The sequence below is a fragment of the Triplophysa dalaica genome, chromosome 5 (genome assembly GCF_015846415.1).
Source record: "Triplophysa dalaica isolate WHDGS20190420 chromosome 5, ASM1584641v1, whole genome shotgun sequence".
NCBI classification, from domain to species: domain Eukaryota; kingdom Metazoa; phylum Chordata; class Actinopteri; order Cypriniformes; family Nemacheilidae; genus Triplophysa; species Triplophysa dalaica.
Window position 1 is genome coordinate 21,555,637 of NC_079546.1, and position 72,089 is coordinate 21,627,725.

The 72,089-nt window shown below is 39.2% G+C and overlaps 9 protein-coding genes across 9 annotated transcripts; 6 read left to right on the forward strand and 3 right to left on the reverse strand.

Annotated features, from left to right (window-relative positions):
* The first annotated feature begins 11,872 nt into the window (after positions 1 to 11,872).
* LOC130420428 (uncharacterized) lies at positions 11,873 to 14,021 on the forward strand. The gene is made up of 3 exons (XM_056747712.1): positions 11,873 to 11,876; positions 12,949 to 13,269; positions 13,392 to 14,021. The coding sequence occupies exons 1-3, from the start codon at positions 11,873 to 11,875 to the stop codon at positions 13,718 to 13,720; spliced, it is 654 nt and encodes a 217-aa protein (XP_056603690.1). The 3' UTR covers positions 13,721 to 14,021.
* Positions 14,022 to 14,259: 238 nt separating this feature from the next.
* Positions 14,260 to 18,116, reverse strand: LOC130421344 (histone H2B-like). Its single transcript, XM_056749174.1, has 2 exons — positions 17,564 to 18,116; positions 14,260 to 14,303 (listed from the first exon to the last, which is right to left on the reverse strand). Exons 1-2 carry the CDS (start codon positions 17,932 to 17,934, stop codon positions 14,300 to 14,302), a joined length of 375 nt encoding a protein of 124 aa, XP_056605152.1. The 5' UTR covers positions 17,935 to 18,116; the 3' UTR covers positions 14,260 to 14,299.
* Positions 18,117 to 18,538: 422 nt separating this feature from the next.
* LOC130421358 (histone H4) lies at positions 18,539 to 18,922 on the reverse strand. The gene has a single exon (XM_056749188.1). The coding sequence runs from the start codon at positions 18,911 to 18,913 to the stop codon at positions 18,602 to 18,604; it is 312 nt and encodes a 103-aa protein (XP_056605166.1). The 5' UTR covers positions 18,914 to 18,922; the 3' UTR covers positions 18,539 to 18,601.
* Positions 18,923 to 19,715: 793 nt separating this feature from the next.
* LOC130421339 (histone H2A-like) lies at positions 19,716 to 20,117 on the reverse strand. The gene has a single exon (XM_056749169.1). The coding sequence runs from the start codon at positions 20,100 to 20,102 to the stop codon at positions 19,716 to 19,718; it is 387 nt and encodes a 128-aa protein (XP_056605147.1). The 5' UTR covers positions 20,103 to 20,117.
* Positions 20,118 to 24,592: 4,475 nt separating this feature from the next.
* LOC130421359 (histone H1-like) lies at positions 24,593 to 25,240 on the forward strand. The gene has a single exon (XM_056749190.1). It carries the CDS (start codon positions 24,602 to 24,604, stop codon positions 25,238 to 25,240), a length of 639 nt encoding a protein of 212 aa, XP_056605168.1. The 5' UTR covers positions 24,593 to 24,601.
* Positions 25,241 to 25,877: 637 nt separating this feature from the next.
* LOC130421340 (histone H2A-like) lies at positions 25,878 to 26,320 on the forward strand. Its single transcript, XM_056749170.1, has one exon. The coding sequence runs from the start codon at positions 25,878 to 25,880 to the stop codon at positions 26,262 to 26,264; it is 387 nt and encodes a 128-aa protein (XP_056605148.1). The 3' UTR covers positions 26,265 to 26,320.
* A 652-nt stretch (positions 26,321 to 26,972) lies between these two features.
* On the forward strand, positions 26,973 to 27,455 carry LOC130421333 (histone H3-like). Its single transcript, XM_056749163.1, has one exon. It carries the CDS (start codon positions 26,973 to 26,975, stop codon positions 27,381 to 27,383), a length of 411 nt encoding a protein of 136 aa, XP_056605141.1. The 3' UTR covers positions 27,384 to 27,455.
* Positions 27,456 to 28,094: 639 nt separating this feature from the next.
* LOC130421356 (histone H4) lies at positions 28,095 to 29,042 on the forward strand. The gene has a single exon (XM_056749187.1). It carries the CDS (start codon positions 28,103 to 28,105, stop codon positions 28,412 to 28,414), a length of 312 nt encoding a protein of 103 aa, XP_056605165.1. The 5' UTR covers positions 28,095 to 28,102; the 3' UTR covers positions 28,415 to 29,042.
* Positions 29,043 to 29,185: 143 nt separating this feature from the next.
* Positions 29,186 to 30,143, forward strand: LOC130421349 (histone H2B-like). The gene has a single exon (XM_056749179.1). It carries the CDS (start codon positions 29,346 to 29,348, stop codon positions 29,718 to 29,720), a length of 375 nt encoding a protein of 124 aa, XP_056605157.1. The 5' UTR covers positions 29,186 to 29,345; the 3' UTR covers positions 29,721 to 30,143.
* Positions 30,144 to 72,089: the final 41,946 nt, after the last annotated feature.

Sequence of the window (72,089 nt, forward strand, 5' to 3'; positions counted from 1 at the left end):
GTGAACTTTGACATGCGAATTTTAGACAAATTAAAGATCAACGATCAAAACATTTAAATGTAAAAGATGGAGGAATCACTGACGCACAATTTCACATCGTCTGAAGAAATTAGACATGCTCAAGTCTAGTCTGACCGCAGCATTACTATATCACTGTGATTATTGTGTTGACACCAGTGTGTTACTTAAGAAAAGAGTTTACAGATAGTGAACAAAGAGAACTCCAGAAAGCAGTCTTGTGACTTCACTGACTTTACTGGTTCTTTTCAATTCAAACTACCAAAAAGAAGGAAAATATGTTAAACTTTAAATTTACATCCATGACCTATACAGTTTAATAACACCATCAGTGGAGTAGTCGTGCCTGGAAACATGCGTGTATTGTTAATTTATGCCCCATTTTTAACGCCTCGGTGTTATGATGTATTCTGGTTTCCACCCTGGTTTTATGCTAATTGTGATGTTTCGTATCAAACATGACCTCATTGATCTATATGTGTGCATTTTAAGACTTTTACAGTTTACATTAGATAATAATAGCTAACACATAACCATGTGTGTCCTTTCATTATTATCAGCATCAGTAAAGTAAACTCATGGTCAACAAATATTATACAATCTATGTTTCATCAAAGAACTATCACTTTTACTTTTTGACTAATAAAATAGACATCAAATTTCAAAAGTTGCAGATACTTTTTTTTAATTATTTTAAACAGATAACATTTAAACAGATTTACACAATGGGAATATTCATTTAGAAGTGATGCATTTGAAATATTTGCAAACATTTTGGCTGTTTTTATCACATCCTTAACACACTTAAGTAAGACACATGCTTTAGCGTAAACTAGTGAAGGTCTGGACATGTTTTTGTCTTGTCACACTGACATGACCTGAAAAGTTTAAATCCTATTCGGTGTTTTGTAGTTTACAGGACTGGATTATACCTTCGGTGGAAAGAGGAAGAAAGCGAAACAGCCGGCGTTTTGCATGTTTTTTTAGAAGCGACACTTGAACTACCCGTGACTTTTCTATAACAAAACATTTAGCTGCTTACATTGCGCTCTTTCACAGTTAAACTGACCTCGAGCTGGGGAGATATATCCTGCAGCACCACACGTTTCAGGACACACGATCCAGACCACCAGTTTCAGGCCGGAAATGAAGGCGACCCATATATGGTTTAGTGCAGATCATTCTACCGACAGTTTTTGTAGACTATGTTCTTAATGCCGCAGAGATTTTGTTGATTGTTCTGTACAATATCAGAAAACGCTACAAAATACATAATCAACATTTTTATGTAGTTATTATTTCCATAGTGCTTTCCATTTTACTAGGTATAATGTTTACTTAGTGTTTATAATATCTACATAATCAATATCTGTTCTTTTTGTAAAAAACACTTCAAAGTATAGACTTTTGATGTCAAATATACATTATTTTTCAGAATTCAAATCAATAGAAAATAAAGTCTTATATGAACAAACATTTCAAAATGTATAATATATGCATAGTTTCAACAGAAATAATTTAAACACTTAGAAATTGAGACTTTACTGTTTGAAAGTTAACTTTCAGTCCCATTTTATAATCATACACAAAAATACTCTATATGTCTTCCTGGAATGAAAAAACACAAATATGAAGAGCTCACTTGAACCTTCCAGGTGTTTCATGATGAGACTGTGAAGGTCATTTCCTCTTCATCCACTGTCAATGCTGAGCTAAAGGAGCTCTGTTAAAGACTGAAACAGATGTTCAGCGCTGCAGCTGAGGGCTTTTCTTCTCTCTTAAAATTGTCGTTTGTCTCTACAATAGATGAAATGAAACAAAAACATAACACACATATTCACTGTCTAAACTGACTAAGTCACTAATAGTTAAGGGCCTTAAAGTAATGTACACAGCAAAATCCCCAGATGTTAAATCAACACTACTCAGAGTACAAATGATCCTACTCCCTAGAGTGTTAAATGAACACTGATGTAGTGTTGGCGATAATGAGGTATTGGAGTTATCAATTAGAGATGATTAACCTTTGATGATGAACACCTGCTGTAAAAAGCAGAATGAGAAACACAGATCTGCAACTGACATCCAATCATAACATTAGATGAAATCAACAGAAGCTAAATAAGGCATTACATTCTCAAGATCTGAGTGAACAACAAACATGATGAACAACTTAACTTACTTACCAATGTTTGTTTTGTCATAGGTTTAGATCTTGGTGTTTTATTGTTCAAAATATGATGTCACCATTATGGTGGACAATGTTTGCTTTAGCTGGGCTCCTTAACTGCATACACTAGGTTTTCTCTGCAACAATATACGTATCTATATATATTAGTAGAGGCAGCAGTTGCTAGTGTATCCTAAGAAATGACAGAGTCATTGTGGCTTGTTGTAGCATTCAAGTTGTCCTTATTGATGAGTCTCAGTCTTTTGTTGATGACTTTATAAAACTAAACATGAGAACATCATATATGATGAGAACATTTAAATCAAATCCTTTTCTTCTTTGGTCGCACACAATCAAGAATCAGTGTATGAATCTTAACAAAGCTGACAATAAACAGAAAGTTTCATACTGCAATGTATGGTGGGGTAACACCATTGTAAAAAAATCTGAGCATACAGTGCATCATGTATACATTATAATCACTTTTGAGGAATGTAGGAGAAGTGTTGATGTCTTTCTCTTCAGCAGTAGAATGTTTTTATTTACAGCACTGTCAGATATTGAATAGCATTTTGTTATTTTATATTTTTGGAATGCACATATCTTAATTATCAAGCCAAAGAAAATGCTTAATCTACATTACTACATTAGTTCTTAAGTCTTAAATGCAGAAAGTTGTGACTTGATTTGTGAGTGCATTTCTTTAATTATGCAAACATGTTTATCATCAAACACTACAACATTTGATCAGAACATTATTTTAAAAGATAAATGTGCTAAGAGCTCAAATAAAGCAAACACTGACGATCATAATGGGGTCAGCATTTATTGACCAATGAAACATCAATATTAACTCTCAATAATAATTTATGTGGACGTCTGACAGGAATAATCTGGTTAGTAGTAAATTCAGCTGGTAATGCTGGTTGTAGAGTTGTTTAATCAGATCTTAAGAGATTTCATGTCTTTTTATGTTCAGGTTATTTCGTTTTATGTTGTGATTGGATGTCATTTGTAGTTCTTAACTTTTAGCACTTGTTTCAAGGAAAGTCTTTACTCAAAAAGCAAAGTCAAGGTGACATCTATTGGTAGATCAAACGCTAGATGTCAGTGTACCAGACGGTTTCTTTAAATGCCACAAAACTACAGGAGCCATTCAACAAATAGTTTATTTAATACAATTGTCATTCAATAAAACAATAAAATAATTGAATATTAATATAAATTAAATTAAATAATAATATTATTAGACGATAGCCAGACGGATAAACAAACACAGATCGGAAGTTAACTGCAGTTCAAGCACAGACAGAAGATAAATCAGTCAATTCATGGCTCTAGTGAATATTTAACCCCCAAAATAAAAATCCTTTCATCATTTACTGACCCTCAGATTGTTCCAAACCTGTTTAAACACAAATGAGGATATTTAGAAGAATGTCAGTAATCAAACAGATCTCATCCCACATTGACTCCCATAGAATTTACAGAATGTTTCCTATTATGTCCATAAATGTGGGATGAGATCTGTTTGTTCGTATTTGGCTCTAGTTTCTCTCTGTGTTTCTGAATTGTTATAAAAGGACACTCAACATGCTTGATGGATGCGAAAAATGCAGAAAATCAAACCTGGTCCGAATTTTTTTATGACGGACGAAAATATCGGAGATAGTGTGCAATGGGCTTAAGAGTGTGTGTCATGATTGTGTGTGTTGTGTAGATTCAGCAGAAACTGACAGATTTTGGCGTACACAAAGACACAACAGTGACCTGGAGAGTGCAGCCTGATGGAAATGTTTTCACACCAAAACATGAAGATGAAGATGAAGAGGAACAAAAAGTGTGTACAGACTTCTGACCGATCACAACACAGTCGTTGTGTTTAAAGACGTCATTTTCATCACTTGAGACAAACTTTGAAATACATGTTTTATAAGATTTGTAATTACATGTAAACGTTTATAATAACTTCAGTTAGTCTCATTATTTTGATATCCAGTCAAATATATTTAGTTATTCTTGATTGATCTTATAATTCAGCTTTGAAGATTTGTGTTATTAATGATATTATAGTGATAGTAGCGTGACAATCTATTAAACTACAATCTAATGATTACAGATTAACACAATGACATGTGACAATGTGAGTTAAATGTTTATATTCTGTGTGTTTTATCTTGTGTGTTTGTGTTTGGTGAGGTGTGTAGACTGTAGCAGCTGAACATGTAATGCTTTTAGATAAATACTTTTACAACATACAGTAGTAGTATTCACAACATATAGTAGTAAACATGTGTGAAGGGTAATTCAACATTTAAAAAACTGTTTTTAATCACTTTGGTTGTTTGAGAACATGAATATAAATTAAAGCTTCTTTATAAACACTGAATAGACAAAATGATCTGTGAAAATATTTGTGTTGAAGTGAAATGTGCAAATACATAAATAAATAATAAAACATGTTTAACATATTGTTGAATGATGTTTTTCTGAGTCTCATCAATCGCTTCTGTCTCTCAACAACACAATAAGATATTTGTATATTTTGTGTAGTCGACTCTATGCTGGTTTGTTTTGGCCGCCTCCAGTTTTCCTTTGGTTTTTCCTCCAGCTAATGTTGTGATGTAAGTGTGAGTTGACACTAAAAGGGTCTTTGATTTACTTCATACATTGGAATAAAACATCTGCAAACTTAATATCTAAATAATTGAATAACAGAATAACAGAATTATATTAGTGAATGTTTTTAACGTGGTCCCTTATTAGATAAAAAGATAATATTCGTAACACAATTATACTTATCATGTGAGGCGACAAATATATCCCAAATAAACACCTAAAGCTTGAACATAGTTTGTGGTCTTCTGCATGATCACAGTGGTCTTAATGTTTCATTCAAATCATTTCATGTGTTATTTAATCCACAACGTTTTCCATTAATATTTATTTAACAAAGCAATCTTAGGTTTTTCTTACAATGTTGACGTTAACAAAAGCTTTAAGATGATCGAATTTTCACAGGAAATTCCTTCTGATGAGGTGTTTGAATTTTAAACATTTCCCCAAACGCTTTATTTTTAATTAAAGCTGTTACATGTAGGCTAACATTTAACATGTCAACGTTTGATTAACTGTGTCTGTAAAGAAAAAAAATACTATTGTTGAATTGTTTTGCCGTAAGAAAAAATGTCAATTCATCAGACAACGTCACAACTCGAAGTTTGCTTATTTAGAAACAGCTTTTGAATTGAAAATGTGAAAGCACACATTTAATTTGAAAAGAAAGTGTATCTGTTGACACCGTGTCCACTCCGGATGTGGCGTGGCGCGATGCGACAAGCGTCAATAGAAGAAATTAAAACACTCATTGTATTTATAATATTTTTAACACCAGACGTTGCGAGACAATCCCATAAGAAGAAGTCACGTGTCACATCACATGGTAATGAAAGTAAATTACTAACTATATGTCGAAATTAGGGCACAGGTCCGGTTCCTGCCAGGTGTTAAAGGGTGGGCTTTCACAAAGTACATAGACGAAATAAAATCTGAATGTGTTTTGGTAAATAATAATCTTTGATTATTTCTCTAAAATTCTGACAACTTTTCTCCTAAATTCAATATAAAGATGTTTTATTTTTGAACTGGAGAAAATGAACTGGAGATAAAACTACTTCATATTCACTTTTAAGTAACACAAAACTAATGTTTGTAAACTTTAGAAAAAGTAAGAAAATAATGTGTTATGAAATAACCCGGATATTTTTTATTCAATTATTAATTATTATCATGATCTCAGACTTTCTTAAGGTTTGCTTTTGTTAGAATTCAACTAACACTGAAATATATGACTGCAATACATCCATCCATTCCATTTTCTACCGCTTATCCGAACTACCTCGGGTCACGGGGAGCCTGTGCCTATCTCAGGAGTCATCGGGCATCAAGGCAGGATACACCCTGGATGGAGTGCCAACCCATCGCAGGGCACACAAACACACTCATTCACTCACGCACTCACACCCTACGGACAATTTTTCCAGAGATGCCAATCAACCTACCATGCATGTCTTTGGACCAGGGGAGGAAACCGGAGTACCCGGAGGAAACCCCCGAGGCACAGGGAGAACATGCAAACTCCACACACACAAGTCGGAAGCGGGAATCGAACCCCCAACTCTGGAGGTGTGAGGCGAACGTGCTAACCACTAAGCCACCGTGCCCCCCACTGCAATACATGCAGGATTTAAATGATTTAGGATGTTAAAAATATAAAAAACACGCATTCATTACTGAAGACTAAAAGATTAAAACAGAAATAATTATTGTTGATAGTCCTTTATATAGTAATTGTCTGTGTTTGATTTTACTGATGTTTTACGCATTAATAAAGTGGTTATTTAATCTGGACATAAACAGAAGCCTGTAAAGTGGGCTCAGAACAATCCCCATCACTGGACGATCACTGCACAGTAAAGTCTCTGGTGTTAAAATGAGTCCATACCTATTAGTGTTAAACTTACACTGAAGCAGAGTCTTTCTGGTGTGAAATGTTCATTTATTCATGCAGTTAAATAATCAATTGAGTTCACATTACAAGTGATGATTGATCATTAATGATGAACACCTGCTGTTAACAAACACAATCATTTTTAAGACAACGAGTTTGTGTTACGGTTCCGTCTGTGGAACTCATATGGAGCTAAACATTAAAGGGTTTCTTTAGTCAGCCAATCTTGTTTTCTGTTTGAGCATAAATGTAAAAAAATAACTATTAACCTATTCAACAATTTTTACATCAATATGACCTGAAATACATCACCAGCTCATGTGACAAAATGACCGTTGTATCAAATATACACTTTTCTTATTAACATGAATAAAATATAGACAAGTTTGAGCCCTTTTACCTGAAGCGATTTGACTGTAAACATAAGTTAAAGTAGAACAATTGCATAAAACCCACACACAGACATCAACAATCGCCATATGAACCTCAACAATGATGAAATGCTTCACGCTGCAATGAATTCTGGGAGTCATGAATGAGGTTTGTATGATGCTTCAGAACATGAAACACGTTACCATTGTTGAAATTCATTCATGAATCTTTATATTTCTGTGTGATCTTCAACTAGCAGAAGTTGAAAGTGGTAAAAATTTTATAACTGAAATATTCTGATTAAAGGTGCGCTGGCTCTAACCAAGATAATAAATATAATAGTAAAGATTAACTCTCAAATAAAAGCCTTCCATAAGTTAAGTAAACTCACCACATCATAATAATTGTGAACTTGGTGAAAAACAGCCGAAAGCATCAGATCAATTTCTCTCATGACTTTAATGTCTGTAGCTCATATTGTTATGGCATTAGACAGAAACATTTAAATTCAGAGTCAAACCACCCGACTAAAACAAACACTGATCACCATAATGGAGACATCAAACCTGTTATTTTCAGTAAAACATTAACAGAAAAAAACTCTCTTTATTCTTAATAATATAAATAAGTAAAGATGTTGATGGTGTTTGTGGGATTGTGGCTGAAGTCAGTTGTAGTTTTAGTGTTTTATTTCTTTCTATTCTTGTTGTTTCTGTGTTCATCAGTGATTCTGCATGTTATCACTTCATTATCTAAACTAAACATTCAGTGTCACATTCATCAGCCTGTAGTATGCACACTAAGCAGTGTTCATTTCATCTGGACTAACCCATGTGGGGTCTACATGGAACCCGCCGACAAAACCAGCTGAGGCCCAGAAGACAGACCACATCAAACCCATCTGGACCCCATATGTCTTCACTGGCTGCATGGATCACTCACTACTTCCTGAACACCTTAAAAACCACAGAACTAAAGCAACATCAAACTCACCACTAGATGGAGCTCTAAACCCTAAATAAAGTAAACGGGAGAATTAGTGCAATAGAAAACATTAAGAAATTACAGACAAACAATTAAGTGTATTATCAAAATAGACACAAAATGTAGAATCTGAAACATCAAACTTGTTCCAGTACAACAATTATTTATGCAGTTCATGGTGCATTAACTAATGTTAACAGGTACAATGTTTGATGTAGTAAATACTGATTAAATGATGTAGAAGTATTACAGATTCTTTAGATTCATAGTAGATTCAACAGAAACTGACAGATTTTGCACTGCGACTTTTTCTTGTTTTCCAGTAAAAATGTTGAGAAATTCTTAAATAAAGATGCATCTTCCTAATGAGCAAAATGTCAGTGTACGCCACACTGCAAAAATGACTTTCTTACTTAGTCTTTCAACTGACTTAAGAAAATAAGTCTTTTTTTAAGAAAAAAATATAAAATTTCAGTGAATTTGTGCCAAACAAGCAAAACAATCTGTCAATGGTATAAGGAAAATAATCTGGTATTTAAGGTTTAATTTATTCTTAGTCCCTCAATTCAAGATTTGTTTGCTGGTTTTAAGCACAAATTGACTGAGATTTCATATTTCAGTTAAAAGACTAAAGTCATTTGTTGCTGTGTGGTGTACACAGTGACACAACAGTGACCTGGAGAGTGCAGTCACACCAAAACATGAAGATGAAGAGAAACAGAAAGTGTGTTCAGTTTTCTGACCGATCACGTCACAGTCGTTGTGTTTAAAGATGTCATTTTCATCATTTGAGAGAAACTTTAAAATATTGCAGCAAACCTCTTATGCATTTAAAGAGAATTAAAGAGAACAACAGTTACAAAGTCAAGCAGAATCTTAAGAAAAATATATCAAATTTATTGAAACATTGTTTAGATGATAAGCAAACTGTAAGATATATGCATCAAGTTCAACCACCAACAGCTTTGTATGACTTCACTAAGACAAATGACAAATAAAGTTATGATTCACAGCACAACACTACACTCTAGTGGTGACTAAAAGAACTGCGTCCCGATATTTCCCAACATGAGTTATGAGCACACAATTTTTGATTCACACAGTGATATAAGTTGTCTTGCTCCACGCTCCGTACATACAACACAGGGTCATTGTAACCTCACCATATAAACTCTAAAACTAACACAGCAATTCATTAAATTAGATAATCATTAAAATACAACAATTCCCCATTTTCAACGTTTGTCAGAGCTTGTCTGGACAGCAAGTCTGCTCCCACATTCATATGCCCCGGGATGTGAATTGCACTGAGGGACAGAAATTTGAGATGGTGATGGTGGTCTAGTGGGTTAAACCACTGAACTGGTAAATCAAAGGTTGCTGGTTTGATCCCAGCAGCGACCACCAGAGTGTCCTTGAGCAAGACACTTTACTCCATGTTGCTCCAGAGGTATTGTCCCTTTAATAAGTGCACTGTAAGTCGCTTTGGATAAAAGCGTCTGCCAAATGACTAAATGTAAATGTAAATATGCCCTCCGCCCAGGGCAGAATCTGCTGGACCAATTTGTTCAAGTGGCCTGACCGCAGTCCGCCCTGGTGATTTATGTACGAGACTACTGAAGTGTTGTCCACCCGCACTAGGACGTGGTAGCCTCGCAACTGCCGGAGGAAGTATTTCAGGGCCCGAAATACAGCCATCATTTCGAGGCAATTGATGTGCCAATCGAGAAGATGACCTCTCCAGATCCCTTGGGCTGGACGGCCATTTAAGAGCGCACCCCAACCCGTGAGGGATGCGTCTGTCGTTAGCATCTTCCGACGACAACACGGAACGAGAGTGGGACCTAAAGTCAGAAACCGAGGTCTGAACCACAAAGAAAGGGTGCGAAGCCCCTGGCGCGTCACCCTTATATGCCTCTGGGGGTTGGCCCTTGGATGAAACCCCCTGGCTCTGAGCCACAACTGAAACGGTCTCATATGCAGGAGGCCCAGAGGTATCACTGTGGAAGCCGCCGCCACGAGACCTAGAACTCTCTGAAAGTAATGATTTGTCACTTTCTGGCCTAACCTGATGCTCCTCAGGGTGTTTTGTACGGACTCGACATGTGCCGGAGACAAATGTGCCTGCATTTCGATCGAGTCCCATATGACCCCGAGATACGTTGTATTTTGCGTAGGGGAAAGAACGCTCTTTTTGACGTTGAGTCTCAACCCTAGAGCTTTGAGATGAGCTAGGACGACATCCCGATGTCGAAGCGCTAGCTCTCGAGACTGAGGTAAAATCAGCCAGTCGTCTATGTAATTCAAAATGCGGATGCCCTGGAGTTGCAAAGGAGCCAGAGCTGCATCCATGCATTTTGTGTATGTGCGGGGTGACAAGGCTAGGCCGAATGGAAGAACCCGATACTGGTAAGCTTCGCCCCCAGATATCTGTCGTCAAGCTTTGAACGCTTGGGGGCCTCTTGTTCCTGCGGCCAGTCGAGGTGGAGCCTGTCGACTGCCTTGGTTACCGCCCCGATTAGATCCTCAAACGCCTTAGAATCGCGAGAGGAATGCTCGGAGGCGGTGCTATCTAACCCCGCAGAAACAAGAGAAGCCTCGTCCTCCGCTGGCTCAGAAGAAGTGCCGTGGCATGCTCCAGAAGCAGACGCTAGGACGTCGCAGTTCGGTGGATCGGACGGATCCGCCTGCCGTGCCTCAGCAGGCTCAAACCGCGAGCCCCAGGATGAGGAAGAGGTGGCTTGGTCTCGATTAAAAAAAAAGCCGAGCCGAGCACGCAGAACTCTGAAATCAAAGACATCACAGAGTCCACATTCTCCCTCAAGTCCCTGGGTGGCATGGTCAGCCCCCAAGCATTCAAAGCAGAACTCATGCTTGTCGAAATTGGAGAGGATCCTCTCACAAGGAGGAACACATCTCCGATCTGAGTCAGTCATGGTTTGGTTTAGTTTTCCTTATTCTTACACTAGGCTAAGTAACTCAGAGAGTGCTGGTCACTAGTGTAAGAATCTAGGTAATATCTTCTCTTTTTTTTCTATATTTGTTTGTAATAATAACAGAGAGGGAGACTTCTCCCTCACAACACACGCACACACCAAGAGGTCCTTGAAGACAAAATAACCTGATGACGCGTCCGCATTCACGCGTATTTATAACCGGCAGGTGCAGGTGTAATTAGTCACGTCACCTGCCGAGGTTATTTAAAGCCAAAATAATTTTTGGCGTGTTTGACACATGTGCTTCACAACCGGTCTAACAAAGACTGTTCTCCCATAGCGTTTGAAACGCAGCATCGAGTGTAGCTTTTGATAGGGAACTGCGATACACAAATAAGAATTGAAAAGCACCCTTGTGTGCAAAAGAAAACCCAGAAGTGTACAAAGCGCCAGACAATACTCTGAAACATCATTGGTCAGCTACAACCACATAACACATTCTCATTGGCTAATCCACTGCCCAAGAAATCAAGATACCTTGGCTCAGATATATTAACAGTTATGTGTTAATGTTATTTGTAATGGATACTCAATTCTCCTGGAACAGTGCAAGCGAACATGTGAATGTGTCAAAAATATTCAAACTACTTGTTATTTTCCAGTGTTATAACTTCTTAATTAAAGCATACGTGAATAATTTTGCATGATTATGAATAAGAGGCATATTTAACTGTAATAATTGTCATGTTACTGGAAAGGATAAAAACTCATTATTTGGTAATTTGGGTTCGGCGGTAGTAGTGTAGTACACCACCTTTTTTGGTAGGACTACACCACTGCTGTGGAGTTAGTGTGTTTATTAATGTCTGTGTCTGCTGCATCATGGGTAATCTGTTGATCTGTGGTTTGGAAGAAGTGTGAAGATGACCTCACTCATGTTCTGCTTTTTTGTGTGTGGAGACATAAGAAGAACGGAGGTGTGATCAGCTTTAATGAAGGCTGTGCGTCTGCTCTGCTCGGGCAGGAAAGTCTTGTGTTGAATTAATTTGGAGAAAACCTTCATCATGTTAGTCCTGTTAAAGTCTCTGACAACAAAAGTCATAACTGATCCCTGTGTCCAATTATTTTAAGACAACAGAAGTAATTTATAAGTAACAGGACTAAACTACAGAATGTGTTGTAGTCTGTTATTGTGTCATGAGAAAAGAGGAAATGAGAAACACAGGAAGAGTTACAAATGTTGTCATGAAGAAATATAAGTAGATGATGAGAAGAGACTCAGTAAGAGAAACACAACATGACTGAGAAGAGTGATATATGTCTGCTGGGACTGATCCTTCTCTCTTCACTATTCACAGGTAAACTATACAACACATTTATTTCATCAGATTTCATTTCATTACTCTCACTGACATTCTGACAAACATGTTCAGTTTCAACTCATGTAACATTTATCATAGAGTTCATGTGTCTTATTCTCACGTTCAAAAGTCTGATGTCAAGAGTCAATAGTCTCTTTCACACATACAGCCTTTACTGGTAAATTGCAAGAAAATTGCAGTTAACAGATCATGTGTGAACAGGACCTTTAGGGTAAATCGTACTTCCATTTTTCAGATATAAAATCATACCGTCACCATATTTTCAAACATAGCTACGGTTGAACGTCCGCCTGATGACATCATATTACTGGCTGTGTGAACGCTGTCTTACTCTTAATTTAACAGAATGCCATTGTTTGTGTGAACAGGACATTACCTGAATGACTTTACCAACTAATTTACCAGCATTTCTGAGTGAAAAGGGATAAAGGAACTAGATCACATGATTTACTGTCAAATCTTCTGATTTATGTGATGTTAAAATAAGAAAAATGTATCTGTCATTGAGATATACATATTGAACTGTTTGAAGATATTGTGATGTATTAATATGAATGATGTCATCTGCTGTTTCAGGTGTGAGTGAAGCAGAAGAGAATGACGTGTTCATCAGTTCTGGTGAAAGTGTGTCTCTGTCCTGTAATGATGCTCTTCATCAATGCTCCTCAACTACATGGATCTACAATAATTATACAAGATCATCTAGAGTAGAAGTGTTTACTGGAGGAATAAAGAAGAATAACACAGAGAGATCTGAGAGATTGAGTCTGACATCTGACTGCTCTCTCAACATCTATAAAACAACACAACATGATGGTGGACTTTACACCTGCACACAATATGTGAATGGACGTCATCATGGACCTGATTCAGATGTTTATCTACATGTTCTTCATGGTCAGTGTTTCTCTTCATTTATATGAACACATGTTTAACTTCAGATCACAGTTCTCTTTATCTCTTGTGTTTTCACTGATACTCATGAGTACTGAGAGTGTGTTGTGTGATTTGTGTTTCAGTGTCTTCATCATCATCATCATCATCATCACAGACTGAGATAAGAGCAAACACACCTGTCACTCTCTCCTGTCGGCTGTTTACATATGACTGTGATTATATGTTCAGTTATTATGGATATCAGCTGGTGTGGATGAATCAGACTGATGTTGATCTACAGACAGACTCCAGATATCAGATTAGATCAGATGAACTCTGTCTCATCTCTCTGACTACAACACTCGTGAATGAAGACGACAACACAGAGTTGAGATGTGTGCTCAAACACAAGAATGACATCAAGACCTCAGTCACATATACTGTCAGATTTACAGGTAAGACATCACTCTGACAGGAGTGTCCTGAACTCAAAGTGACTTCAGTCATTAAACTCTGTACTGATGATGAAGAAATGACATAAACATGAAATATGATTGTGATGTTCTACAGTATGATGTCTCTGAACATTCATCATCTTCTACAGATTCAAACAAGATTCTAGTGACCACCACAAACCCTGAGAGATTCTCAACTCTTAACACAACAGAAACTACACAACAACAAGGTACATCATCACCGTCTGTGTGTTTGTGTGTGTGTGTGTTTCCACATTATGACTCATCTTAACTAAACTTTGTTTTTTACAGCATCATCTACAACATCAATAATAATAAGAGGTATGAAGTGTTGATTGTGATCCATGTGTCCTGTTACATAAGTACATGAGTGAAACTCTCACTGAACTCATCTTGTGTTTGTTTCTCATGTGTAGTGTTTGAGAGTTTGATGGATTTAATGGTGTTCTTGTGTCTTCTAGTGATTCTAGTGATTGTTGAGGTGTCAGTGTTTGCTGCTCCTACTGTCATTCTTCTTCAGATCATCTGTGCAGGAAGAGCGCGTGAGTTTTCATCATCATCATCATCATTCACATTCACCTGAAACAATCGAGAAAACAAACAGCAGAACTTCATCACTTTTATTGACTTTTATCTTCTCAGAAAACAAAAGAAGGACTCAGAACGCTCATCCAGAAGACACAGTGATGTCAGCAGTTTAGGAATAAAATCCTCTTTATGATTAAATTACAGCGAGGTTCATTTGATCAGATTTTACACATATGTGTGTAATGCTTTTAGTAGAAACCAGAATCTTTGCTGATTTGATTCCTTTACTGAGGTTTATATTATTCTGTTAAGTTACCTTTCCTTTAGTTTTGATTTCAGCTGTATTTGTTCATTTGTATATTTTGATGTGTTTAGTGATATGTGGTAAATGTAATGTATGTTTGGTTGTCCCCTCTTGTTTAGAATGTGCCCATCTTTTTCTTTATAATGTATTTGTTTGTTCGTTTGTGACCCTGATTGACAAAACGTTAAGTAGCACGGGAACATTTTTAGTAAAAGACAAAAATACATCGTATGGGTCAAAATTATCGACAGTAAAGATTATGTTCCATGCAGATATTTTGTACATTTCCTACCTTAAATATATAAATGTATATTTTTCTTGTTTTCCAGTAAAAATGTCTAAACATTCTAAAAATCAAGATGCATTTTCTTGACAAGTGAATTAACCTAAGAAAACAAGTTTTTTTTAAAACATTTTTTTTTTAAATTTCAGTGAATTTTTTCTTAAAACAAGCAACAATCTGAGAGTGCAAAAACCTAAATATTGAGAAAATTGCCTGTGAAGTTGTTAATGAGAGACACTGTGTACTGCAAAAAACTTTAATAACTTTCTCACTTAGTCTTTGTTCTTGTTTTTCAGTGAAAATGTCAACAAATAAACTTGAATCAAGATGCATTTTCTTGATGAGCAAAATTACCGATGAAAATAAGTCTTGTTTTTAGTAAAAAAATATGAATTTTCAGTGAATGTTTGTTTAAAACAAGCAAAAAAAATATGCCAATGGGGTAAGAAAAGTAATCTTGAATTAAGGTTTACATTTTAGTTAGTCACTCAATTCAAGATTATTTTTCTTACCCCATTGGCAGAGAATCCTGAGTTTTAAACGGTTGTATCTCAGTCAGATATTGTCCTATTCTAACAACTCATACATCAATATAAATCTTCTTTATTCAGATTTCAGAATATACTACATCTGTGATTTCACAACACTAAATCCAAAACTGACAGCACAAACTCAGCAGGATCTGGTGGTTCACAGTGTCAAGTGTTAAACAGAATTAGGACAGATGACAGAGACTAAGCTCTTGTCTCCATAAATTTAAAATGACAGGCAGGACATCAGTCTTAGAACAATGTCAGTACAAATCAGTACAAAGGTGGTGAGAAGATATTGATACTTAATGAGGTCAACAGGATCTCTAGACTTGCACCACTTCCTCTCCGCAGCCCTTAGCTTGATCTGATGGTGAGATAGTCTCAGACAGACAGGGGCAAGAGGGTGTTATACGTGCAGGCCTAGATGTGAGAGGGCAGACATTATCAAGACAGGATGTTAAAGTTATACAAGACTATCTGGTACACTGGTGCTGGTTGAGGAGAGACCCCCCCTCATGTGATTTTAAAGCGCTTTCGGTGTACAGCAATACACAATAATGCGCTATATAAATGCCACATCATGGACGATGTCGAGGCAGGCGACAGACAGCTAGCCAGTGCTTGTTCTACCTTAACCATGTTCAGCAACAGCAGCAATATTGAAGAAGATATTTGCTTGTTTGGAAAACAGAGGATGAATATGTTTGGAGTTATTTTTGTGCCAGTAAAAATGAAAGTAAACAATTCTGTATTTACTCAACGTTGGCTTGTTGTCACAGAGGGAAGAGCCTGAAAGTGTGTGTCCCACCCTGCGTTAGAGTTAGTGTAACCGGAACGCTCCGCACCGCTCTCAGCGGGCCTCGAACAGAGTTGGTCCTGCATGGGAGTCGGGCGCTCTAGCGAGGAGGTTAAAGACCGCAGTCTCTAGCATCTGTCGCTAGAGCGTCCTTGAGGCCGGGGAGTGAGGTTTACATACTGCACAGCTCTACACTAGCTTGCCTCCGTTACATTATTAACCCTGCTAATACTAACTAAATAAGAAAGTGATTTAAGTACAAGCACTACATAAAAAAAAAAACAGAAAACTGCATGCAGATCTGTCTCTAATCACAGCACTGTCTTCAGTATCGAGTTCCTAGTCAGGGAGCTGTCAATCAAAAACTCACTAGCCAATGAGAGTAAAGTGGCCGTAAGTCCTCCACACACATCTGAAAGAGCAAATAACAGATCTAGCAGCGAAGTCATGAAGGATCAGTCTAGTGCAACATTAAACTGAGATAAACATTAAACTGAGATAAACATTAAACTGAGATAAACATTAAACTGAGATAAACATTAAACTGAGATAAACATTTAACTGAGATAAACATTTAACTAAGGTAAACATTTAACTGAGTGACTGTCTCCACAAGCTCCTCATAGGCGGAACACAAGATGTGTGTGACTGGTCTACATCCCCTGAATCCATTCTCACCACATCTCATCTACCTCCTCAAAGCTAGAGGAGTGAAACACAGAAGCACAACCACTCACTCCTGTGAGAGACATGAGTCTAACCTAACACAAACCTTTCTGTCAAAGTCACCTGACATTATCAACATGGTTTAGTTCTGACACAGTTTAACTCTGAGTTCTTGACATATTTTATTACTGTTTTCTAAACTATAGCGAATAAACTGTGATCGTATGAAACATGTTGAAGGTGTCTGAATACCTTTTGGTTTGACGTATATTTCTCATAAATGAGCACAAAAAAACAGAAGATAATTCAAATGAACTATGTTGTGGTCTATGAAGAGACATCACTTCTCCATTTGTTGAATATTATTGCTTCTGGTTTCACAGAAATACAACAATGTTGTCTCTCAAAAACATGCATCATCTTTTGTCACCACATAATTCATTCATTTGTAGTGTTGTGTTATTGTTATACATCAGAAGAGGTCAGTGGTGGTGTGTGTTGTGTTAAATAACTAAATTCAAACCTTAACATTTATATTTACTTTAAAACATGATTTCTTTAAGATTAAACGATTTGTTGCCATTTTTTTGCCGTATGTCGCGTCGCAATTTAAGTCATAATGAAAATCTACACCTCACAACTTTACAAACATAAGAATCTCTTTTAAAGGATTAAGTGTGTGGCTCTTAAAAGAGCCTTTGTGTGCGGCGGATGAAAGCGGCGCTTTACTTGGAGCTGGTGTACTTGGTGACGGCTTTGGTGCCCTCGGACACGGCGTGTTTGGCGAGTTCACCGGGCAGCAGCAGACGCACGGCGGTCTGGATCTCTCTCGACGTGATGGTGGAGCGCTTGTTGTAGTGCGCGAGACGAGACGACTCACCGGCGATGCGCTCGAAGATGTCGTTGACGAAAGAGTTCATGATGCCCATCGCCTTGGAAGAGATGCCGGTGTCGGGGTGGACCTGCTTGAGCACTTTGTACACGTAGATGGCGTAACTCTCCTTCCTGGACTTTCTGCGCTTCTTTCCTCCCTTAACGGCGGTCTTGGTGACGGCCTTCTTAGAGCCCTTCTTGGGCGCGGGTTTGGCTGGTTCAGGCATGATGCTTCTTCACAGATGAGTAAATGCTGAATGTTGAAGAGTCTCGTCGCTGTGGTATTTATTCACTCTCACATGCAAATGTTTAGCCGAACGGAGCCTATTGTCTGATTGCGTGTCTTCATCGGCCGAACCCATAAAATGTGTTTATTGGTCAGATCATAGTTCGACGGGTCGGATAGAGAGCCAATGAAAGTGTTTCCCGCCCACAGTCTCGTGTTTGAAGGTGACCCTCCCACAAACGATTCAGTTTCCATTGTTACACTTCCCGCTCTTTATCAAATTTGAATTAAAATAAAACGTTTATTTCTGTATTAACTCTACAGTAGAAAAGAATTACGTCATCGTGTCATCAAAGCCACTTAAAGAGTTCGAGCATTAAATCATTTCACCCTTTTATGCTTTATTCACCAGCTTTGGGCGTGTTTACGTTTATATAGTTGATATGATGGAGTTTCTTCTTCGGGCGAGAGAAGCGTTTAACACAACAGATTAATCTCATCAGTTAATACAGAACGAGATCTCAGAAACAAAACCGGGATAATAAAACGTGACTTTCACAGCATTTCCTTTGATGATAGAACATCTGAAATTAAACTCCTCGAGTGAGACAGTGTGTGGCTCTTAAAAGAGCCGTTGTGTTCAATGTTTTACTTCAGAATAAACGCGTTTAACCTCCGAAGCCGTACAGAGTGCGTCCCTGTCGTTTCAGCGCGTACACGACGTCCATGGCGGTGACGGTCTTTCTCTTGGCGTGCTCAGTGTAGGTGACGGCGTCACGGATAACGTTCTCCAGGAACACCTTCAACACACCGCGAGTCTCCTCGTAGATCAGACCGGAGATACGTTTCACGCCGCCGCGACGAGCAAGACGACGGATGGCGGGTTTGGTGATGCCCTGGATGTTATCACGCAACACTTTACGATGACGCTTCGCTCCTCCTTTTCCGAGTCCCTTTCCGCCTTTACCTCTTCCAGACATGATGCACGAGAGCACAGATACAAACGTTATGCTTTAAAAAAGGACAGCGGATACATTTTGTATGTACCTACAGGACCTATTTGAAACACGCAAGGGCGGTGCTAGTGGCACGTCACTTTTTTATTTTCCTCACAGCTCCGGCCTCCGAAGCCTTCAGTAAATCAGTTAATATGCATTTAGCAGATGATTTTATCCACAGTGACGTACATCACATTATCTTATACATTTGTTTCTGAGTGTTTAATCCCCTGAGATCGAACCCATGACCTCGGCGTTGTTCTATTCTACCCGAGTACAACATAATCTAATGTACAAAGAAGCGTGACTTTTAAGATTTTATGAGAAACAGAATAAAATTGAACTATAAATATTTCTCCTGACTTCTTTATTTTATACTCGTGTCATTTTATCTGAACAGAAATTTGCAACTTTTGCAGATCAACGCAGTAACGTCACGATAAAAAGATTATCGCCTAAGATTCAAAATAACTTTTCCTCACATCGCATCATAAGTGCAGCATGAACACATTTACTGACACAAGCGCTCAACTTCTATATATGAGAGCCGGTTATACATGACTCGGGAGACTACAAATATTCTTCAGCTGTTTGACTGAACATTAGACTCGGTTAGTCGTCTCAGACCAGTAATAATCCAATACAGGTTTATGAATTGAAAGCAAAATGTGCAGTTTTAATCTGTAATTAACCGGCATGGAGACACAGGAATCGCATCGCTCTCTTATAGGTGAAGTGGGTGGCTCTTAAAAGAGCCTTTGGTTTGAAACGAACTGTCCCCCGTTTACTTGGTCTTGGCGGGCTTCTCGGTCTTCTTAGGCAGCAGCACGGCCTGGATGTTGGGCAGAACGCCGCCCTGAGCGATGGTCACTCTGCCCAGAAGTTTGTTCAGCTCCTCGTCGTTGCGCACCGCCAGCTGCAGGTGACGGGGGATGATGCGAGTCTTCTTGTTGTCACGAGCTGCGTTTCCGGCCAACTCGAGGATCTCAGCGGTCAGATACTCGAGCACGGCGGCCAGATACACTGGGGCACCAGCACCCACACGGTGCGCATAGTTGCCTTTACGGAGGAGTCTGTGGACGCGGCCCACGGGGAACTGAAGTCCAGCTCTAGAGGAGCGAGTCTTGGCCTTAGCTCTCGCTTTGCCGCCGGTTTTGCCTCTGCCGCTCATTTTCTTCAGCTGTGGTAGTTTACTTACTCTGTAAGAAAGAAAGATGAAGCTTAAGCGCTGCAGTTCTCACTAGTTGAACCCCTCTGCCTGTCGACTATTGGTCGGAGTCGGTAAAACATTAAGACCAATCAGCCAACTTCCCTCCAAACTCAAAGCCCAACCCCCTCTTTCTCCTCACAGATGCTGTGTGACGCGCAACAGTTTTGATATAATGAGAAAACTTAAACTCTCTTTCTCATTAAGTAAATTATTTCCTGATTATCATTTAAAGTTTAATCAACTCTGTCACATTTTCAAGAAATTGCACCACATGCTTTTTGTATCAACACACATAAAAGGGGAAATTCAATCTAATGTCACACGTCACTCATCTCTTCATTCAGTTACATTGACTCCTGTAGTCGCTCTCATCAAACTCACAGCTCTGCTCTCGGCCTACAAGACCTCCACTGGTTCTGCAGCTCCATATCTTCACTCGCTCATACAGACTTATGTACCCACAAGATCCCTGTTCTCTGCTCATGAACCACGTCTTGTGGTGTGATCACAAAAAGGTGAAAAATCTCTCTCACGTATCTTCTCTGGATCTGTTCCACATGTGTGTAATGATCTGCCCGCTGCTACAAGATCATCAGATTCTGTGTCTGTCTTTAAGAATCATCTGAAAACAAATCTCTTCTGTCAACACCTGATCAATCAGTTCTGACTTCTGTCTCTTTTCTACTCTTTCAATCAAAGAACAATCTTATCTTTGTATACTGAGGTAGACTATGAGACCTGTAGCATGAAGCCTGTTTAGGTGGCTAGGCAGGTAAATTCAGGATTATTTTGCACCAACCCTGGGATTTAGGTAAAGTGAATCTGAGCAGTTTATGATCTAGATTATAGATCTCACACCGAAAAAAAAGAAAGTGAACCAATCAGCGGCGAGCAAATAACATATAAGTGACGCAACTAACTCACAGTGCGTGTTACAATGGCTAATTATTTTTAATACTGTTAAATAAAAACAGTATATAAAAGATTATAAAAAGCTGAAAAAGATATAACAAATACAAAATAAAAGAATACATACATGTGTATTTCTTTGCATTGCATTTTTTACATTCTTGTTTGTGGTGCAGAACACTTTCGGTTTCACTGTTTTGGGACATTTGTCTTCTTTGTCCTCTAAAGAAACCTTCTATTAAACAGCTACAGTAAGATATAGACAAATCTAAACATTGACAGGTGACATCACATATCTTTTAACAGCTATTTTTATCTATTTTGAATTAAGTAGTATATTAATAATGTAGCATACAGAAGGCCTACATTTATAAATGTATGATAAGTTTTAATAGTTTAATGCCTTCAACATTTCTGAATGCATCTGTGTTGTGTCAGTGCTTTAAGGAAGGTAAATTAAATGGGGAACAGTACAAAACCCTTTAAATGATTTAAATATGTGACCAAAACTCAATTTCGAACTTCAACAAAGTCTTCTCTTCTTTGTTCTGACAGGACTGTTTTATAGCCTGTTGGTGTGAGACAGGGGTTTCGTGTAAACACAGAAATGATTTAACATGAACCACTTCAACTAACTTCTGAGTTCACATACTGACATTTTTATATGTAGCCTTGTTTATTTAGAATCAGCTCCTATAGTGTATTTTGATCACATTTCTTCTGTAACCTCTGGAAGAAGACACTTCAGTTACAGGGGAAGGTTGTGACATGTCCTAAAATAAAAGAGACAACTGTAACGTAACATATAATCCTCACATTCACACGTGTGTAATATGGAACAGTACAGTACATTGATCTCTTAACTCTTTCAGAGCGCAGAGTTAGTTTCTCTTCATCATGTGCTTCATCCTCATTAATAAAGGTAAACTAAATGATAACTAAGACAGCCCCTGTAGGGGCAAACGCACACATTATACAAATACATCATGATACATTACTGTAATATTTACCTGTAATACTACAGTAAATGTGTTTACTATATAGTGGTTTAACTTGTGCATTAACTCAATCTACAGTGTTTCTGAAACACTTCTCTCTTGTATAGACAACAGAAACAGTTTAACTTCCTTGACTGAAATACATTTTTGTGTTACCAATATTTGCACATAATTATTTCATAAGAAACATACGTAACTCCCTCTATCCATGTTGAATTGGATTTGCGATGTCGACGTCACTCGTTTATGTGCACGCGCGAGCTAACTAATCTTATCTTCACGATCAAAGCTTGAGTTGGCAAAGAACCTCCTTGAGCTGCTTCATGGTACCAACAAAGCTCGATCATGTTGGTTTGATTTTGTCGATCCAAAACTAATCCTGTGACCCAGGGTTTGTTCAGCAACATTCATGGTACAGGCCCCAGTTTTACTGCACTTATGCTTTTTGTTGTCCTGATGTTGTTCCAATTGTTTCAATTGTTAAGTTACTTTGGATAAAAATGTCTGCTTAATGATTTAATGTAAGCACATATCTATAAAAAGCAATGTACACTACTGGTCAAAAGTTTTCAAAAACTTAATCTCTCATTTATTCTTATTTTTTCAACATTTTTCAACATTTTTTCAACAGAATAATCCACATTAAAACTGTTGAATACTACAAAGGCAACTGTGGACTATGTTGTGACAAAAAATCTGAACAAGTAAAATAAAACCTGTTATGTATCTGCTATAAACCTGTTTATAGCAGATTTTTTCAATGTAGTCATTGTTTCCTAATATTTGCAGAAATGTATTTCATCCAACTGCGTGAGGTTTCACCTAGAATATGCTCTTCAAACAACACTAAACAAGGTCCCATCTGACCTCTGACAAAATAATGAAAAAGAGCAACCAATAAAAGTCATCCATTTTATTGTATAAAATATATTAGTTTTTAATGAAGAATTTTATATTTGCACAATGACATTTCTGTTTATGTATAATTTCAGACATTTATGCACCTTCAGATTAAAGCATTTTTAAGACAACAAGCAACATTTCATTCAAGTGTTCAAACACGTTTGACTGGTTGTGTATAGTGACTGAATAAAGCACTTTAATTAATAAAAGATTAATCTTTAAAATAAGTCAGTTTATGTACATATGCCATAGACATCCAGGACAGATTCACAGTTTTTGTCTGCAAAAAAACCCTAAATTAACATATGTTAATATTGTAAATAAAAGTAATAAGAACTACTGCTTTAACGTGTGGATCATTCAGGACCCAAAGTCTCATCTGACAGCAGCAGACTCATGATGACTCGACACAGTCTCACAGGAACTCCTGACAGTGACCTGTTATCTGGATGACCTGGATCTGAATGAACATTTCTCTTATAATCACTTTCCATACATGATCAAAGCATGATTTTGAAGTTCATCTCTTTCATTAACAATACATATAGACATAGTGAACACAAGTAAACCTCTATTAGTGTCATTGTCATAGATATGATAGATCATGATGTGTTGCTCGAGATGGACACAACTATGGATCTGTGTCATCTTAGATGTTTATTTCACTAGATCTCTCTGCATCAGGAAATGAAGTTTACACTCAAAATATGAAATTTGAGTTAACTGTGTTCAGAGATGTGAAAGAAGAACAGCGGTCAGGAGACAAACTGATGATAGCATGAGATCAGAAGAGTTTATTGAATTTTCTTAACACTACACAAACATTTGAAATATATAACAACTGACAGAACATGTACAACCAAATCAAAAGGTTGAAAGACTATTTTTAGATGTAATTACACGTGTAAGGATAAAACAAATATATGATGAAACCAAACTTACTTCTGGGCCTTACTTGTCTGTATAAAACAGAAGGAAAAAAAACAATACAAATAAGAAAAAATAAATACAACACAAACATATCTGTCCTCTCAGTGAGAATTTCAGCATCTCTAGAAAATCCATATTTATTCTCCATTTGATCGTTTCGTCAGTCTGAATATAAAACATTTACACATCAGTAAAACAAACAGCGTTGTGTCATTCACACAAATACCTCGAGAGTGTTCGTGTGTTTCAATCTGATCAAAACAACTTCTGTGTGCAACACTTTACAAGTCCCTGAATGACATTAACTTAACTCAAGTCATTTATGACATGTATGTTAAATAAACAGAAAACATGTTTAATGTTTCATCAATGTTTACACAAACAAATCACATGAAAGTCATGCGCAGCTTTTCTCCAGAGATCGATGCTGGTCGTGTTTTTAATGTAACAGTGAAATAATAAACCCTTTACTGTCGTGTAGTTTAGTCTGTGAATAAAGCTCTGGATCTCTGCTCTGTGTTCACGCTGTTTTCACTCCGTCAAATGATTTTAAAACTCTGATATTTACTCAAAATGTCGCAGGAGAAAACACAAGAGTTTGCGGCTCACAGAGGCACTGACAGGTCGAGCTGAGTCTATATGGTTCTCATGTAGTGTTTAAGAGCGCAGCGCCGCATTATTAATCAACTGTAGTGTGACAGTACAGATCTGAACAGAGAAATGGCAGAAACCGCTCCAGCTCCAGCAGCCCCGCCGGCGAAAGCGCCCAAGAAGAAATCTGCAGCCAAACCCAAGACAGCGGGTCCAGGCGCGATTGATCTCATCGTTAAAGCCGTGACGGCCTCCAAGGAGAGAAACGGTGTGTCTCTGGCCGCCCTGAAGAAAGCTCTCACCGCCGGCGGATACGATGTGGAGAAGAACAACTCCCGCGTCAAGCTCGCCATCAAGAGCCTCGTGACTAAAGGCACACTGGTCCAGACTAAAGGAACCGGTGCTTCAGGATCTTTCAAACTCAACAAAAAACAAGTCGAGACTAAGAAGCCAGCGAAGAAAGCCGCTCCTAAAGCAAGGAAGCCCGCAGTGAAGAAGCCCGCTGCTGCTGCCAAGAAGCCGAAGACCGCAGCGGCAAAGAAGACCGTCGCAAAGAAATCTCCCAAGAAGGCCAAGAAACCTGCCGCCACCGCCGCTAAAAAGGCAACGAAGAGCCCTAAGAAGGCGAAGAAGCCAGCGGCCCCCAAGAAGGCAGCCAAGAGTCCGAAGAAAGCAGCTAAAAGCCCCAAGAAGGTCAAGGCTGCAAAACCCAAGACGACAAAGCCCAAAGCAGCGAAGCCTAAAAGGGCCGCCCCGAAAAAGAAGTAAATTACTTCTCCAGACTTTCTATTACAAAAGGCTCTTTTAAGAGCCACCACCAGCCCACTAAAGAGTTGTGTTTCAGACATATGTTGATATTATGGTTGTGTTGTCACATTTAAATATTCATTTGGCAGACGCTTTTATCCAAAGCTACTTACAGTGCATTATCCTTTACATTTATACATAGATATCTGGGCTCGAACCCACAACCTTGCTCTTCTAAACTACAGGAAAACTCTTTATATATGAATATGCTGAGAAATCTGGTTCAAATTAAGAACACAAGTTATGATCGTCAGAGCATTTAATTTATAATCAGCGAAACATCTGAAGTTGTGTTTCAGTATAAATGTTTTCTTTTGTTCATACTGTTGTTTCCTATTGACGTCTCTGAAAAGACCGCAGATATAAGATTTAATGTAGTGAAAGATCACGTGATCAAAAACTGAAACAAAACCAGGAAGATGGGAAGAAATGGGCGGGCTTTGGTTTTTGGAGGGAAGTTCAGTGATTGGTTTGAACTTTTCACAGACTCCAACCAATAAGCGAACGATAGGCACGTATAAATCATGAAAACCAAAAACTATTTCTCACATTTCATTCATGTTTTTATAATCGTGAGGATTTTATATCTTAAGTAACAATGAGTGGAAGAGGTAAAACCGGCGGTAAATCAAGAGCGAAAGCTAAGACTCGGTCATCCAGAGCGGGTCTTCAGTTTCCCGTCGGCCGTGTTCACAGGCTACTTCGCAAAGGTAACTACGCACAACGCGTCGGTGCCGGAGCTCCAGTTTATCTCGCCGCTGTCCTCGAGTATCTCACCGCTGAGATCCTGGAGTTGGCCGGAAACGCCGCTCGGGACAACAAGAAGAGTCGGATCATTCCCCGCCATCTACAGCTGGCCGTGCGTAACGACGAGGAGTTGAACAGACTTCTGGGCGGCGTGACGATCGCTCAGGGTGGTGTGTTGCCCAACATTCAGGCGGTGTTACTGCCCAAGAAGACCGACAAACCCGCTAAGACCAAGTAAACGGGGGACAGTTCGTTTCAAACCAAAGGCTCTTTTAAGAGCCACCCACATTATCACTGAGAGAGCGACGAGGTTTCTGTTTTAATGCATCGAGTTTTTATATTAATACATTATCATAGACCTGATATAAATGAGGTCGCGTTCCAAACAGTCCACTGCCCCAAATGTTCTACCAGATATGCTTATGTTTACTCGCACGGTAGCTAACGATGTCTTTGACGTTTTATCAGAGTAAAATAATAATTGTAAAGCGTCTTGTTTTAACGGGTTTAAGTAAATAAAACGCACCGGACAGCTGAGCGCTTCTGTCCTTATAAACTTTGTTGCTGCGCTTGTGATTTAACGTGAAAGATTATTTTAATTTGATTCGTATGTGAAGACCTTTCTACGTGAACTTTGTAAAATTGCAACGTGCAAATGTCTGATCAGAGGAATAATACACGAGTATTAAATAAAGAGATAAAGAGAAATTATATGATGATTTTGTCCTGTGTACGTGACGCGTGATCTGAACAAAGGAAACAATGTCCCGCCAGTATCATTTGAACGCATACCGCGCGGCCATTGGCTCACTATCTCTAGATGACGTCACAGATCAGCCAATCGAGTGTCTTCGTGCCCTTGACGTAATGCGCGTTCTAGCCTTTAAAAGCAGGCACACCGACACCGCAGACATATTCTGTACGCAACGCAGAAGATTCAGCAGCAATGGCAAGAACCAAGCAGACCGCCCGTAAGTCCACCGGTGGCAAAGCCCCGAGGAAGCAGCTCGCCACCAAAGCCGCCCGTAAGAGCGCTCCCGCCACTGGCGGCGTGAAGAAGCCTCATCGTTACAGGCCCGGCACCGTGGCTCTGAGAGAGATCCGCCGCTACCAGAAGTCCACCGAGCTGCTCATCCGCAAACTGCCTTTCCAGCGCCTGGTGAGAGAGATCGCTCAGGACTTCAAGACGGATCTGCGCTTCCAGAGCTCCGCCGTCATGGCTCTGCAGGAGTCCAGCGAGGCTTATCTGGTCGGTCTGTTCGAGGACACAAACCTGTGCGCCATCCACGCTAAGAGGGTCACCATCATGCCCAAAGACATTCAGCTGGCCCGCCGCATCCGCGGAGAGCGCGCTTAAGTCCCGCTTTAATAACAACTCAACGGCTCTTTTAAGAGCCACCACATCAACTGAACGACACGATTTCCACCGTTTTTTACAAACATAAATAGTAACGCAAGTTGTCAATGATGAATATTATTTTAGAAAACGTGATTGCTCAATATTAAGAATGATTATTATCTTATCAGTGTCTCTTTAAGCAGCAGATATACCCCGTGTGTTTGTTCATCTATTAGTCTGCGCTAAATCATTCCTCTTAAGAGCGTCGGATCACATGTCAATAACACTTTCCTTCCTCAAACACTTTTAATACTCATTTGGATATAGTAGATAAAAAGCGAAGCTAAATTTGGCTAGTGGTCATCTATCATTTCAATCTAATATATTATTACAATATAAAGGGATATCTTAACATGTGTTTTGTGAGAACAAAGTCATTTAAACGGGTAAGAAATATAAGGCAGAATATATGATGAAAGATTTTATTGGGTGAACTATCACTTAAAGTTTATTGTTTTTTTTTTTTTAAATCTTAAACTTCGTGTTTCCTGTAAGTTACACCGTTAAGAGATTTACTGAGAGCTTTGTGAGGGCAGAGGCGTTAAGACAAACGTGTAAATGACGTGGCTGGTCCCGCCCTCTTGCCCCTGTTTCTATTAGGTCCTATAAGCACAGGTTTAAGTCCTCCGCTCACGGTTTCGATTCCTTGTTACACTGTACTCACTGAAGTAAGACTCATGTCTGGAAGAGGAAAAGGCGGAAAGGGACTCGGTAAAGGAGGCGCGAAGCGTCATCGCAAAGTGTTGCGTGATAACATCCAGGGCATCACCAAGCCTGCCATCCGTCGTCTTGCTCGCCGCGGTGGTGTTAAGCGTATTTCCGGTCTCATCTACGAGGAGACTCGCGGTGTGTTGAAGGTGTTTCTGGAGAATGTTATCCGTGACGCCGTCACCTACACCGAGCACGCCAAGAGAAAGACCGTCACCGCCATGGACGTCGTGTACGCGCTGAAACGACAGGGACGCACTCTGTACGGCTTCGGAGGTTAAACGCGTTTATTCTGAAGTAAAACATTGAACACAACGGCTCTTTTAAGAGCCACCCACTGTCTCACTCGAGGAGATGAATTTTTATAAAATAAATCAAGATTGACGAGAACTCAAACTTTTAGAACTTGTGTTGCACACTTCTTTCGCTCGAATAAGAAACACAATCATCATGACGTAACTATAAACGTCAGCACGTGCAATGTATCGTGAATAACGTGTAATAGGGTTAAATGCTTTCTGGACGAAATCTTTGACGGACTGTGATGACACGATGACGTACTTTCACTTTAAAACAAGACTTATGAAACCCAACTGCTCTTCTAAAAGCCACTTTATCACTCGAGGAGTTTATAACTTCAGAAGTTATATCATAACAAACGAAATGTTATGAATGTCACGTTTTATTATCCCAGATGCGTTTTGGAGAACCTCAACTGATGAGATTAATCTGTTGTGTTACACACTTCTGGTGCTCGAAAAAGAATCACAATCATCATCATCTAACTATATAAACATTAGCTGACCAAAGTTTCTCAATAACTCATAAAAGAATGAAATACTTTCTGTATGAACTCTTTAAGTGACTTTTATGACACGATGAAGTACATAATGTAGAGTTAATTCAGATATAAAGGTTATTTTTTATCAAATTCGAAAAAGAGCGGGAAGAGCAAACAAAGGAAACTGAATCGCTTGTGGGAGGGTCACCTTCAAACACGAGACTGTGGGCGGGAAACACTTTCATTGGCTCTCTATCCGACCCGTCAAACTATGAGCTGACCAATAAACACATTTTATGGGTTCGGCCGACGAAGACACGCAATCAGACAACAGGCTCCGTTACGCTAAACATTTGCATGCGGGAGTGAATAAATACCCCTGTGCAGTTAGTGTCATTTATTATTAGTCTTGACTTCATACGAGCACTATCATGCCTGAACCAGCCAAACCCGCGCCCAAGAAGGGCTCTAAGAAGGCCGTCACCAAGACCGCCGTCAAGGGAGGAAAGAAGCGCAGAAAGTCCAGGAAGGAGAGTTACGCCATCTACGTGTACAAAGTGCTCAAGCAGGTCCACCCCGACACCGGCATCTCTTCCAAGGCGATGGGCATCATGAACTCTTTCGTCAACGACATCTTCGAGCGCATCGCCGGTGAGTCGTCTCGTCTCGCGCACTACAACAAGCGCTCCACCATCACGTCGAGAGAGATCCAGACCGCCGTGCGTCTGCTGCTGCCCGGTGAACTCGCCAAACACGCCGTGTCCGAGGGCACCAAAGCCGTCACCAAGTACACCAGCTCCAAGTAAAGCGCCGCTTTCATCCGCCGCACACAAAGGCTCTTTTAAGAGCCACACACTTATTCCTTTAAAGAGATTCTCATGTTTGTAAGCATTTACTGTGTATGTGTATTATCATTTAGATTATGACGCGACATACGGCGTTTGAAAATTTGACCAACTGTTTTATCATAAAGAACATGCTTTAAAGTAAATGTAAAGGTCTGACTTTGGTTATTGTTGCGCGATTATCGCAGAATGTGGCGGTATTGTACCGGATATAAACTATCAGAGTTCGGTCTTCAGCTGCTTTAAGGCTGAAATACACTACAAGACTTTTGCTCAGTTTTCAGTCTGGACTTGTTACAGAAAGTCTGTGTCAGTCTGTAGATTTGATCAGTTTGTGTGTTTTTATCTGAAACTTTAATAAAGTCTGAAAGTGTTTGATGTCTAGTTGAGATTCTTGTAGTGTTTTACACACATAGAGGTGTTTTATCATCACACATTCATGTCATCTATAGTATTTATGATCAAGATCTCTCTTCACTGCTCTTGTGTTTGATCTTCATACAAAACTAAACAGTCGTGTGCAGAACTGACTCTTATTCTATAGATATGTGAAGTGTAAATGTGACACAGTGAGATGAAAGTGAAAGTGACCTGTTTGTCAGTTATGGTGCTTTTAACCCATCCAGTGAGCAGTGAACACACGCACAGCAAGTGGTGAACAAACATACACCCTGAGCAGTGGGCAGATATCACTGCAGCGCCCGGGGAGCAAGTAGGGGTTAGGTGCCTTGCTCAAGGACACCTCAATCGTAACCTGCCTGACCTGAGGATGGAACCGGCGACCTTCTGGTCACGAGTCCAGCCCTCTAACCATTAGGCCACGACTTTGGCAAATGTGTTCCTTTGAGCACTATTGCAGGCCATTTATCAATTAAGTAACACATTAAAGATTTTAACTGAGAAGACATCATTTTAATATAAATAAATGTTAATACATGCCATCAAATACATAAGTGTTTGAACAAACACTGGTCTAGCACATAGTGGAAACCTGCAAACACCATATTTGTACTTTACAATAAAATGTAAAAAAATTATATCACTTTTAAAAACTTTATTTTTGATGCAAAACATTTAACTAAAATGTAACATGTAAAATACAATATCCCACCAACAATATAACACTTACAATTGAATGTGACAAAACTGTAATAACTGCAATACAATATAACAAATTAATATTTTTTTTGTATTGCTTTTCATGCTATACCAGTCATTTAAAGGTATGGTTCAGGCAAAAATGAAAATTCCGTCATCATTCACTCAAGCTGATCCAGACCTGTATACATGCGCTACTCAAAGGAAGATATTTGGAAGAATGTTGGTATCCAATCAGTTCTCGACCACCATTGACTATCATAGCAGGAAAAAAATACTATCACAGTGAATGCTAGGCGAGATCTGTTTGGTTAAAGACATTCTTCCAAATATCTTTGAGTACAGCAGAACAAATAAATGTATACAGGTCTGGAAGTACATGAGGAGGAGTGAATGATAACATCATTTTTATTTTTGCCTGAACTATACCATTAACACTACAATTTTAACATGAACAATCAAAGCATAAAGTATTCCTGATAAAAACTAATGTGATGTTTAACGCAAAAACATCCAAAAAAACATTGTAACAATTCTACTATTAATTAAGTACACATATCTGGCTCCCACATACAAAACATCATCAACCATATGAAGGTCAAGTGCGTGGTATTCCAGTTTATCTCCTGGCATCATACAAAACCAGTCCTTGTCATATGAAACATGAAATGCATGAAAATGAGAATCAAACAAATGTGGAAGTGACAGTTTTCCACACAGTACCCACAATGTGTCGATGTTGAAGACATACTTAACCTGACAGAATGATTGAACTTCCTCTGTATGCACAACATCAACAACAAAAACATCTTTGTTGCATACTTTACATTGTTAAGACAAGCCTCTTTGACACAATGAATTGTTTTACCTGCAAAATCTAAGACTTGACATTTTTTGTTACTTTTCAATGTATTTTGAAGCTCTTTGGGTAAAGATGTGAAAGGCGTGCTCAAATTTGTTCCAGTAACTTCTTCATAATCACACAGCATGCTTCTGGATGAAAACTCCCATCACTGTTTGAATTGGTGTCTTTTGCTTGAAGAAGCAGTGATGTTCATGAAGATTTTACAGGTGCTTGAAACATTCTTAAAATACAAATGCTTGCTTTCAAAACGCTTACACAACAGAGGGCGCAGCGGACCGTGAGATGAAATAAGTCTGCGTAATGTATTAGATAATGACACTCTGGTGTGATGACATCAAATACATCTTTTAACTCTTGCAAGAACTCGTTCACTTTCAGGTCAAGAATCAAAAGGCTTTCTCTTTTTATTGTAAGTGCCATAACAATATCTGTAATTTCTCGACATAGAAGGTAGACATTCCAATACTTTGAACAGGGTGGTATGCGTTGTGCGATCAAAAAGGGTAAAATCTTAAACAGGCACCATTTCTGTGAGGCTGACCCTGAGAGATTTGAATTATGTAAAAAATTCTCTGAAAGCTGGAATGGTTTGTTTGCTCTATCATTTTGACCTTAGGAAAATTGACTCATTTCAGCATTTACTTCCTGTATAGTCATATGCTTATCACGGTGTGCCTTACACAAAACAAGTTTGACTACTAATGGTATTACACCTTCTAACAAGTCGTGCATCAAGTCAGGAGGCACTCCTTCCGTCACATCAAAGTGACTGATCTTTCTAGGGCAATGAGAGATGACGTTAAAGGGTTGCTATGCAGTTTCTATATTGTTCTAGGTGATTTCGAGGCCGTTGATAAAGTATTTTGTTGGTAATAAGAGTGTTGCTATGCAGTTTGTGTGGCGTTCTGGGTGGTTGCCAGGCCGTTGCTAAGGCAGGTGGTTGGTTTTGACCTATAGGGCCAGTTGTGGCCTAGTGGTTAAAGAGACAGACTCATAACAAAAAAGTTATGTCTACCCACTGCTCTGTGTGTCTGTTTTCACGATTCAGTGTGTGTGTTCACAACTTACACGATGGGTTAAATGCAGAGGTCACATTTCGATTATGGTTGACCATAACTGACAAATAGGTCACTTTTCATACACCATATCAGGACTGTTTGATGAGATATTTTTCAACAAAAGTCCCCTCGATGTCCTATAAAGAATGTTTTTTCTCTATAGTCAGATAAAAAATAAAAATAAACTACCGGTTTCTTGAAAATGATTTCATCTCAGAATCATAGTACAGCATCTCAGATTGGCATTCAAACAATATCAGGATACGTTTTTTAAATAACCCCCCCCAAAATTTCCTATATACAGTATGCTGTTTTTAGAATTCACGTACACAATCTCTTCTTGTCGCTCATTAAAACATTCAGACATTGTAATGACAATTTTATTGGTTTCAAAGACATTCAAAAGAGTATAGCTTGCAATTCCAGTTGTGTTCTCTTGCTCGTTTCAATTCTTTTTTTAAATCCCAGACACTGTTCATGGAACCACCCATTGGATCTAGAGTGGACAATTTCAATGAAATTATAAATATCTTCAAATTACAAGTTAACTTACTTAATCTCATTAATTTATCATTCATATTCAGCCTTTACTTAACCAGCACAGACTAAAATATGAGACCAGAATGTGAAATGACACTGAAATTTGAAAGGAAACAAAAAACTCACCCAATGTGTAGTGGGAGGCCCAGATCCAATTGGTTTTGCCATTGAACACATGGCACAGTTATTGGCCTCATCAAACACTAAAAAATATGTGAACAATTAACCGATTTTAGCTTAACATATTTTAATTTGGTGCAGCAAATATGGCATTCAAATTTATAAATATTTTAAATTATATATAGCATTCATGTATTTGTTATTTATGTATATTTATATTACTAGATGCACAATTTCAATTTGACCATACAAATTAAACACCAAATGTTATTGATTCACCCTAATTGTCTTTGAAAACTAACTACTTAAGACATGTTTTGTCTTTGTTTAGACCATTGCATTATTTTAATAGCAAATGTTCTTAAAATATCTGTTTAAATAAGGTAAATAAGGTTTAAAATGACAAAGTAAGTCAATTGGATTGTTGGAAGCATTATTTAAGATTTAGAACTGATTTTCACATACATAATTGGTCCATAATATTCAATATACAAATGTATTGCCTCAAAGTATCAATCCTATTGTGAGTGTACTTATTGGCGATAAATGTGGGATGGCCATGCATGCGAAACATGCATCAAGTGTCAAAAATCAGACAACAGCCACCTGACCACAGGTCTATTACATCTTTAATGATACTACCTAAAGCAATTTGCAAACCTTTCTTTGAAAAACTCGTTTCGAGTCTTCATACTCTTTAAGCTGAGCAGTGTGAATATGTTGGTATCGAGCTACAAAGTCGTCTAGTCGGGTGAGTCTGTCAGAGGGGAAACGGATATGTTTCAAATCCCACTGGCTGTTCTCCATAATGCCCTGTGTCTTGTTGTCTACAGTTACGTTCTGAGGGAGAAATACAGAACCATGAATAACACAAATAAGAAGTTGAAAGCAATTATATCAATATGAAATACTTCACCTATATTAGATATTTTACTTACTTCTCTTTGAAGGTTTCTCAGCAAATCATAATGTTTTGTGAACTTCACATATGCTTGACCTTTGCCATGGCGTCCAAGATCACCTTAATATCAAAATAATGTTATGCGTTATGTGCATAGCAACTTTTTTAAAGGCTCTGTATGTAAGTAACAGAGGCCACTTTTGGAGTAGTTGGAAAATGCAAGCTCCAACTACGCTAGCTACGGTTGCCGTCAAATGACAAAAGGGTTCCATAAATGACAACGGACATTATCGGTGGTGTTGATCAGTGCAATCTACGTCTCACAGGCGAACAAGAGACTGAAGTTACGGACACAGGACAGAGATGATGTCGTCTGAGACAGCAGAGAGTAACCTTTGCAAGTCAAGTGACCAGGCTTATTTACAAAGAAAAATAAATAAATAAAAGTTACTTAATTTATCATTTACTGTTATCGTTATAGTGAATATTATTGTTACTTGTTTAACATTGTGTCTGTGATTTATTCGCTTATTTCGCATAGCTTTTTTTGGCATGGTAACTTGGTTCGTAACTTACAGCCTATTGACACAGCTTGCTAATGCTAAATGTGTGTAATCTATCCGCGAAAGTCTTAGCAGACGTTTTTCTCATCATCACAGAGTCAATCAGAGGACTTAACACAGGTAGTAAGAGGGAGAGGAAGAGATTGGAGAGTTAGGGGTGTTGGAGATGCAGGCAGGGCGAGGAGGGGCAGAGGAGCTAACGTTACCCGGCAGGACCTCACAAGAGAGAGTGTGGAAGCTAAGCAGTATTATAATATAACTTACACCCGATTTATGTAAATTATGATTGTAAACATGATTTCTAACTTGATTTGCACATGGCCATGCAACAAGGAATTATAGTACAATTACAAAGTGCTTAACATTTACAAGGAAAAACGCGACTTCTCTTGATGATCAGCTCATCTATTAGCTAAAGCTATCAAACAAACGCTTCACTTATATAGCGGAAACTAGACAAACTTACCGGTCCAGCAGAAAGCTGGCAGCTTCGGCGTCGCTTAGCAAACCTTTTCCTGCTTCAGTGCCTTCCGTTTGGGAAAAACCACGACGATGTTTATTCGGGTTTTCTGCCGTTTTTTGTGTCGATTTCGCCTTGCTGCACAGATTGACGCTCTATCGGCTCGTGTGCAGAGTATGTGTGGTCCGCCATTAGCGCACATACTTCTTACCGCAACAAAGAACAGTTTCTATTTCTAATAAAACACGACAACTAAATTGTGTTATGGTCTTTCTCTTCTTCTGCGAATCCTTCTATGTAGTGGCGTGGAAAGCTGCCTCAAAACACAGCCGAAGAAGAACTAGTCTGTTAGTATGTAATAAATTACATGTAAGGGTGTGCCCGCGGTGTATATACATAAAATGGCGCATTATAAGGTAATGTAAACATTTCGGTTAATTTTGTCAGGTATTTCTTCACCACTCACAACATAGTTTTGTATTATATATTACATTTTGGTGAATAAATCCTTCAAATTCCTACACAGTGTACCTTTAAAGAAGAGTACGATGCGTAATTAAATATGACTTACCTAGCATTATTCCATTCCACAGTAGAGCATAGGGAAGATACAACCAGATACAACCAGGATGGACATTTAGCTTTAAGTCCTCTGTGTTACCTTTGCACTTCTAGTGACAAAGTTCAAATCCACTTAAATCCACTTCTATTCAAGTTTTCTAGATCCACGACTGCAGGTTCTTGAAGTGTTTCTCAACTACTGTAGCACGTTGTACCATTCCGTCCAGTTCTGCCACAGTACTTGCAGTTATGAGGAGACCAAAAGTGTGATGGCCAGATGGTAGTGGTTCTGTGCACTGGGGAATGGAAAAAGTGAATTTGGTTGTTATGTTTAGATGTGTAAATTCATCATAAGTGCATTAAAATACATTACATTATTGGACTGTAATCATAACCACTGTGACCTTTATCCAACACTTGCAGATTTCATGTAAATGCTTTTAGGTAGTTCGGATAAGCGGTAGAAAATGGAATGGAATGGAATGTTAAATATATTCCCTGCATTAGCACTATTGACCCATCACAGATAATCATCATCAATTGTGACCGCATGGCTTTCCGCCCGAAACACTTTGCAACATCAGTTTGAAATGCCTCAAGGAAGTAGGTTACTGATGCTGTTGTGTGATCACAGGTGACATATGTTGCAATGGGAAAAGCGGAAGAGGGGAGTAGTTTTTATTGGGATTCCTGACCACCAGCTCAAACACGTAGATAGGAGGCGAACCTTTCTGTTTTTTTAGAATGCTGCCTGTGGCATCAAGATAAACCATGTATTCTCGACATCGCTCTTGATAAATCTCTACACTCCTTCTGGACTAGAGTAAAACACCTTTGGGGTGCAGTATTACCTTCTGTAGCACCTCGTCTGGAGTGTTCTTCTTTTTGTCCAGCATTATTTGTAGGCTGACAATGTCATTACTGTGCTGACGACTTTTTTCCTGCACTTTCCAGGATATATTTTTCAGCACATTGGGACTAGAAGCGGGCACGGTGGCTTAGTGGTTAGCACGTTCGCCTCACACCTCCAGGGTTGGGGGTTCGGTTCCCGCTTCCGACATGTGTGTGTGGAGTTTGCATGTTCTCCCCGTGCCTCGGGGGTTTCCTCCGGGTACTCCGGTTTCCTCCCCTGGTCCAAAGACATGCATGGTAGGTTGATTGGCATCTCTGGAAAAATTGTCCGTAGGGTGTGAGTGTGTGAGTGTGTGAGTGAGTGAATGAGTGAGTGTGTGTGCCCTGTGATGGGTTGGCACTCCATCCAGGGTGTATCCTGCCTTGATGCCCGATGACTCCTGATATAGGCGCAGGCTCCCCGTGACCCGAGGTTGTTCGGATAAGCAGTAGAAAATGGATGGATGGATGGATGGATGGGACTAGAAGCCTCATCTCTACAGCCTAAGGTCTATACATCTTCATCCATATTCCAAAGTTTTTCCAGATACATTGTTCGGGGACATTGCTTTTGTAGGTCTTTGCCAATTTGTTCTTTGTCTTGTGCTCGGATGCATCTTTTTTTTTAATTCCATGCGGTTATGAATGCTCTCCCCGCCCTGAAACTCCACTGTTGCCTTTAGGTCCACACATCTTCAGTTACAGTCAGAGTGACTGGGCAATCATCAAACTGGCAATAACCAAGGCACCAGAATTCAGGGCTTGCTTGTGTTGATCCCAAAGCCTTCAGTCTGTGCCTTTTAAATGCAATAGAAAAGTAGGGATTTACCGTTCTCAATCCTTATGAAATTATGTTTGTCCGCTGCAATCCTCTGAATCCTCTATTTCCTCTAGGTTTTAATTTTTTTTCCCACTCACTACGATCAATGAAGAAGTAGACTGGTTTCTCTGGTACTTTTATTCTGACAAATCCATCCTCGTCCAATGCGTCTTTCAGATACCTCTGAAGAAAATGTAATCAGTGATAAATTTCCATTTCACTTGTTACGTTAAACTTAACAAGTTTGGTTTTGTGTGGTTTTTTATATTGTATGTGCATGTATGTGTATATTTCTTTTTAACGGAAGTACATAAAATTGTTAACAACTATGTAGGAGGAATCTGGAAACGTACTTGTTCAGGAGAGCTTTGCAGAGGTTGCTCTTCCACACTTTCTTCCTCGCTGGTCGGAAAAGGAGATGGTACACTTTCTGTTTGGACCAATGAAAGAAAGACCAGCAATACCTAGCTTGAAATGTTACCAACCCAAACATAAAAAGGCAATATAAAATGATATTGTGACTGATATGTTTATGTTGTTTTGATGTGAGATGGCAAAATTTTTCATATAGCAAAAGTTACATATGGTCCACTTGGTTTGTATTACACAACATGCCAACCTGCTCTGGATACTGTTGCCTAGGTTCAGCAGAGGATTTGACAGATTTGGACACTTTCTGTTTACAGAAAACAAATAGAAATTTGTTAGGAAAATATTAATAAAATAGCAATACTAATTGCATTAAAATCTAAGATCAAACATTGAATCAAACTTGCTCACCTTATTGAAAGCATCTTGTAGTCTAAAGTGGTTTATTATACGATTGAGTATCCCAAAAGAAGTACCCACTTGACCCCAGAAGCCTTCTTTGTTTGACTGAATATCATCAAATTTGACCCCTCCTTTTTTAAGGGTCTGGTGCCTTCTCCACAATTTCATCAATTCAAAATTTGTTTGGTTTTGTTCTATAAAAAAAAAATCATGAAAAACAATTGAGTTACCATTTTCGTATTACAAATGAGTAAAAGACAATTGAGGGATAAACTATTGATTTACTCACCCCAAATAGCCAGAAAGAGTGTGTTCTGTACAAAATCATAAATGTGAAGATATTACAAAAAGAAAAAAATTCATCACTTTCATCAAACTCAAGACTCAATCCTGTATCACTCACTACCAATCAACACCTTACCAATCACCTTCCAACATGGAACATAAAAGATCGCAACTTACCCCTTTCTACGTCCGCAGTCGAAGCAACAGAGATTCGCACGCTCGGTCAGCTGTGATTTAGGATGTTACAGATGATTTATTATCTACACAGCTATTGCTAATTCATGCTAGGCCGATCTGCTGCGATTCTTTCAGGTCATACAGCCACTTGCTTTCCACAGACGTTTGGGATTTAGTTAATTATGGTTGTTCAAAACCCGTTAAGTGTCGGTCCATATTTTGAGCAACACAAAAAAATTTACTATGCAAACTTAAACAGCTGTAACTATTGAATGCTTTGGAGGAGGGACATATGGTTGGTCTCTTTTGAAAAAAGACACTTGGAGGATTTGGAGTGTTAATTTGTCGAACACTGCTTATATCTGTAATCTAGACTCTTAGACCTTTCAGACGGTATATAGTTTGTCACGATTTGATTAGAATTAACATGGACAATATTGAAGGAAACACAGGCGTCCCGTATTCGGGACGGCGACACTCGTCGCTCAAACATCACAAAGTCCACGGCAGTCTTTTCATCAACAACCGTGTTGGAAGCTCTCAAAAGGCATCTCTGGATGTATACTGTGGTATACTCTGCACTTAGCTGTGGTGTTTAATTATGACGGCGGATTTATAGCAAGATAAGGGGAAACATCATTTACTTCAGTGGCCACAGGGCCTATTTTCGCCATTAAATCTCGTTCATAAATTACAGCTGGTTCAAAACTCTCCCGCACGAATCATCTGCCGGACTTCTAGAGCTGAGCATATTACTCCCACATTACAACACTTGCACTGGCTTCCGGTGAAAAGTCGAATTAAATTTAAAATTCTCCTGTCTACAAAGCGTTAAACGGAGGTGCTGAAGATGGCGCCGAGTGTAGTCATGTTTTGAATGGCGCTGTTTGAATTTGTGCAAACTTTTAACTTTTGGAAACTCGAATTACAACTGTGAATAACAAAAAGTGTTGCGATATATGTTTTAACGAACGCTAACTACGTTTTATACACTCAAATCCCTTATACGTCGAGATTATAATGGTAAAAAGTCTCCACGTGGACGCAAATAAAGTTTACATTGGTAATGGAGGCAGCTTGTGGAAATTCGGGCGACAACTTTCAGTGCTACACTTCAATGGATACAGATATGGAAAGGATAAAAATATTCCATGACGATATCAAACAAGATGACAATGTACAAGAGGTTCATTCTCTTTCAGACACACTAATCAACAGTCCGGCCAAGAAAACGGTAAGAATCGAAAGACCGGAGGCGGTTTCCAAAAGCACAACACAACAATCACAACAATCACTTCTAGAAAAGGTAACAAAAATGGAGGACACACTGAAAGATTTCAAAGAGCAACTAGGTGGCATGGGCAACCAATTGGATGCTACAGAGGAAAAGTTAGAAACCGTCACTGCAGAAAACAAAATATTGTCATATCAAAGGCGCTGGAATCTAAAAATATCTGGAATTCCAGAAAAAGAGGATGAAAATGTAAAAAGGACTGTGATAGATATCTTATCTCGAGTATCTCCAACTATAAAGGATTCTTTACAGTCATCGGAGAACGTAGCTCACCGCTTGGGGCCCAGACCGAAAAAAGGAGCCGTTTCAACGCAACCACGAAGAATCATCGTGCAGTTTTTAGCGCGCACAACAAGGGATCGTGTGTGGTTCGATGCTAAAATTCAGAGGTTCTGAAACTTAAGAAAATTAAAATCTCCGAAGATCTAACACAGTATGTGAAAGATGCGAGAGCGAAACTATGGCCTCTGGTGGAAGAAGCAAGACGCCAAAAGAAGAAAGCCGGATTCAAAGGTCCTTTTGCAGTTATAGAAGGGAAAATGATTACTGTGGAGGACTTGTGATAAGGTGATTGTAGTGGAGTATACGGGGCGAGACTGTGGTTCGAGACCGGTGAGTAATTGTGAATAAGCGCCAGCTGTTCGCACACCGGGCTTGAATCACGTAGGAGATTGGGAGCATATAAAAGGAAGGAGCGACCGGAACGTCGATGAGAGAGGACTGGGCCCGAACTTGTGTTACGTTTGTATTTGTATTTGTAATTGTGTTGTGTTTTGTTCGCCGGCGGGCGGCCGTGAGGGGCCGACCGGCTGTTATATTACTTTATTAAATGTTTGAAAATGTCTTCCGGTTCCCGACTCCTTCCTTCCCTTTTACGTAGATTTGTTACAGTGATATATACACAGTCTTGTTGGATAAATACGTATTATTCTCAGGATTGAATATCATCAGGAGGAAGATGAATGTACATGATAAGTCAGGCTGCAATGGACGATATTCACTGTGGAGGATAAAGAAAGTAAAGAGGGAATGGAATTGAAGGTTGGTTATTAATAGTTAATGCACATTAGATAGGTAATGTAAGAGTTCCGTACAAATTATGGTTTGGACTTGATTATGTTGAAAAGTAAATTTGCTAATCTGTTTAGTTATCAGTTAGATTAATGTTTTCATTGTCTTGTTTTTCTGTTAATGTACGAGGAATTCAAGATGTTACTAAGAGAAAACCTTTATTTTTATTATGTCATTCCTTAAATAAGGACATTTATATTTTACAAGAAACACATTCAAACAAAACCGATGAACGTTTTTGGCAGAATCAGTGGGGGGGGGGGTTTATTTTAGTCATTGTACTAATAAATCCGGTGGTGTAGCTATTTTGTATAAAAGGAATTTCAAAAGGAAAATTCCCATTTTTCCTCCGGGGGAAGATGGATTACAATTGTAATAGAGACTGAATGTTTTTTTTTATAATAGCAAATGTTTATGGTTTTAATAATTCTGATGCAAATAATGTCTCGCTACAAGAACTTTCTTGTAAGATATTGAAGTTGAAAGATATATACCCTTCGGCTAACTTGATTACTGGCGGTGATTTCAATGACGCCCCTAACAATAATACTGATAGATTTCCATCAAGGACTACTGGCCATATCATCAACCCCATTATAAATTATTTTTGTGATAATCTCTCACTAATGGATCCTTTTTGATTTATTTTCCCTGCTACTAAAGATTACATAACATGGTTTAAAAGTGATATGTCTAGTAAATCCAGAAAAGACCTTTGGTTAGTTTCAGCTTGTCATTCTCAATTTATAAGTACTTGTGAAATTTATCCTACCCCTTTAACAGACCATTCTGGTATCTCTTTGTTACTTTCTAACGATAAAAAGACAAAAAGGGTAAACTCTGGCTATTGAAAACTGAGCTGTTCCTTTCTAGAACATAATTTATTTATCAAGGTGATAAAAGATATCATAGAGAAATACAAAGATATGAAAGATATATCTGTAAACAGGTTCAATATAGAGGTTGGAAGAGCCCGCTGCCCAGCCGCCAGAGCCCAACCCCCTTATGAGCTCCCGGACTAAGCCCAAATATTTTTGGGGGGTTAGCCATATGACCTCCCAGAACGGCCAGCGCCCTCCAGGCCTCCAGTACGGCGGGCGCCCTCCATGCCTCCAGAACGGCCGGCTCCCTCCAGGCCTCCCGAACGGCCAGCACCCTCCTGGCCTCCCGAACGGTGACAATACCTAAAGTGTCCTTGCAGCAATCTAACGATTGTGAAAGCCCCCTAGAATTAGAAGAGTTAGATAATATTTTGTCCGAGACTCCCTTAAATAAAAGTCTTGGGCCTGATGGACTACCATTTGAATTTTACAAAATGTTTTGGAAGGATATTAGAGAAATGTTACTATCAGTTTTCGAAGAATGCCTAAATTCTTGTGAATAAGTGGAGTCCATAAAAACAAGGTCTCATAATTCTATTGCCTAAACCAAATAAAGATGGTCATCACATTGAAAACTGGCATCCTATAACTTTGTTAAATTCAGATTATAAATTGCTAACATCTATATTTGCAAATCGATTAAAACCATGCCTTGAAGGAATTATCTCTACTACCCAATCTGGATTTATGAAGGGAAAACACATAGCAAATAACATACGACTTGTGTTAGACATATTGGATTATTCCGGTCTCATTGACAAAGAGGCCCTTATTTTTTTCATAGACTTTTATAAGGCCTTCGATGCGATAGAACATGATTTCATAAACATTGCTGTAGATAAATTTGGTTTTGGACTCGAATTTAAAAAGATGGTAAAAACTGTATACAAAGATATCAATAGTAGTGTATCATTAGCGGAAGGTACATCTAAACGTTTCACTCTTAGCAGAGGTATTCGACAGGGTTGCCCTATTTCACCTTTTTTATTTTGGATTGCAGATATTTGTTATAATTAAATCTTTATATGGTCAACTGTATCAATGCTGAAGGCATAAAAAAAGGTGACAATTCCATTTTAATTTCTCAGCTTGCAGATGACACTTGTATTTTTCTTAAGGATGAAAGACAGGTGTTTAAAATTCTGGAAGGTTTAGAGATCTTTTCAAAAGCTTCTGGTCTCATTATTAACACAGACAAAAGTGAAATATTATTTATTCATGAATCCAACAAAACCAATTAAAACGGAATTAAGGTCAAACAATCTGTAAAATATCCCAGAATTGCAATTAATAAATCTGCAAAGGACAGAATGAACCACAATTTTACTTTTAAGTTAAAAAAGCAGGGACTACATTCAATGGATGGCTTCAAAGGGACTTAACTATACAAGGAAGGACTTTGTTTGCAAAGGCTGACGGAATTTCCGGATTGGTTTACCCAGCCTCATCTTTGTACGTGGACTCAAAAGCAATATCTTCAATCGACTCGTTTCTATTCAAATTTATTTGGAAAAAGAAAACTGAGTACATCAAAAGAAAGACAATTATCAGGAGTTATGCTGAAGGAGGATTATAAACTATTGATTTCACAACGATCAACCAGGTCTTCAAAATTAACTGGATTAAATATTGTATTCTAGGGTGAAATGCTCTTTTGTTCTTTATACTGGTTCTTGGTCTGCTCCTTGTTTCTTTAAACTGATTCTTGGTCTGTTCCTTGTTTCTTTATACTGGTTCTTGGTCTGTTCCTTGGTTCTTTATACTGGTTCTTGGTCTGTTCCTTGCTTCTTTGTTTTTTAATACTGGTTCTTGGTCTGTTCCTTGGTTCTTGGTCTGTTGTTTGATAGATGTGGGGGGCAAAAGTTTTTGTTGACCTGTAATTTTGCATGTTGTAAATTAACAGTCAAGTTAGAAAATTTTCACAAGAAGGCGTCGGAGTAATGCAAATTGGCCTTCAAGTACAACTTTTCACGCCATAAATGCATTCTGTTGAATAATCAATATGTGTTATATAAAAATAGGACCATCTGTAACAAAAACTTTTTTGAAAAGAATGTTATTTTCATGTCCCAATTTATAGAACAAAATGGAAACCGAATGAGCTTCGAAAAATTCATTTAATATAACCAAGTCAATATCACAAGAATGGAATATCGAAGGGTAATCAAGGGGATATCTCCTAAACTTTTACACCTCATCAAATCATCATTTCAATATTCAAGGGATGAAATGCCTCGTCTAATGATAGGTGGAGTAGACTTACTTGGTAAAAATTGTAATAACTGGCATATTAGAAAAACAATAAATAGTAGTATAAATAGTAGTATAAATAGTCAGTATAAATAGTAGTGCCCCGAGAACTACAACGTTTTGGAAACAGATGTATCCTTCATTCATTTCGTACAATATTTGGTCTACAAACAATAATTTTATGATTCCAAACAAAGCTAACGAAATTCATATTAAAATTCTCCATAAAATTTATCCCTGCAAGTTATTTTTGTCCAAGTTCATGGATATTCAACCAGAATGTTCTCTCCGTGGTGATGAAGTTGATTTACATTAAAGAAGAAATGGTCCTATGTTTATAGTTGAAATAGACAATGCTATTAAAAAGTGTATGCTTGCTTGGAAAAAATTACATACACAAATGTAAAGTTACAGGCTCTAGCCCTAATATTTTTGTTTTATGTAGTGAACTTAAATGTTTTAAAGAAACCCTTTGTAATATGAATAAAAGAAAGAAAGTAATTAAAACTCTCAAAATATTGAATCTACTCCTCAAGAAAAAGTAATACTATGTTTAATTGACTCTGTCAGGAACGCAATATCTGTTTAAAAGCAAAGTTGGTTTGGTAATAATCCTTGTTTCTTTCTTCTATTTTTTTCTCTTTATTATTTTTCAAGTTTTATGTTATACTGAAATGTCACGATGTTAATATAAATTTATGGTGAACATTTATATTGTGAATGTAATGTAATATACAAAAAAATATCATTCTTTGTACTATGTTATTGTATTTGTATTATGCATTTTGTTTGAAGCAAAAAAAAAGTAAACAGACATGGCTCCTCCCTACTTAGAAGAACTCATTCAAAACTACACTCCCACTTTCACTCTCAGATCCTCTTTTGCATCTAATCTTGTTCTTCGTCGAACACGCACAGCTATGGGTTCTCGAGCTTCAGTCACACAGCTCCCTACCTTCGGAACTCAATACGGCAGGATGTTGAAAGTAGCAACATGTGAAGGTTATTAAACCTCGTTTTAAAACATACGGTTTTAGGCTGGGTTTTCTGTGATTTTATTTGTGTGCCTATCCCATTTTTATATCTAGCTTGTACTTATTGTTTTTATTTGATGACTGTTGTGACTATTTGCTGTACCGTGTCCTCGAGTGTCAGTAAGGCGCCTGTAAATAAAATGTAATAGAAGTAGTAGCAGTAGTATTTTCACGGTACAACGTTGAGCGGTCAATGATTAGATTCTGTGGTTGCCTCTTTACCAGAGAATCCATGTTGAGCATGTTTTACTGTTAAACGAATATATATATATATTCCTATCAGAGCATGCTACACAAATCCTAGTCCAGGCTCTTGTCCTGTCCAGACTGGACTACTGCAATGCACTACTGGGAGGACTTCCAGCTTGCACAACCAAACCTCTACAGATGATCCAGAATACTGTGACAAGAGTTATCTTTAATGAACCCAAGAGAGGACACGTCACTCCTCTACTCATTAAGCTACATTGGCTCCCTATAGTTGCTTGCATCAAATTCAAGACTCTGCTCCTGGCCTACGAGACCACTACTGGTTCGGCACCACCTTATCTTCAATCGCTAATGCAGACATATGTACCCGCCAGATCCCTGCGCTCTGCAAAAGAACGTCTTGTGGTGCCATCCCATAAAGGTAAAAAATCTCTCTCGCGCACCTTCTCCGGATCTGTTCCACCTATGTGTAATGATCTGCCCGCTGCTACAAGATCTGCAGATTCTGTAGCCATCTTTTAGAAACGCCTGAAAACACATCTCTTCCGCCAACATCTGACTGATCTGTTCTGACTCCGTTTCCTTCTATACTCCCAAAAAAAAAATGTATGAATGAATGGTTCCGTATATTGTGCTAGGCTTTATGAGACCAGTCTTCTATTTGATTGCACTTATGCTTTTGTTGTACTTATGCTGTCCTAATTGCTTCCATTACCTACCCCACTTGTAAGTCGCTTTGGATAAAAGCGTCTGCTAAATGACTAAATGGAAATGTAACTATACATTTTGTTGCAGGAACAAACAATGGTTACAGCGTTGCGCTGATTGCGTTTGCTGCTCCATCTGTTTTCGTCTTGTTTGCGTTATTTGGGCAATCAGCTTAGTTTGCTTATTCAGTCATTATGAAGACAGAGATAAATTAAAGGGGTGATATGATACAGCTGAACCGAACTTTATCGTTTGTTTCGATGTAATACAATGTGTATACATGATTTGAGGCCAAGGTGCCGTAATTCTACATGCCATGCCTGCCCAGGTAGCCAAAACAGTTTGGCCCAATCCGGTAGGCCAAAAAAGAAAAAATAACTCCGCAATTGCAGTTGCCAGACACATGCCAAATCGAAGATTACGTGGCTCTAGACACAGGATATATGAACTCCATGCAGCCGGAACGAGTTTCAATTGCCAATAGAAAAACTAAGTGAATGAGCGGCGTGCCTCCAATTGGCATCACACACAAAGAAGGAGAAGGACAAGCACACTCATCACAAGCAAGATGCTCTGTCTAGTGCTCTTGAAAAAACATATCGCACTCATTAGACCACGCAACACAACGAGAGTGATTCGACGTAATACGCCAATGAGCCTGTCTGGTGCCAAATGATGTTAACACGCCTCTCATTTTAGGTGACAGTCAAGAAATATAGCTTCAGCGCTAGTTCTGCCAGGAAGACTCAATCCTGCATCACTAATTACCAATCAACACCCAACCAATCACCTTCCAAAATGAAACATAAAAGATCGCCACTTACCCCTTTCTACGTCCGCAGTCGAAAAAACAGTGATTCGCCCCCAATTCAGGGGGCGTCAAAATTAATCGTTTGTACGATGCATCGCGATGCAAACAAGGACGATTCGGTATCGGTTCAGTTACATACCATAACCGGTTATTACGTACTTACATTTTTAGTTGCTGCTCTCCGCCCACTTTTCAGCATAAACCATGCTGTGAGCCTGTGCATCCAACGACAAAACACTAAGTATGTTCACATAAAGCGAAAGAGAAACAAGGTCTCGTCTTTGAACATCGAACACATTGTTTCCGATAAGCACACCGGCTTCCCCCGGGCCATTCGCGAAGCCACATAAAAAAAGTTAATGATTTGTCTTTTTTCACGTTTTCTGAGTTGACAGATGCACAAGAGACCAGATTTTAGCATTTAAACAAGGAAAACGTCTCCGTTACGTCTGTAACCTTCGTTCCCTGATGGAGGGAACGAGACGTTGTGTTGAGAGACAGACTGGGATTTGATTCTGAGAACCTATCATCTCCGAGATAAAACTAAAACGCCAATGGAGATTGGTCAATGGCCCGCCAAAGCCAGTCTCCGCCGTGACGCTGTGCGCTAAGGTGCACGTCAGGGGGTACCAAAGCGGGCAAAAGGGGATTCTGGGGGGCAACAGGATCTGATCCTGGCCACAGCGGTCCCCTAAGAGCTGGACTGAGCAAGTCGGCACTCACTGCAGGGGGTTCACTGACGTGAAAGCGCAATGGCTGACTGGTTCAGTTTGCCAGGGATAAAGTGGCCCGCAGGAATTTATATCCTGCTAACTCCATAAGAGGAGGCATTAGGCAAGTTGTGGTATCTGCTGCGAGCGTATATTGTTGTACGCCATGGCAGTCGTGCTGCCAGACCGGATTAGCACATGATTTTTGCTGCACTTGGGCCTAGACTCCATAGTGCCAATGGGACTGCCAACAACTCTAGGCAGTTGGGAACCCGTGCTGCCCAATACTGTGTGCCTGTTGCAAACTACACCCCACCCGCAGGGAGGCGCTGTCATGACACGCCTCGGACCTGCCGAGCGGGCCTAGATCAGAGAAGGGTCAGATCTGAACAGGGTCTGGGATGCATAGACACTGAGGCGTAGCATAATCCCCCTGGTGCCGGTGTGCCGCCATCCCAGGATCCCGACTCTGAGGCAAGTGCTGAAGTGGCTTTACGTGCATCAACTCAAGCGGGATTATACCGTCGAGGACGCCACGTGCCCCATGAGCCTCTGAAAGTGATACAGCGGGACCCGGAGTCCGGCTGACCAGTTTCACCCAGTTCAGCACCGACTGCAGAAGCTTGTAGGTGAGCTTAATGCATAAGGGCAGAGTCTAGTTCCACACTGAGATAAGAAGAGCTCCTGCTGGGGAGACCTTGCTCTTTCCCAGTTAACCCATAGACCCAGAAGGTCTAGGTCCCTGTGACCGTTCGTGGAGACAGGGCCTGACCTATTACTAACACATTCTTCCCCCGAACATGAATTGTCGCGGAAGGAAGGAGAGGTAAGAGTAAGTGTCATACGGGTCTTTTGTGGCCAAGAAGCGCTTTTGTATCAGTATCCTGAATGGCAGCTTGTGTAGGTGGTAGTTCAGGAGGCATTGATACAGAGAGGGGCGCAGCCTCCCCCCTTTAAAGGCACTACGAAGTCCGGACCAGAAGACATCTCGGTTAGAGGGACAGGTTCGATCGCATCTTCCGCCAGAAGCAGCAACCTAGGCCTGAGCACAGGAGCTCTCCCCCTTAGAGGAGAATGCCCCGAATTTGGCGGGCGCCTGGCGAAATTGGATCGCATAACCAACATGGATCGTCTTCCAGCGTAATGGGCTGGTGCATCTAGCGCCCAAGAACTGGGGTAGCCGAACTGGAGGAATGATCTGCTTCACCGTGCCGTGGGAGGCTGGTTAGTGGCGGACAGAGCAGTCACCTTGCACATGGTGGGACCCCCGAGAGGTTGACGGGTCCACCTAATTACCTGTTTAGTGTAACCGCCGGCCAACGCAATGTCACGTGGAGATTGCGGAAGGCAGCGAAATCACCGGGGGGAAGCCCGGAGAGAGAGTATACTCTCCATCCTCACGGCTCATCATGTCAGGGCCGTTCTGAGGCGGGTACCTGACGGGGTAGAGGCCCCTTCCTGCGAGCCTCTGAATCTCTGATGGGCCATCCTTGGAGGGCCTAGTACCAGAGGGGCCACTGCGGGGTGGCGTGGCTGCTGAAGGGCAGACTGTGTTCCGGACCTCAGCAACCAATAGGTGGCTGGGTCATGGAACATTCTGCTTCTTCAACACGAAAAATCTCCACAGTGTCACCATACAGCCCTGCTTGTGCGATGCCCTAGAAGGCGGACCTTCAGAGCTTCATCACACAAGATTGAGACACAGATCCTTGGACCACCATCGTGGACATCGTCCGACCCAAGGCACTCGCCATGACCTTCATCGCCCGAGGCACAGGTCTTGAGGTGGTGCGCAGCCGGGTGGACCTTCCCATCAACCAGATGCAAAATGCGCTGGCATATGACCCAATGGGTCGCCATAGCATCCTGGACCTTATTGACCGCCATAGCGTGGAAGGTGAAAGCAGCTTCACCCATAGCATCATAACTCCTTGACACGACTGTAAAAGAGCTTACATGTCCTGGAAGGGAGAATTGGTCGACCCCTCCAAGTGGCAGCATCCGTGGTGCACCATGGCTGCTAGTCCACCTGGGTGGTAGACTAAGCCCTTTAGCTGCTTCACCCCCCAGGAAAGTAATAGCTCCCTGAGTGTCATACTCCACGTCTAATGAGCTCCACATGCATATCCAGGTCAGCGGTGAGAGTTCGGGGAGGGCGAGGCCACTACAACACGACGCTCGCGGCAACAAAGGGAAGCATGCATCGCATCAGATGAACGGAGGTAGCATTGATGACCCGCGAGCCGAAGCTGGCAGAATGACAACCACGGGAACCCCCGCCGTTCGCTGAAGCGTTCAACCTTGCCGAGGCGGCAGTCGCGCACAGGGAACAGACAGGGTTGTGGCAACATTACGGAGAATGTAGCCGCTGTGACCGCTACACCTAACTACAAACCGTGCCACTGCATGCTGGAACCCCAATGTGCAGTACAGGTGTCGTGCCCGTCAGACTCGAAGATGGGTCTGTCATACCCAAGAACACAGCTGCAACATCTCATCATAACCACGCACTGGAAAGTAGGAACAAGTCGGTGGGACCGTCTCTTTGGGAATGGTCAGAAGAGGCGGGGTGCCAACGGTCCGCCAGGCAGTGGCTCACATCACCCTAGCCCCTCCCCGCAGCGGACGCCAGGGCCGTAGCCACTGTCGTCACGGAACAGAAAGTAGCGAGTTGGCGGCTGAGTTCCGTGGGAATACAGCCGCCCGCAGTGCGGAAAGAACTGATCCACAATGGCTGCCCCAGCATGCTGGAAGCCCAACACCTGGGGTAGCCATTGTGTCCATCCCCCTCCTGGATGAGAGTGGAAACTGTGAGAATTATTGGCCCTGAAAAGGACCTGCTCTTTTAGATCTGTAGCTCGCTGCCGAGACGCCCAGGGGAAGTCTGCGCTCCGGAGGAGAAATCCGCCGCCGACAGGAAAGAGTCCGTTCGCCGTGGGGGAACTGCTGTCCAAAGGGAGAAGTCCGTTGCTCTGCGTCATGAGTCCAGCAGGAACTCGAAGAGATAAACTCAACATCATACGCCGAGAAGGTTCCGAAGAACAAAGTATGATGAATGACAGCCACTATCTTCCTTTTACAACCATATGTTTGGGGCGGAGACTGGCATGGGCGGGACATTGACCAATCCCCATTGGCGTTTTAGTTTACCTCGGAGATGATAGGTTCTCAGAATCAAACCCCAGTCTGTCTCTCAACACATCGTTGAGAGACCGACTGAAGGGGAATGTCTATTTTTCATGAAATGTCCACTTTAAGTAGTTTAGATCGTGCTGAAACCCCAATCAACAAATTTAACAATTCCAAATATTTTCTGAAAAAATATTATTTTAAAGTTATTACAAAAATGTAACTTTAGTAACTCCTTGAGGAAAAGCACTGACTAACTGAAGCAAAAGACGTTTCAAATGCACCACGATCACCCGATAAAAAGTTCAAAGCTACAAACTAAACACGAGGGAAAAGCTAACTTAAACGCACATCTTGCTAACATTTGAAGCCATCCATAAATTTTGAAACGTACAAATCCTACACTTTACATAACTGCTGCTTAAAACACTAAAATGACTCGAAATTGAAGAACAAGTTTAATACGTTTTGAACACAAAAGGAAATGCTATATGCACCTCGTGACAAATTTGAAACGAATAAATCATAAACTGTACATCACTGCCACATAACACACTAAAACGTAACTTACCCAATATAGAAAACGTTCATTGCTGATTAAACTTATACTTTAAAGCTATCCTCACTGCTGCATAAAAATTACACGAAGTTAAACATCAAGTTCAATACTCCTTAAACACGACGGAAAAGCTAAGTTTAACGCACCTCGTGCTACTGCGTGAAATAATCATCATCAAACACAATCCTGAACTGCCACATATAATTGTCACAACATGTTTAAAGATTGACTGCGGAAGAAAATAATCTTAAGATTTCTTACCGGATACTTGACACAATCTCATGCCCGCCGTCTTCTCGAGATTCGCGCCGTCTTCATGAGAGTCGTTAGAAAACGTCACATCCGGTTGTTTTGAATAGTAAAAATTCAACTAATTACGTTTAAGATTGGTAGTTAAGTAAACCAGAGAGTAGAACAATTTGACTTAGCATAACACAATACACTTATGTTTTGATGGAGATGGAGATGGTGGTCTAGTGGGTTAAACCACTGAACTGGTAATCAAAAGGTTGCTTGTTCGATCCCAGCATCCACCACCAGTGTGTCCTTGAGCAAGACACTTTACTCCATGTTGCTCCAGGGGGATTGTCCCTGTAATAAGTGCACTGTAAGTCGCTTTGGATAAAAGCGTCTGCTAAATGTGAATGTAAATTTAATGTTTTGTCTTGAAACGAAATATGTATGTGTTATTGTATTAATTGTGTTAAAATATTTGGGTAAAAATGAACACTGCCACAAAATAGCTATTATTTGGTTGCAATAGGCAACATTTTAACCTGTTGAGCGTTAGTAATGACTGAAAGCTCCATATTGTGAAATATATTTATCCCCTCCATCTCAAACACCCCAATTCATGCTACAGGTTGCGAAACACTGTGCAAAATAGTTTAGTTTAGGCGCGCTGCACACTCACAGACCTTATAAACAACAGCAGATACAATGTAAAGTTCATTGTGCAGTGTAATTCGATTCTAATTAGACTATTTTAGTAACATTAAACAGAAGTCACTGGTGTAAAATGTACACACTGGTTTATATATGAGTCTGTACCTACAGGTGTACAAACTTACACTGAAGCAGAGTCTTTCTGTTGTGAAATGTAAATTTATTCATGCAGTTAAATAATCAATTGAGTTCACATTACAAGTGATGATTGATCATTAATGATAAACACCTGCTGTTAACAAACACAATCACTGAAGAAAACATAAAAAATAACAGTAGATCACTATTATAGGAGCAGTGATTCCTTTAGTTAATCTCTTATCCTTGGACTTTTGATATATGTTGATGTTATTTCTTTCAGTGTTGCTGTAATAAAGACACAAATAAATCACAATATTACACCTGGAGAAAAACATTCATACTGAAAAATAAGGATCAAGAGCCCAACTAAAGGAAACACTAAACACTATCAGAGTGAATTCTTATTGTTGATGTTTCTTCAGTGATTGTGTTTGTTAACAGCAGGTGTTCATCATTAATGATTAATCGTCACTTGTAATGTGAACTCAATTGATTATTTAACTGCATGAATAAATTAACATTTCACACCAGAAAGACTCTGCTTCAGTGTAAGTTTAACAATAATAGGTATGAACTCATTTTTACACCAGAGACTTTACTGTGCAGTGATCGTCCAGTGATGGGGATTGTTCTGAGCCCACTTTAAAGGCTTCTGTTTATGTCCAGTTTACATAACCACTTTATTAAAGCTTAAAACATCAGTAAAATCAAACACACACACACTATATCAAGGACTCTAATCAACAATATTATTTTTGTTTTAATCTTTTAGTCTTCTGTAATGAATGCGTGTTTTTATATTTTTAACATGCTTAATCATTTAAATCCTGCATGTATTGCAGTAATATATTTCAGTGTTTGTTGAATTCCAACAAAAGCAAACCTTAAGAAAGACTGAGATCATGATAATAATTAATAATTGAATAAAAAATATCTGGGTCATTTCATAACACATTATTTTCTTACTTTTTCTCAAATTTACAAACATTAGTTTTGTGTTACTGAAAACTTAAATTGAAGTAGTTTTTTTCTCCAGTTCATTTTCTCCAGTTCAAAAATAAAACATCTTTGTATGGAATTTAGGAGAAAAGTTGTCCGATTTTTACAGAAATAAACAAAGATTATCATTAGTGGTGGGCCGTTAACGGCGTTATCGCACGATAAAAAAATGTCGCCGTTAATCTATTCTCAAAATTGGGTTGGGAGCTGGGTCTATACTACGCAAGCTATGATGACTTTCACCTTGATATTTTAGCGCGGATGTATACCAGCTTAACTGCACTGTACGGGGCGAGAACGAGATTTTTTAACTCGCAGAAGCCGCCTCATCATCTCATAACCAGGGCTTCATTCGCGCGATTCGCGCAGCAAATAGGTCTATTGGCTCTTTGCTTTAACATATAAATCACTCGCGCTTGACACGCCATTCGTGTTTGGTCTGAACACAACATAATGTTACTGTGAAATTACCGCATCAAACGTGACGTGCTAACATGGATGCAGCTATGAAGCCGCCGGGTTTGCCTCAGGGAATATTAATTTTTAAGAAGCTTCCCAATAGAAACATCGATAAGACTAAGGTTGTTTGCACCTTGTGCAATGCGGAATTGGTTTAAAAAAAAAAAACTTTCTCTCAACAGGTACTGGTCTAGCTTTAGTTGAAACCAGTAACTTTGTATTGAGATCTAATGTATTATGACTCCTGTATGACATATCGCTTGTTGCTCCCTCACTCTTTGTAAGTCGCTTTGGATAAAAGCGTCTGCTAAATGACTAAATGTAAATGTACTGTAGGAGCTCTTCCAGTCTCAAGTACCACCTAAACGCAAATCATCGCTTAGCTAATGCGAAAGTAAACACAAGTTCATCTTATTGAACATAATTTAATTTTCATCACCAATTATCATAGTAGAACAGCTTTCTCAAGCAGTTTGTGATGCATTTTGGAAACAGATGAGCCCCTGGTCTAATGCGCCACCTGGCTTGAGAAACCCGTTCTCAAAGACTTACTTTTAGTCATTATTTTGGTAGCACACATATTCTGAATGCCTTTGGCAGAATTCAAATGAGCCATTTTAATCTAGATTAATCTAGATTAATCTTGGAATTAATCTAGATTAAAAAAAAAATCTATGCCCACCACTAATTATCATTTACCAAAACAGATTCTTATCAGATTTTTTTATTTTTGAAAATGGTCTCTTCATTTTAAAAGTCTATGTATTGTGTGAATGTCCACACAGTATATCTTCAAGCCCACCCTTTTACACCTGACAGGAACCGGGCATGTGTCCTAATTTCGACATATAGGCCCAGTTAATCATTTACTTTCATAACCATGTGACCTGACACTTGACTTCATCTAATAGGATTGTCAGGTCAAGTCTGGTGTGAAAAATATTTAAAATACAATGTGTTCCATGTTGTGTTATTGATACTTGTGGCATCACGCCACGTCCGCTGCGGACACGGTGTCAACAGATACATTTTTTTTTTTCAAATGAAATGTGTTTTAACATTTTCCCTTCAAATGCTCTTTTAAAATAAGCAAACTTCGAGTTGTGACGTGGTCTGATGAATTCACAATTTTTCTTACAACAAAATTCAACAATAGTAAAAAAATGTCTTTACAGACACTGTTCGTCAAAAATTGACATGTAAAATCTTTGCCTAAACACTGTAGAAATAATCCTGTAAAATTTACATTAAATTACTGGCAGCAGGGTTGCCAGCAAGATACTGTAAATTTTACAGCCACAGTTCTGTAATTTACAGTCATTTTCTGTAATTGCATACAGGAAATAAAAAACAAATTTTGAATAGCAACAGTATAATGCTGTATTTTTTACAGCCAATTGCTTGATTTTAATTTACTTTAGAAGAAATACATAATCACTGTATATCCAGTATGTTTTGCATACTGGATATACACTGTTTATTTATGTTTTAATTGATACAAAAATAAATTAGACAAATTTCGACCTTGTTGTACATAAAATATTTTTATTCAGTTACAACTTCATAGTAGCCAACATGGCTCTTTAAACAAGGAATGTTTAAACAATACGTTGACCAACATAACCATCATGTAACAACATCGCATAACAAGCCCAAGTGATCTGTAAAATGTTCCACATCTTGATCCATCAGAGCACAACAAGTAGCTAGAACTATGGAAAAGAAAAAAAAGAATAATTTTAGATATTTATAGTCAGAGGAAAAACAGAGGACAACATATACAGTCAGAGACAGAGAATAGGACAATGATGTAATTCAATGATGAGGTGTGTGTGTGTGTGTTTAGAAAAGAACGCACATAAACACACAATGATGAATTTTCAGTGAAATCAATGAAGAGCGGCAACATGTGGGTTCACTGCAACCTGTTTCTTCTGTATCCTGGCATTTTAGATGACGCTTCTTGTTCCACTCTCTGGATTAATATCTACAAAGAGTCAGGAAAAACAAAATGTTATATATTAAATATACAAAATATATTATATTAAAACACATGAATTAAATGATCAGCTTGCTACTGTTAAATAGGGCAGACTTCTAAATAATTTGCCCTAAACAAATCCCTCTCTCGTTGAGAAATACTGTTTTAAAGGTCTTAACAGGTATATAACATTAACATAGCTATAAAATGCAGGTAAGGAAGTGGTTCAACTAATACCTTTCAGTGGACTCCAAGTTAGACGCTGCCCCATCCTGGTACTGAAGATTGAATATGTAACACGCTATGAACAGAGTGACAAGGCCAGACATGAAGCTGTGCTGAGCACCGTCACACACAACCTAACCTTCAGTAGTCAGCATCCAGTGGCCTGCAAGTGTGTCCTAAAACAAACATTACCACATGTAACAATAGTTAATAGATACTATACAATTTTATCTTTAAGCTTTTTACATTTAAACTACATTTAAGTATAAGTGACTCCACAAACAAACGCTAAGCAAATTACACAGAGTAACTTACACTTAAAACCGTACTTATACAGAAATGTAAGCCATTTACGTAAGGGATGTCACGATCAAGAGATTGTCACACTGTTATTTGTAACGGGCCGCCTCACTCCTACCCTCCAACGGTCGTATCTGGGAGACAGACCCGCTTTAACGATGAGGGTGTCGCTAACGTCTTTTGCTCAAGCTCTCAGCTGGCCTCCGTTATATATATATATATATATACTGTATATCTAGATGGTTACGTACATTAATCACTATACTGGGCTATCCTCTGTGAATATCGACTTACCGTAAGCTTTGGTGACTCGTTTTAATTTGGGGTGCTCGATTTAACGGATACTGCATATGCAAATTTGAATTACACCACACACAATCACGACCGAGTGTGGTATTCAACACTAAATTCCTGTGAATCCAACAGTCGAAGCATGCAACTTTTACCGTGTCTAGGGCGTGCGCAATGTTCAACATTAAAAAAACAACCGTCAATTTACTAATACAATGAACTGTAGCTCGTCACATACCGCCTTCACTCCTGGTGTGAACAAAAACTCTAAATAATATGAACAATTTCTGTCCTCAGGTGCTATAGTGACGGAGAATGTATGAAATCTTACGCGACTGTTATGACTCAGGGATGAACCCCAATGCAGGCAGGACGAGATGGTACAGGGTTAACAGATTTAATATATAGATAACAAGACATAACAACAAGGCAAAACAAAACCCACGATGGGGGAAAACAATACAGGATAAATAATAATGTAAACTAGGACACAGACTGACTAAACTAACAAAACAAACACTGAATGTGAACACTAAATTTACACTTACTAGACAGGGGAGAACAGGACAGGAATGAGGTAACAAGTAATTCCACAGGATACAAATACAGTTTCTCCAACACCAACAAGGTAAGGTACAAACTACAGGTACAATTTACACAGCTTACAGACAAGGTAAGTCTTACATCAAACAATGAACGCGCACGAGACAATGAACACGAGGGCTCTTTATAGGAGAGATAACAAGAGGGAACAGGTGCAAGGGATTACAATCAAGTGAAGCTAATCAACACAAACTAGGAAACAGGAGGGTAGGAACGAAGACGCAGACCCGAGAGAGAGTATGGTGAAAATTAGGTGCCAAAATCGTCTCTCTCCCACATGAAACAGAGGATCCTGTATGATTCCACCTCTAGACCAAGAAATACATGACAAGGAGAGGTGGAATCATGACAGCGACGGCACTGCTGAAACCCCGCGCAAGAATTATTCGCCCCCCCGCGGATGGAGGTTGAATCCGGGGTTACCAATATGAAATTCGAATGTACCTCTATATAAAGTTACCAGTATGATAGTTACCAAATATGAAAAAAAACGTAATAAGTCACTTACCACAGGTGTGAATCACTCATTTTGCGCACTACACCAATCTCGACTGTTGAAGATCATCCCGCCATTGTAGATTTGCCGGCGCAATAACATAAACATAAATACAAACATACACACGTTCGGGCTCTCTCCTCGACGGTCCGGTCGCTCATTCCTTTTATATGCTCCAATCTCCTACGTGATTCGAGCCCAGTGTGTGCACAGCTGGCGCTTATTTACAATTACTCACCGGTCTCGAACCACGGTCTCGCCCTGCTTACTCTACTACAACCACAAACTACTTTCAAGCTTTAGGTGTTTATTTGAGATATATTTGTCACCTCACCTGATAAGTATAATTGTATTATGAATATTATCTTTTTATGTAACAAAGAACCCCATTAAAAACATTTACTAATATAATTCTGTTATTCTGTTATTCAATTATTTAGTTATTAAGTTTGCAGATGTTTTTTTTCCAAATTATGAAGTAAACCAAAGACTCTTTTAGTGTCAATGTCACACTTACATCACAACATTAGCTGGAGGAAAAACCAAAGGGAAACTGGAGGCGGCCAATACAAACCAGCACAGAGTCGACTACACAAAATATACAAATATCTTATTGTGTTGTTGAGAGGCAGAAAAACATCATTCAACAATATGTTTAACATGTTTATTATTTATTTATGTGTTTGCACAGTTTATTTCAACACAAATATTTTCATAGATCATTTTGTCTATTCAGTGTTTATAAAGAAGCTTTAATTTATATTCATGTTCTCAAACAACCAAATGATTCAAAACAGTTTATCAGAATGTTGAACTACCCTTCACACATGGTTACTACTATATGTTGTGAATACTACTACTGTATGTTGTAAAAGTATTTATCTAAAAGCATTACATGTTCAGCTGCTACAGTCTACACACCTCACCAAACACAAACACACAAGATAAAACACACAGAATATAAACATTTAACTCACATTGTCACATGTCATTGACTTAATCTGTAATCATTAGATTGTAGTTTAATAGATTGTCACGCTACTATCACTATAATATCATTAATAACACACATCTTCAAAGCTGAATTATAAGATCAATAAAGAATATCTAAATATATTTGACTGGATAACAAAATAATGAGACTAACTGAAGTTATTATAAACATCTACATGTAATCAAAAATCCTATAAAACATGTATTTCAAAGTTTCTCTCAAGTGATGAAAATGACGTCTTTAAACACAACGACTGTGACGTGATCGGTCAGAAGTCTGAACACACTTTCTGTTTCTCTTCATCTTCATGTTTTGGTGTGAAAACATTTCCATCAGGCTGCACTCTCCAGGTCACTGTTGTGTCTTTGTGTACCCCCAAATCTGTCAGTTTCTGCTGATCTACACAACACACAGAATCATGACACACACTCTTAAGCCCATTGCACATAGAGTCAGAAATTTCCCTACGTTAAAAAATAAATATGACCTCACGTTGTGTCAATCACATTTACACACTCCCGCCGATTTTTCGTCCGTCATAAAATAATTCCGACTGAGTTTGATTTTCTTTGGTTTTTCGCATCCGTAAAGTATATTGAGTGTCCTTTTATATCAATTCAGAGACACAGAGACAAACGAGAGCCAAATAGAAACAAACAGATCTCATTAATTTAATTTTAACAAACACCTCACACGTCCGGGCGGAAGTGCTCGCCGGCGGCGCCGAGATCATAAACAAAGGCGGGGGAAGCGCGGAGGGCTAAGAGCTAGGCTTAAGCCAACACCACACCGGCTCTCTTTAGCCAGCATTTTCCTTGCTAATGTACGATCATTAGTGAACAAATGGATGAGATTCGACTCGGCATCATAAACAAACAAAAGACTTTTGAACTGCAATGTCATAATCTTCACGGAAACATTGCTACACAGCGGCATACCGGACAACGCTATTGAGTTAGCGGGCTACAACACACACCGCGCGGATAGAACTGCAGAAGAATCCGGTAAGACAAGAGGAGATGGATTGTGCATTTACGTCAACAATTCTTGGTGCATGAACTCTGTTATTGTCGGAGACACTGGCTCGGATAACCTTGAGTTTCTCATGGTTAAATGTTGACCATTTTATCTGCCACGGGCATTCACTTCCACCATTATAATGGCTGCTTATATTCCACCGGATGCTGATGCCAAGCTTGCTATGAAAGAACTTCATGCAGCCATCAGTAAACAACAGACTGCTCACCCGGAGGCTGCATTTATTGTTGCGGGAGATTTTAATCACTCTAACTTAAAGACAGTGCTCCCTAAATTTCACCAGCATGTTTCCTGCCACAAGAGGAAACAAAACTTTGGATCATATCTATACAAACATGGCTGAAGCTTACGCCGCGACACCCTTCCCCCACCTGGGTCAATCTGATCATCTTTCTTTGTTCCTCACCCCAAGAATTCACCTCTCATTAATCGTGTGAAGCCATTAGTGAAGACCATCAAGGTGTGGCCTGCGGGGGCAGACTTCAGACTCCAGGAAAGGTTTCTCCACACAGACTGGAGTATGTTTGCTTCTCAGGCCATCAGTGGCTCTCACATGGACATAGACAGCTACACCTTCTCTGTATTGGACTACATCAATACCACCATTGATAGTGTCACAACTCAGAAGCAGATCACCATATACCCCAATCAGAAACCATGGATGAACAAGGAAGTGTGCCTCCTGTTGAAAGCAAGCAACACTGCCTTCAGATCAGGTGATGCACATGCCTACAGTGCTTCAAGGGCAAATCTGAAGAGGGGCATCAGAAAGGCCAAGCACTGCTACAAGTTGAAGTTAAAGGAGCATTTTTCCAATTTTGACCCTCAACGCATGTGGCAGGGCATCCAGGCCATAAGCGACTACAAAACCAACCACTCCACCCCCATAGCCACAGATACCGCCTTCCTGAGCGTGCTTAATGACTTTTATGCACGCTTTGAGAGAGACAACAAGGAACCCGCCACCAGGCTCACACCTTCTACTGACCACCCAATCATCACCCTAAACTCAGCAGATGTTTTCACTGCACTAAGCCGGATAAACGCACGCAAAGCTGCTGCCCAGATGGCATCCCTGGTCGCGTACTCATTGCATGTGCGGAGGAGCTCGCTGGGGTCTTCACGGACATCTTCAACCTGTCCCTCGCCCAAGCAGAGGTTCCAGTATGTTTTAAATCCACCTCCATTGTGCCCATTCCAAAAAATTCCACCCGACATGCCTGAACGACTACCGCCCTGTATCACTCACACCCATTGTTATGAAGTGCTTCGAGCGGTTGGTCCTGTCACACCTAAAAGACTCTCTACCATCCACACTGGACCCATACCAATTTGCCTACCGTATCAATAGGAGCACAGATGATGCAGTGTCCATGGCGCTGCAGTCCGTGCTCACACATCTGGACAATAAGGAGACTTATGCACGCATGCTGTTTGTAGACTTCAGCTCTGCATTCAATACCGTCATCCCTTCCAAGCTAATCATCAAACTTGGAAACCTAGGCATTAACAACTCAACCTGCAACTGGATTATGGATTGCTTGACGAACAGGCCTCAGCTTGTTAGGTTAAGCAACATCTGCTCCACCACAATCACCCTCAACACTGGCGTACCACAGGGCTGCGTACTGAGCCCCTTTCTCTACTCCCTTTTCAAACTCCACTGCAGACCTGTGAATGGATCTAACTCCTTCATCAAGTTCACAGACGATACAACAGTGATTGGTCTCACCAGCAACAACGATGAGACTGCTTACAGGGAGGAGGTACGGCACCAGGCCACATGGTGCTCAAACAACAACCTGCTCCTTAACACCTCCAAGACATAGGAGATCATTGTGGACTTCAGGAAGGCAAAAGGAGTTACACACGACCCCATCCACATTAATGGGATGGCTGTTGAACGTGTTTCAGGTTTTAATTTCCTGGGGACCCATATTTCGGAGGACCAGTCCTGGACCACTGACACCTCATGCCTGGTCAAGAAGGGTCACCAGCGTCTTTTCTTTCTGAGGACACTGAAGAAGAACCAACTGTCTTCAACTATCCTGGTGAACTTCTATCGCTGCACGATAGAGAGCATCCTGACCAACTGTGTAACAGTCTGGTACGGGAACTGTTCTGTTGCTGAGCGCAAGGCACTGCAGCAGGTGGTGAAAACAGCCCAGCACATCACAGGGACTACACTCTCTTCCATTGAGGACATCCAGAAGTAACGCTGTCTGCGTCGAGCTCGCAGCATTCTCAAGGACTCCTCTCACCCCGCTCATAGAGTGTTTACTCTCCTGCCTTCCGGTAGGCGCTTCAGGTGCCTCCGTGCAAGAACCAGCAGACTAGGAAACAGCTTTTTCATTATTGAACTCTGCTCCTCTACTGATTCCACTACCCTCATAACTTTAATGCTGCTATTACATTGTTTACACTGCACTACAGGGCTGCCATGCATGACCGAACTGTACACACCAGTACTTCATGTTATCTGCTCTACCGACTGTTTACACACACACAGCATCATTTGCACTCTATACTGCTCAATTGCACACAAGGAATATTATACTGAATGCTCATTTGCACTAATGGACTACTCTCATAACTGCATTAATTCATCTACTGCACTGTTACTTCAATAACTGCATCTACTCATCTATTGCAACATAACTTCAATAACTGTATCTACTCATCTATTGCAACATAACTTCAATAACTGTATTAGTATCTCAGTAACTCTATTAACTGCATCTACTCATCTATTACACCATAACTTCAATAACTGCATCAACTCATATACTGCACTGTAACCTTAATAACTGCATTAACTCATCTACTGCACTGTAACCCTAATAACTGCATTAACTCATCTACTGCACTGTAACCTTAATAACTGCATTAACTCATGTACTGCACTGTACCTTTCATAACCGCATCAACTCATCTACTGCACTGTAACCTTAATAACTGCATTAACTCATCTACTGCACTGTAACCCTAATAACTGCATTAACTCATCTACTGCACTGTAACCTTAATAACTGCATTAACTCATCTACTGCACTGTAACTTTAATAACTAATGTCTGTAATTAATGCACACTTAAGTCACATGCACTAGTGTATAGTCTATATTGTTATCTGTTCATAACCACCTGTACATTATTGTTCACAGTATATATCCTTCTGTATATATTGTCCATAGTACATACAGACTGTCATATTTTCATAGAACATTTGTATTGTATTCTGTATTTATTCAAACTGTATATCCTGCACTTGCTAATTGCACTTCTGGTTAGACCTAAACCACATTTCGTTACACTGTACTTGTTTATGTGTAATGACAATAAAGTTGAATCTAATCTAATCTAATCTAATCCCACATTTATGGCCATAATAGGGAACATTCAGTAAATATTAAGGGAGTCAATGTGGGATGAGATCTGTTTGATTACAGACATTCTTCTAAATATCCTCATTTGTGTTCAGCAGAATAAATACATTTAAACAGGTTTGGAACAATCTGAGGGAGAGTCAATGATGACAGAATTTAAATTGTGGGTGTTAAATATTCACTGGAGCCATGACTAGATTGTTTTATCTTCAGTTTGTGCTTGGACTGCAGTTAACTTGCGGTCTGTGTTTGTTTATCGGTCTGGCTATCTAACAATTATCTATTTAGTTTTATTTATGTTAATGTACATTTATTAATATTCAATGGCTCCTGTAGTTTTGTGATATTTAAAGAAACCGTCTGGTACACTGACATCTAGCGGTTGATTTACCTCAGCTTTCTACAAGCGCTTATGAACTTAACAGAGTTGAACAATCAAATGAAAGAAGGCGAGAGCTGCTTTTGACAGAAGTTTGCAATTGAAAAGAACCAGTAAAGTCAGTGAAGTCACAAGACTGCTTTCTGGAGTTATCTTTGTTTGTATCTTTAAACTCTTTTCTTAAGTAACGCATTGGGGCCCGTTTCAGAAAGCAGGGTAAGTGCAAACTCAGAGTAAGTCAACCCCAGAAAACGGAATACTCAGGGTTTTTGGTTTCAGAACGCGAGGTATGTCAAACCCACGACCGCGGACTAAGTCAAGCCCATTTCAGAAATCTAGGTATTTTATACTCCGAGTGAGTAACCAGAGTAACACACTCCGTGAACCTAACCTGGTCGGGAGCAGGTTTTATTCCGCAAACGCAGGGTTTGTTACAATCTACGCCCCCTTTTCGAAGCGCGAGCGGTGTTGAAATGACATACGTCATCTGTTTATTGATTCGTGTTCCTAATCGCGCTCTATTTAGTGACACAGAACTTAAAATGTTATGTTCGTTTATTCAGGAACCCATAGATGAGGAAGCTGCATTAATTCGCAGAGTTACATTTATGTCGGGAAGGAATTGTGAGGCCCCGTTTGGACGTTTTATCTTAACTTTTAAGGCCAGTTCAAGAAGTATATTTAACATTTCCCAATCAGGCATCCTAGCAAGAGCATTTTATTTCTTTAAACTTTCCTGAGTGAATGATGTTATTGTATTTCTACCACGGCGTTTTAGTGCCACGTTAAAAATAACATAAGTTCAAGATTACGAGTATAAAGTCGAAATTTTACGAGAATAAAGTCAAAATGCTACGAGAATAAACTCGTCGTAATACGTATTTTATTTTTCGTGAAAGTTGTAGTTTTAGAGTTTAAATTATGTTTAAGTACGTCATCTGAATCAGTGAGTTAATTCGTGGTTCATGTCAGATTTTGACATTTCGACTTTATTCTCGTAACATTTCGACTTTATTCTCGAAATCTTTTTTTTTTTACACCGTCGTATATTTCATATTCAGCTGCTGCCAAGATCTTTTTATTGCAGAAGGATAGCACCTACATGAAAGCGAGAGAGTTAAATATAATTCGCATTTTCACAGTTTCAACAAAATAAATATAAAAGTGATTGACATATAAACTTGCGCATTAACACGTCAAGCACTTTTCTCCCACGCCAACTCTCTTTCATTTGCTGCTGCGGCTGTGTTGCACTTTTTTCTAAATATCTGCTCATATTCACTGTACGCTTGTAACAGTTCCTTCAATTTGATCAGATTTTAACTCGGTGTTGGTTGAACTTCCTTATTGAAACGGGCCCCAGGTGACAACACAATAATCACAGTGACACAGTAATACTGCGGTCACACTAGACTTGAGCATGTTTAATTCCTTCAGACGGTGTGAAAATGTGCATCAGTTATTCCTCCATCTTTTACATTTCAGTACAGAGAGGTCACACTGTGATGTTTTGATCGTCTATTGCAGGGGTTTTCAACGGGTGGACCGCGGCGGCATTGCATGTGGTCCGTGACATGCATTCCAGCCTACCTAATTTCACTATTAAAATCACTTTTTTTCCATAAGTTATTTTTCCAAACATTTCCAGAATATTTGCTCATTGGAGTGAATACTAAATTTAATGAAAATATTTAAAATAATTTGAGTTTGAGATTCAAACTGACACAGGATAGGCTTGCTTTGCACCTATCAGGTCTATCTTATGCTTTGCTAACGTTGTGTTTTGCCTCCCCAACGTCATATATGTACATACCAGTGTTGCCAGGGTCGTGGTTTTCCCGCACAATTGGGCTATGTTGAGAATGCAGTTGCGGGAAAAATTATGGAGCCGCGGGTTGCGAGTTTTTGGGCTACTTTCATAATGTACTGCGGCCGCCAAAATGTTTATTAATTATCTAAGGCGATAATTATGCGTTTCTAATTGTGTATTCAAACTCCGAATGAATACCTGGCAACTCCATGACCAGCACGTTCTCAAAAGTGTGGAGAACGAGTCTGACAGACAGGCTCCAGTACAGGGAGGATCGCGGGAGCTCAGCTCAACCAAAGAGGAGAAATTAGCGGTGGTATAAGCCACAGTACATACGAATTATGTTTTAACCAATATTTCATCAGGTGAATGTCACGTTGCACAATGAAAGAAATCACTCGTTGAGTGTACAACACTTGATTCTCCCGGCTGCCAAATATCACGTTTGAGCAGCGCTATAGGTAGTCTAGAACAACTAAAACATTGTCGTCTTTGTACACATTATACATTATGCAGTAAATGTAACCATCCTTATTTTCTTAAGCAAGTTTCTTAATGTCTTACGAAGAGAAAACATGTTTCTCGTCCATTTGCGTGCGTGGCACACGTGGAATATTTTAAAGGGACACTCCACCCAAAAAATAAAATTCTGTTATGAATTAATCTAGTTGTTCCAAACTTGTATACATGTATTTGTTCGGTTGAACACAACGATATTTGGTAGAATGTTAGCTGCTGAAAATTCTTTGGCATCATTGACTACCATAGCAGAAAAAAAATAATGGTAGTCAAACATGACCCATAGTTGTTTGATTCCTAAATATCCCAAAACTTATTTTGTGTTCAACAGAACAAAACGATATATACAACATCCAGGAAACCATTCAGATAAAACAAATATGGCAATAGAAACGTTTTTAGGGAGTTGTTAACTTTGATTCGACACCGGGAAAAAATTGTGCTAGTATTCATTCCTTTTGGGCGGGTTGAGGGGTTATGGGCATATAATTAAATATTTCTTGGACCTGGCAACCCTGGTACATACACACACACACAATAATGGGCCGCAGATTACTTATTAGTCAGAATGGTGGTCCCTGGCACAGAACCAGTTGAAAACCCCTCGTCTATTGGTCTCACCCCAAACTATTGAGTTCACCAAACTTGAACTTTGAAACACAGCGAAATGAAAAATATCTTCCAACAACTTTGCATGAGTATGTATGAAAGTCAATAGAACGCAAAGTCAAGTGTGATTGTGTCTTCAGCCAGAAACAAACATGCTTGAGTGAGTCTGAAAAACTCTACTATCTGTGTGTCAGCTCATTGTGTTGTGTAGGACACACTTTCAACACAAATAGTTGAATACTCACCGACTGTAAGATGGTCTCCATCACTGCAGGATCATTGACATTCTGACCAGATTTCACCTCAAATCTCACAATCTGTTTCTTGGTCTCTGCAGGAAAATTAAAAGCTGTTTTAAATTTTAAACTAATATAAAGTGTGAAGAAAACAACATCACAACAGTTACACAAATCTACAGTCAATCTTTTTAACACAACAGCTGCATGTGTTTAATACAAATGGAAATAATCATTTGTCAACTTCTCATTTTGTTTTAACAACAACTGTTCTTTAGGATAGATTAAGGAAGAATGAATAAATAATAATAATTAATTCATCATATTGTCTCCCGAGTGTTTCTGCTGGAATTTACACCAGCCAAAAAAAAACAGATTAAGAAAATCGGAGCTCATATATAAATCTTTATCATGAATTTTTATTTCATTTCTCCTTCATTGCTCCTTCATCCTTCAACATTTTAACCAAAAATACATTTCAGAAGAACAAATCAGATAGATACAGTAGAACACTAACAATAGCTGCACATCTGACATTAAAACAGGATTTTCTTCTCTTGTGCTGCCTTGTTAGTCGAGGAGACTTTCTTATTACACTGTGATAGTTACAACAGACAAGTCTCAACACATTATTATTATTTATAAAACGCTCAGTTCTGGTCTTTGATTCTGATTGGATAAGCCCAGTTATAACCTGTTATAAAAAACCCCGATTTATAACGTCTGACTGCACTACATAGACTAAATATCATTTATTTACTTTATTTTATGAAACCTTGCTACACGTTTTATAAAAGTAATAAGCCCTGCGAAGCAGTGGGTTACAGTGTAGTTGCTTTATTAAACCCTGACTGTTTAACAGATGATCATCAATGTGACTGTTTTGCTTCAGTTTTTCTCACTGTCTTTGATGTTTAATACAAAATGGAAATCAATATTTTCCACAGTACATGTATGGTCAAACTATTTATTTGACTAACAGCAGCAGATGAATATATTATACACCGTGTGTCAAAAATTGTGATTTATTACCCTAATTTATGGCCCCCTGCTGTGTTTTATGATTATGACCCCGTTTGATCATGCACCGTGTGTACATTTATGACCCTTTGTTGTTGATCATAAAAGATGTTTGTAATGTCCAGACCTCGCTGTCACACACCCCCTTCACAGCGGAAGTGATAAGGAATTGGTTTGAGAATGTTTGGTCAATGACCTCCTGTGAATGAGAGCAATAAAAGTCTATATTTTTCTCCATGTGCAAAGTGCTTTTTATGTTTTTTTCCAGACAGATCCGACAGATTGTGTTCTGGATTGGGAATTACGCGTAAGTGGTAAAACTGAGTTACATTTAAAATATTTTTTTACATGTAAAATCTAGACTTAAAGTTGAAATAAATGTACAAATAAACAAAAAATGGCTTTAACAAGCAGGCAATTGTGCTACTTCTGTAGACAATGTGTCTTGTGAAACGCTGTAAATTGTGTTTTAAATGTTTCAAAAACACAAAGAGCCTCCAAGATAGATGTGCTCTAGTTTCGGCTCTTAGAAAGTTCTTCATTAAAAGATTGTACATTATCTCTAGATTCAGGCTTTTGTCTACTAATCTTCTTTTCTTGACTGCTCTATAAGTACTGTCAAACATGCATATCAGTAGAATTTAAATTGACCTTCGAGTAATGTGTGTGTGTGTGGGTAGGTAGGTAGGGGGACATAGCATCCTCGAACTTAGCTGGAACTTCAATTTTAACAACTGACTGCATGCATCACACTTTAAGACAGGCAAGTTATTTTTAAACTTAAAACCTGACTTCAAAATATTTAATCTTATTTCAGTTAAAACACTATTTATCTATTTTAGCTATCATCAGTGCTTCTTGTTTCTTTAACTTTTATTGCTCTCATTCACAGGAGGTCATTGACCAAACATTCTCAAACCAATTCCTTATCACTTCCGCTGTGAAGGGGGGTGTGTGACAGCGAGGTCTGGACATTACAAACATCTTTTATGATCAACAACCAAGGGTCATAAATGTACACACGGTGCATGATCAAACGGGGTCATAATCATAAAACACAGCAGGGGGCCATAAATTGGTGTAATAAATCACAATTTTTGACACACGGTGTATAATATCTTCTTCTAACAGCTATGTTTGTCTAAAGTCTCTTCTCTCATTCTGTGTATTTATGATGTTTGTGTTGTGAGTAGTTTATGATCACACATAAAAACCTACGTGTCTTGCAGATGAATGGAAAAGTATTTGAACACAGTTGATCATCTATAAGACCATCAGGACGTATAACACCACAGGGTTGGTTCAAGTTCCCGTCAAGTCAGGTTGTTCCAGTCATCCATTTAATGGAGGACACTTTCACAACATTTATTTCATCTGACCACTTCCATGAGTCTCTGAACAGACCAATCCATGCAGTAATAATGTTTTGTGTTGTCATCTTCAGCGTCAGCACTTGATTCCTCAGTGTGATTGTGAGATGACGGCCAGATCTGTGTAATGTTGTCTGCAGTAACTCTGAGCTTCATGCCAGCTCATTGGGATATTAACAAAAACAAACCTGTCAGCTTCTGTTTCATTCTCTGTAGAAGATGAGATTGAAAAACACCATTAGAGAACAACTTCAAATAAATAACATTTTCATGTGAGTTTAATTTACTTTTTACTATTCATTTGCATCTCATAGTTTAGACACACAGACACAAAGAATCAGTTTATGAATCTCAACACTGGTGACGATCATCAAACTATTCATATCAACAGATCAACACTCAACATCACTAAACAAGCTGGACAATTGAATTGATCTTTTTGATTATTTGATAATAAGCTTTAAGAACTTTGTTTGGTAGACCGGTTCTTATCTCACAGAGCATGCTGCTCAACTTCTGGTCCAGACCTTTGTAATCTCTAGACCGGACTAATGCAATGCTCGTCTTCCTGGTCTTTCTGAGGGCTGTTTCATAAAACAAGATTTAAGATAATAAGACAGGCTGATTTGAGTTTGTCAGACTTATTGCCAGTGGATTCGGTTTCATAGAGCAAACATGAAATAGTCAAACTCATTTACTATAGCAACCAACAGTGGGAACTAACCAGGGACCAGATTCACAAGTGCTCCATTAACACTGAGCCATGATGCACAGCAAAACCTCCAGTGTTAAATTAACACTTTAAGTGTTTATATAATTCTCACTCAGAGTGTTTAAAAGTAACACTGAAGCAGAGTTAAAGTTAATGAGTTAATTAAGATGATTACTGAAGTGATGATTGATCATTAATGATGAACACCTGCTGATAATAAACACAATCACTGAAGAAAACATGAAAAATACAAGTCATCATAATAGTGTTTATTGTTTCCTTTAGTTTGGCTCTTATCATTGTTAATCATTTTCTTTATTTTTGGTGAGCTGTCACAGTGTGTTAATAATGCACATTTATAAAAGGAACACAAAGTTAAATATTCTTCTCCACTAATTATGGTATTTGATAGTTATGTCTTTCTTCAGCTGAATGTAGGTGTGTTTTATAATTTTCAGTGTTTATTTTGAGTTCTTGGCCTTGAGATACAGCTCCACAGTGATATATTTTATAATGAAAGTACACTCTTAATAGATTAAAAAAGTCAACTGTGTGAATAAATTAGACATGAAGAATCAGTGTATGAATCTCAACAATGGTGACGGTTAACAAAAGAAAGCTAAATGCTGCAATCCAGAATTAGCTTAAGAATCTGCTCATGAACAGACCGGTGGAACCAGAATGCGAGGGGATGTGTGGTGCACTGCTCTTGGAAAAAATTTCCAGGGTCACTTATAGTCCTTTCCTCATAGACAATACACATTAGCATCTGCTATATGCATATATAATACACACCATGGTGTGTATTTGCGGTTTCATAAAAAAGTTAATATTGGGGCAGTCGTCGCCTAATGGTTAGAGAGTTGGACTCGTGACCAGAAGGTTTCGGGTTCGATCCTCAGGTCCGGAGGGTTACGATTGAGGTGTCCTTGAGCAAGGCACCTAACCCCTACTTGCTCCCTTGGCGCTGCAGCGATAGCTGCCCCACTGCTCTGGGTGTATGTGTGTTCACCACTTGCTGTGCGTGTGTTCACTACTCTCTGGATGGGTTAAAGCAGAGGCATATTTCGGATATGGGTCACCATTCTGACAAATAGGTCACTTTCAAATACAACTGACATCAGTTATATGCTTTAATGGTAAAACTGTTACCTTTCGCGTGAATCCATAAGCATTTTGCCCATAAGCACCGTAACTTATGTCACGTTAACTGCGTGTAAGCATCGCATCATAAATAGACCTGGCACCACAATGACCACAGCACTGCTGCTTTCACGTGTAGTATGAATGTTCTAACCTGTTCCTAACAATATGTTTCCTTTTCTATGATTTCTGTTAGAGAATAAGCAGGCAGGGTTAAAACGCTGGTTACATGTGTAGTGAACAACAGACTATCCTCTCTTCTCCACTGCTCATCTGACATACCACTGACTATGACGTACAGTCATGGCCAAAAGTTTTGAGAATTACATAAATATTCATTTTCAAAAAGTTTGCTGCTAAACTAATTTTAGATCTTTGTTTCAGTTGTTTCTTTGATGTACTGAAATATAATTACAAGCACTTCATACATTTCAAAGGCTTTTATCGACAATTACAGGACATGTATGCAAAGAGTCAGTATTTGCAGTGTTGGCCCTTCTTTTTCAGGACCTCTGCAATTCGACTGGGCATGATCTCAATCAACTTCTGGGCCAAATCCTGACTGATAGCAACCCATTCTTTCATAATAACTTCTTCGAGTTTGTCAGAATTAGTGGGTTTTTGTTTGTCCAACCCGCTCTTGAGGATTGACCACAAGTTCTCAATGGGATTAAGATCTGGGGAGTTTCCAGGCCATGGACCCAAAATTTCAACGTTCTGGTCCCCGAGCCACTTAGTTATCACTTTTGCCTTATGGCACGGTGCTCCATCGTGCTGGAAAATGCATTGTTCTTCACCAAACTGTTGTTGGATTGTTGGTTTCTTTGCAGGTCACCATGGTTAACAATGGAAGAACAATGATTTCAAGCATCACCCTCCTTTTAACATGTCAAGTCTGCCATTCTAACCAAATCAGCCTGAAATAATGATCTCCAGCCTTGTGCTTGTCAACATTCTCACCTGAGTTAA

Coding starts and splice junctions, on each gene's coding strand:
- LOC130420428 (XM_056747712.1), top strand. Junction 13,270..13,391: donor TTATCTACATGTTCTTCATG/GTCAGTGTTTCT, acceptor TTTGTGTTTCAG/TGTCTTCATCATCATCATCA.
- LOC130421344 (XM_056749174.1), bottom strand. CDS start 17,934: ATGCCTGAACCAGCCAAACCCGCGCCCAAGAAGGGCTCTAAGAAGGCC.
- LOC130421358 (XM_056749188.1), bottom strand. CDS start 18,913: ATGTCTGGAAGAGGTAAAGGCGGAAAGGGACTCGGAAAAGGAGGAGCG.
- LOC130421339 (XM_056749169.1), bottom strand. CDS start 20,102: ATGAGCGGCAGAGGCAAAACCGGCGGCAAAGCGAGAGCTAAGGCCAAG.
- LOC130421359 (XM_056749190.1), top strand. CDS start 24,602: ATGGCAGAAACCGCTCCAGCTCCAGCAGCCCCGCCGGCGAAAGCGCCC.
- LOC130421340 (XM_056749170.1), top strand. CDS start 25,878: ATGAGTGGAAGAGGTAAAACCGGCGGTAAATCAAGAGCGAAAGCTAAG.
- LOC130421333 (XM_056749163.1), top strand. CDS start 26,973: ATGGCAAGAACCAAGCAGACCGCCCGTAAGTCCACCGGTGGCAAAGCC.
- LOC130421356 (XM_056749187.1), top strand. CDS start 28,103: ATGTCTGGAAGAGGAAAAGGCGGAAAGGGACTCGGTAAAGGAGGCGCG.
- LOC130421349 (XM_056749179.1), top strand. CDS start 29,346: ATGCCTGAACCAGCCAAACCCGCGCCCAAGAAGGGCTCTAAGAAGGCC.